The sequence below is a fragment of the Rutidosis leptorrhynchoides genome, chromosome 1 (assembly GCF_046630445.1).
Source record: "Rutidosis leptorrhynchoides isolate AG116_Rl617_1_P2 chromosome 1, CSIRO_AGI_Rlap_v1, whole genome shotgun sequence".
NCBI classification, from domain to species: Eukaryota; Viridiplantae; Streptophyta; class Magnoliopsida; order Asterales; family Asteraceae; genus Rutidosis; species Rutidosis leptorrhynchoides.
Window position 1 is genome coordinate 421,828,809 of NC_092333.1, and position 72,089 is coordinate 421,900,897.

The following is a 72,089-nucleotide window of genomic DNA, read 5'->3' on the forward strand; positions in this document are numbered from 1 at the left end:
TTGGATGATCTTCTTGGTAGTTTCTTGTATTATCTCCGGACCCGTAATCTGTCTATCCCCCACTTCACTCCAACAAATTGGAGACCTGCACTTTCTACCATAAAGTGCTTCAAACAGCGCCATCTCAATGCTTGAATGGTAGCTATTGTTGTAGGAAAATTCTGCTAACGGTAGATGTCGATCCCAACTATTTCTGAAATCAATAACACATGCTCGTAGCATGTCTTCAAGTGTTTGTGTCATCCTTTCGCTCTGCCTATCAGTTTGTGGATGATAGGCAGTACTCATGTCTAGACGAGTTCCTAATGCTTGCTGTAATATCTGCCAGAATCTTGAAATAAATCTGCCATCCCTATCAGAGATAATAGAGATTGATATTCCATGTCTGGAGACGACTTCCTTCAAATACAGTCGTGCTAACTTCTCCATCTTGTCATCTTCTCTTATTGGCAGGAAGTGTGCTGATTTGGTGAGACGATCAACTATTACCCAAATAGTATCAAAACCACTTGCAGTCCTTGGCAAATAGTGATGAAATCCATGGTAATGTTTTTCCATTTCAATTCTGGGATTTCGGGTTGTTGAAGTAGACCTGATGGTTTCTGATGCTCAGCTTTGACCTTAGAACACATCAAACATTCTTCTATGCATTTAGCAACATCGGCTTTCATACCCGGCCACCAAAAATGTTTCTTGAGATCCTTGTACATCTTCCCCGTTCCAGGACGTATTGAGTATCTGGTTTTATGAGCTTCTCTAAGTACCATTTCTCTCATATCTCCAAATTTGGTACCCAAATCCTTTCAGCCCTATACCGGATTCCGTCTTCCCGAATATTAAGATGCTTCTCCGATCCTTTGGGTATTTCATCCTTTAAATTTCCCTCTTTTAAAACTCCTTGTTGCGCCTCTTTTATTTGAGTAGTAAGGTTAGTGTGAATCATTATATTCATAGCTTTTACTCGAATGGGTTCTCTGTCCTTTCTGCTCAAGGCATCGGCTATCACATTTGCCATCCCCGGGTGATAACGAATCTCAAAGTTGTAATCATTCAACAATTCAATTCATCTACGCTGCCTCATGTTCAGTTGTTTCTGATTAAATATGTGTTGAAGACTTTTGTGGTCGGTATATATAATACTTTTGACCCCATATAAGTAGTGCCTCCAAGTCTTTAATGCAAAAACAACCGCGCCTAATTCCAAATCATGCATCGTATAATTCTGCTCGTGAATCTTCAATTGTCTAGACGCATAAGCAATTACTTTCGTTTGTTGCATTAATACACAACCGAGACCTTGCTTTGAGGCGTCACAATATATCACAAAATCATCATTCCCTTCAGGTAATGACAATATATGTGCCGTAGTTAACTTTTTCTTCAACAATTGAAATGCTTTTTCTTGTTCATCCTTCCATTTAAATTTCCTCCCTTTATGCGTTAATGCAGTCAAGGGTTTTACTATTTTGGAAAAATCTTGGATGAATCTCATGTAATAACCAGCTAGCCCTAAAAATTGGCGTATGTGTTTCGGAGTTTTTGGGGTTTCCCACTTTTCAACGGTTTCAATCTTTGCTGGATCCACCTGAATACCTTCTTTGTTCACTATATGACGAGGAATTGAACTTCTTCCAACCAAAATGCACACTTTGAAAACTTAGCGTACAGTTTTTCTTTTCTCAGCAACTCTAGCACTTTTCTCAAATGTTCTTCGTGCTCTTGATCATTCTTCGAGTAAATAAGTATGTCATCGATGAAAACAATGACAAACTTGTCAAGATATGGCCCACACACTCGGTTCATGAGGTTCATGAACACAGCTGGTGCGTTAGTCAATCCAAATGGTATAACCATAAACTCGTAATGACTGTAACGCATCTTAAAAGGAGTCTTTGGAATGTCATCCTCTTTCACCCGCATTTGGTGATATCCAGAACGTAAATCGATCTTCGAATAAACCGACGAGCCTTGTAGTTGATCAAATAAGTCGTTGATTCTCGGTAATGGGTAACGGTTCTTGATGGTAAGTTTGTTCAACTCTCAGTAGTCGATACACAACCTGAATGTACCATCTTTCTTCTTGACAAAAAGAACGGGAGCTCCCTATGGTGATGTACTTGGTCGAATGAAACCACGCTCTAAAAGTTCCTGTAACTAACTTTGTAATTCTTTCATTTTGCTGGGTGCGAGTCTGTATGGAGCACGAGCTATTGGTTCAGCTCCTGGTACAAGGTCTATTTGAAATTCAACGGATCGATGTGGGGGTAATATCGGTAATTTTTTCGGAAATACATCGGAAAATTCTTTTGCGACGGGAACTGTAGCGACCCGACCAAATCATGTTTGACGGCGCCGACTACTTAGGTCCCGTTACGTGGTCATAAGTCTTTAACGTGACGTTTGACCAAAATATGTCGCATTCATTTCATAAGTAAAAGGATGTTTCAAGTTTACAAAAGTAGTTCAATGACTAGTTACATTTCAATGTTTAACGTACAAATGAAACCTATGCGACACAATTTATAAAAGTCACGTTAAAGACTTATGACCACGTAACGGGACCTAAGTAGTCGGCGCCGTCAAACATGATTTGGTCGGGTCGCTACAGATGGTATCAGAGCGTTGGTTGTAGGGATTTAGAGTTCATTGGTGTCAACCCCGAGTCATAGGGTACATTAGTGAGTCTAGACTACAACCAGCATATAGACTTGAAGTAGGAATTACTTGACTACTTGTGCATTTATACTCGAATGTTTCTACTCATATCTACTCTTATTTCATCTTAATCTCACGTCGTTTAATTTAATTGACACGCCACCTTGACTTAGTGAAATAATGTCGAATGCATATATGAATTAGGGTAATATAATTTCCGAGATTATATTACGGTGACTCATATGAACGTTCCGACATTATGGCATACAGAATTTAAGGCGAGTCAAGGAAAATTTTTCTTTATCCTTATTCCATATCTTGATTAGTATTATTGAAAATACTAATCAACGGTATTCTTGTGTTTTGAAGGAACAATGCCTCCTCGTCGTGTGCCACACCATGAGACTCCCGAACAAGCTCTACAACGAATGATAGCCACCACTGTGGATGCGGTCATGGCCGGTCATTCCTCCAACAACAACAATAACAACAACCAAAACAATAACAATCAGGGGGCCAGTAACTCAAGCAAAGGGTGCTCCTATAAAGCTTTCATGGGGTGCAAACCTCATACTTTTGATGGGACCGGGGAACCGGTTGTGCTCACCCGATGGTTTGAGCAAACGGAAGACGTCTTTAGCATAAGCGGTTGTTGGGACCAAGACAAGGTCAAATATTCCACCCACACCTTTGCCGGTATCGCCCTCACGTGGTGGAACATGTATGTACAATCAGTGGGTACCGATGAAGCTCACACCCTCTCTTGGGCTGATTTAAGGGAAATGATGATCGTCGAATTTTTCCCTCGTGAAGAAACTCGAAAGCTTGAACAAGAGCTAAGAACTTTAAAGGCGGTCGGAAACGATCTCAAGGCCTACAATCAATGATTCGCTGAACTATCCTTGATGTGTCCCAACCTCGTGAACCCCAAATCTCAAAGGGTTGAACTTTATATGGATGGTCTTCCAAAGAGCATCAAACAAGGAGTGATGTCATCCAAACCCGCTAACCTACAACAAGCCTTAAACATGGCCCACCAATTGATCGAAATGGTTGACGAAATAGTAGTTCCGGCACCTAAGGCTGAGGATAAATCGGGCGGCAACAAAAGAAAATGGGAAGCCCCCCAATCAAGCAACAACTACAACAACAACTTCACCAAAAAGCCTTTCACCTCCGACGCCAAAAAAAGTTATGGCGAAAATAAACCCTTTTGCAACAAATGCCACAAACACCACTATGGTGAATGTAGCAATCTATTTTGCCACTGGTGCCAAAGGGGTGGTCATGTGGCCAACGATTGTATAAGTGCCGCCCCCGTCGCTCAAAAGGTGCCCAATGCACCAAAATCGGGTACTTGTTATGAATGTGGCCAAACGGGTCATTTTAGAAATGCATGTTCGAAGAAGAAAGCCAACCCCAACACACGCGGCCGAGCTTTCAACATCAACACCGAGGAAGCCCGAGATGACAATGAATTAGTCACGGGTACGTTTCTCCTCAACAAAACTTATGTTACTTGTTTATTCGATTCGGGTGCCGATAAGAGTTTTGTATCCAAGACTTTGACTCATTCTTTTAGCACTCCACCACTTCCACTAGATACCACTTATACCATTGAAGTGGCCAATGGGAAACTATTGAATGCCGACACATATTACCGGGGGTGTACGTTAAACTTTTTGGGTAATGAGTTTGAAATTAACTTGATACCCATGGAACTAGGAAGCTTCGATGTAATAATCGGTATGAATTGGCTAGCCAAAATGAAATCTCACATCCTTTGTGATCTTAACGCAATCCGAATTCCTATCAAGAATGGTGAACCCTTGATTGTTTATGGCGATAAGAGTTGCACCGGACTCAACCTCGTTTCGTGCATTAAAGTTAGAAAACTACTCTGATGTATTTCCCGACGAATTGCTGGGTCTTCCACCTCATCGACCGGTTGAATTCCAAATCGATCTTATTCCGGGAGCCGCACCCGTAGCATGTGCACCATATAGACTTGCTCCATCCGAAATGCAAGAATTGCAAAGTCAAATCCAAGAACTACTTGACCGTGGTTTTATCCAACCTAGCCATTCACCATGGGGCGCTCCGATTTTGTTTGTTAAAAAGAAAGACGGATCCCTACGAATGTGCATTGATTATCGTGAACTAAACAAATTGACGGTTAAGAACTGATATCCTCTTCCTCGCATCGATGACTTCTTTGATCAACTACAAGGGTCTTGTGTATATTCGAAAATTGATCTCCGCTCGGGTTATCATCAATTAAGGGTTAAGGGGGAAGATGTCTCCAAAACCGCTTTCCGAACTTGTCATAGTAGTTATGAATTTCTTGTTATGCCATTTGGTCTCACTAACGCACCGGCGGTGTTCATGGATCTTATAAACCGCGTGTGTAAACCGTATCTTGATAAATTCGTTATTGTCTTCATCGATGACGTCTTGGTCTATTCTAAAAGCGAATAAGAGCACGAACAACATCTCCGACTTTTGCTCGAACTCTTGAGACAAGAATGACTATATGCCAAATTCTCCAAGTGTGAATTTTGGTTGAAGGAAGTTCAATTTCTTGGTCATGTTTTAAGTGATCAAGGTATTAAAGTTGATCCATCAAAAATCAAAGCCATTAGTAAATGGGATACTCCTACTACTGCTACTCACATTCGTTAATTCTTGGGTCTCGCCGGATACTATCATAGATTCATCAAGGATTTCTCTTTGGTTGCTCGTCCTCTAACCGCGTTAACTCACAAGGGAAAGAAATTCGTTTGGGCGACCGAACAAGAATCCGCATTTCAAATCTTGAAAACAAAGCTAACCACCGCTCCTATCTTGTCACTTCCCGAAGGCAATGACGATTTTGTTGTATACTGCGATGCCTCGAAACATGGTTTTGGGTATGTATTGATGCAACGAAAGAAAGTCATTGCTTATGCCTCTCGAGAACTCAAAATTCATGAACAAAACTACACGACACATGATATCGAACTCGGAGCCATTGTCTTCGCACTTAAAATGTGGAGACACTATCTTTATGGAACCAAGAGTACTATCTTCACTGATCATAAAAGCCTCCAACACATCTTTGATCAAAAGCAACTAAACATGGGACAACGACGGTGGATTGAAACTTTAAACGATTTTGATTGTGAGCTTCGTTACCATCCCGGGAAGGCAAACGTAGTAGTCGATGCCTTAAGTCAAAAGGAAAGAGCGGTGCCTCTTCGTGTCTGAGCTTTAAACATCACCATTCACATAAACCTTAATAGCCAAATTCGGGTGGCCCAAGATGAGGCTCTCAAGGATGAAAACATTTCACACGAGCTTTTGAACATTCTTGTCTCTCGATTCGAAACTAAAGAAACCGGACTCCGATATTTTGCCGGAAGAATTTGGGTGCCTAGTTATGGGGACTTGCGAAGCCTTATTTTAGATGAAGCCCATAAGTAACGATACTCAATTCACCTCGATGCCAATAAGATGTACCACGACCTTAAATAACAATATTGGTGGCCGAACATCAAAAGGGACGTAGCTACTTATGTTGCCAAGTGTTTGACATGTTCCAAAGTCAAAGCCGAACACCAAAGACCGTCCGGGTTAGTTCAACAACCCGAAATCCCGCAATGGAAGTGGGAAAGAATAACAATGGATTTTATCACCAAGCTACCAAAAATGTCTGGCGGTTATGACACTATTTGGGTTATCGTTGACCGTCTCACCAAATCCGCACACTTCCTCGCTATGAAAGAAACGGACAAAATGGAAAAACTTGCACAACTCTACATCAAAGAGATCGTAGCCCGACACGGTGTACCTTTATCGATTATCTCCGACCGAGATGGCCGTTTTGTTTCTAGATTTTGGCGTACCTTGCAAGAAGCGTTGGGAACGCGTTTAGACATGAGCATCGCATATCATCCCTAAACCGATGGGCAAAGCGAACGAACAATTCAAACCTTGGAGGACATGTTACGAGCTTGCGTTATTGATTTTGGAAAAGCTTGGGACCAGCACTTGCCTCTCACCGAGTTCTCTTACAACAATAGTTATCACGCTAGTATAAAAGCCGTACCTTTTGAAGCGTTATATGGCCGAAAATGTCGTTCACCTCTTTGTTGGGCCGAAGTAGGTGACGTGCAAATCACCGGACCCGAACTCATTAACGAAACCACCGAGAAGATCGTTCAAATTCGAGATAAGCTTCGGACTGCCCGGAGTCGTCAAAAGTGCTATACCGATAAAAGACGCAACGACCTCAAATTTCAAGTCGGTGACCGAGTAATGTTAAAAGTCGCGCCTTGGAAAGGTGTAATCTATTTTGGGAAACGCGGGAAGCTAAATCCACGGTATATTGGTCCTTTCGAAATCTTGGAGCGTATTGGAACCGTTGCTTATCGTTTAGATCTTCCACCTCAATTGAGCTCCGTTCATCCTACCTTCCATGTATCTAACTTGAAAAAGTGCCTTGCCAAACCCGATATCGTCATCCCTCTCGAGGAGCTTACTATTGATGATAAACTCTATTTTATGGAGGAACCGGTTGAGATTGTGGACACCTCCAATAAGACGTTGAAACAAAGTCGAATCCCGATTGTCAAAGTCCGTTGGAATGCCAAAAGGGGACCCGAGTTTACTTGGGAAAGACAAGACCAAATGCAAAGGAAATACCCTCACTTGTTCCCGGTTCCGGAAACGCAAGATTCTGAGGAAGAAACAACGACTACTACGCCTACTTAAATTTCGGGACGAAATTTCTTTTAAGGAGTAGGTAATGTAACATCCCACCTTTTTCCATTTACTTTCCGTTTAATTATTTAAAGTCCGTTATATGATTATAACATCCTTCGTTAATACTCGTTTTAAATTATCTCGTTTAGGTAATTCACGCACCCGATTCAAAGTGGAGGGACTAAACTTGCCAAGAGGCCAAAAATTTGACTAGGTCAACTAGTCAAACCTTCAACCTCATCCATTCATTATTCCATTTCTTTTTCTCTTTTCTTTTACTACTTTCACAATTTCTCTCAAACTCCATCTCAAAGAATCATCATCTAAATTCGTTCAAGCATGCTTTAATCAAAACAAATTGCATTTTTAGAATGCTTGCAACTTCCTCTTCGATTCCATACCGATTACATCTCATTTGGGTAACTTTCTAAAATCACTAGATTTTGTGTTCATGATATTTTTAACTTATAAAGTTGTTAATTAGTGTCTATGGCTCAAGTCTAACATGAATATATGATTTATATGTTCAATCTTGTTATTTGAAGTAACTAGCATGAACATGAATTTTGGTGTGTTTAATTTGGTGATTTGATTGTTTGAATGATGTTAAATGTTATAAATGCATGTATTAAATGTGTTCCTAACATAACTAGCTTCAATTTGATGTGTAGGTTGCTTTAGAAAACTCCATAAACTTGATTAGTGATTTTGGTGAATTTGGGTTAGGGTTTGATGAACTTGAAATGAACTTTTGATGTATTGAATGCCATGAATTGTTGTTAGTAAGTAGTTAGTTGTATTGATTGCTTGGTTACCTACGAAACGGCGCGTTATATGGATGCATTTAATTCCCGAATCAAAAACGTACATTGATGAACTTGAGCATTAATGTGATGACCCGGAAATTTCTGACCAAATTTAAACTTAATCTTTGTATGATTAACATTTCCAACACGATAAGCAAAGTCTGTAAAACTGAATCTCAAAATTTTTGAACTACTTTCATATATTCAAATACCTTTCGGTTATTCTTGACGATTCGCGAACAATTATATGTATATAGATACATATATATACACTATAACTTGAAAACGTAACAATGTATTAATTGTTTGATACCGTACATTAAACTTATTGGTTTAAATATTTATTTGAATATATATGATAAGTTGGAATATTAATTATATGAATAACTTGCGACGTATATTTTAAACGTGTTTATAAATGTTGAAAATATATATTAACTTGGTCATAAAATAATTTGTTATTATATATATATTAACAAATAGCGAGACGATGATTTATAAAAGTAAATGACCAAAATACTCGAAAGTTTAAGATATACTTTGAGTGGTATAGTTTAGGGATAATTTATGGCTATATTTTGACAAAGGTACGTGACACGAAACGTAAAATGCAAGTTTTCTCAGCGTACGAAAGGACATTTGAAAAACCGGAACCGGGACATAAGTCGAGTGATGACGTACGACTTATCAGAACAAAAATTACAAGTCAACTATGCATGTGAATTTAATATAATATATAATTAATTATATAAATTAAATATATTATATATATAATATAAAATTATGTCGACAAACAAGAAGTTAAAAATTTGTGAGCTGTCCCAGGGTGCCATGCGATCGCATGGCCTTGAAGCACAAATCCCATGCGATCGCATGAGGTACTTTTTCAGAAAAGGTTCTATAAATTGCTCAGTTTTCACACTTCTTTCTCTAATATTACTCCGTATTTATTTTATTTATTTATTATTATTATTATTATTATTATTATTATTATTATTATTATTATTATTATTATTATTATTAATATTATTATTATTATTATTAAGATTAATATTAATATTATTATTAATCTTATTATTATTATTATTAATATTATTAATTAGTATTATACATAAAATACTACGACGAGGTTATGAGCGTGTCACTTTCAAAATGGTTTTCAAGCGGGATAGAGCTAAGGAAATCATGGGTTATTGCCAAGGAGGTTATGGGTAATGTTTGAGGGTATATTTGTGAATCAAATCTAGTGTTTATCATCTCTGTTGCATCTACGTACTTTCCTACAATATTGAATCTCAATATTGATACGTAAGCACTCATATTTTATCTTTTATACATTAATTGTGTATCCATGTCTAGTGCACGAGTATATATATTTATATATGCTTATATGCTAAATTTCGTCATTAAACAGTTTATAATGAATCACGAATTAAATACATATATTACTTGTAAAAGGTATATGATATACATGTTTTTGGAAAGCTGGCGAAAAATCAATAACTTTTCATTTAGATATCGAATAAATTCGATGAACGGATTAAAAGATATGATCAACTGAATTATAATTGATGTTAATTGAAATTGCTTTTGAATTTGCAATTAAGATTTAAACAAATTGTTTACGAGATTGATAAATTGGATTTTTGAATATTACCAACCGAGTAAATGAATCCTTATATATATGGTACGTCTCGTTTTGTTAAACAACTGCCAAAATTGACTTTTTGAAACGACTTTGGATAACTTTTGTATGTCGATCTCGAGCATTAGGATTGTGATACACTATGACCTGACCTAGCTTGATAGACATTTATTGATCAACATATGTTCTCTAGGTTGAGATCTACGATTATTTGGTAATCCGAGTTTCGATCACATTTTGGTGAACGACTTTATATGCTGCTAAGGTGAGTTTCATTGATCCCTTTTTAATTGCTTTTGCAATATATATTTTTGGGCTGAGAATACATGCACTTTATTTTAAACGCAATGGATACAAGTACATACTAAATTCTACACTGAGTTTGAACTGAAAATCCCTTAGCTTTGGTAACTGTTAACTGCTAGTTATAAGAACTGGTGGGCGCGAGTAGTAGTATATGGATCCATAGGGCTTGATATCCCCGTCCGAGCTAGAGCACTAGCCTTTTAACGGATGTATGCTATTTGAGAAACGTACACGTTGGTTTGCGTGTATTATTAAGATGATTATACAAAGGGTACAAATTATATATACATTAAGTTTAGTTACCAGGGTGCTCAATTTCGTAGAATATTTTGATAAACGTTTCTGGATTGAACAACTGAAATCTTGTGATCCACCTTTATATACAGATTATGCGCAACATTAAAACTATGAACTCACCAACCTTTGTGTTGACACTTGTTAGCATGTTTATTCTCAGGTTCCCTAGAAGTCTTCCGCTGTTTGATTATATGTTAGACAAGCTATGTGCATGGAGTCTTACATGGCATATTTTTTCAAGGAAACGTTACATTCACCAAATCATCACCATGTATCTTATTTTGACTGCATTGTCAACGGAAGTACTATTGTAAACTATTATTTATGGTGATTGTCTATATGTAGAAATCATCAGATGTCGAAAACTTTTGATTTAAATATTCATTTATGGTGTGCCTTTTCAAAAAAATGCAATGTTTACAAAACGTATCATATAGAGGTCAAATACCTCGCAATGAAATCGATGAATGACGTGTTCGTCCATATGGATTTGGAGCGATCATCATAGTTGGTATCAGAGCGTTGGTCCTAGCGAACCAGGTCTTGCATGAGTGTGTCTAACTGATAGTTGTTACGATGCATTAGTAAGTCTGGACTTCGACCGTGTCTGCATGTTAAAAGTTTTGCTTATCATTTCTTGTCAGAAATTACATGCTTATCATTCTTAAGTCTTGACATGTTTTCCTGCATTTATTGCATAAATAGTGTATAGACAAAAATTCATATCTTAGCGTATCTGTTAATGTAAACTTTTCCTGACATCTTCTGAAAATTTCTCCGTGATTTATGGAATTTGGTATTATATATACATATGTAAATTATGTATTGAATAATACCAAACTAAATTCAATAATCTAATTTATATCAAAAATCATCTCCCTAATTATACAAGATGGATCCCGTATCTAGTTCAAATTCCTTAAACTCCGACAGCTATTCCGATATGGATATTCACCTGAATTCCGAAGACAGTGTAACCGGAATGGATCAACCAATTAGCCATCATCTATTCTGGATGAATTGGGGATGGGTTCGTAGTTTACTTAATCATTGAAGATAAGAAGAAGGTCATCCCTTCCATCCACCACATTGCCCTCTTGGCGAAGAACCTGAAGCACTTACCGGCGAACCTGTTCGAGACACCATTTTCTCTCTCATTTCCAGAGTATCTCGTCACAATAATATACTATCTCAAATTCTGGATCTTATTCACCCGCTCGTCCGAACCGCCAATCATCCCGGTGTAGTAGAAGAAGTCAACGAGCTTCGTGCTCGGGTAGTATCTTTGGAGAATATGGTGCAAAGGTTACAAGCACCAGCAGCATCACTGGCATCAACAGTACCACCAACAACAACACCAACAGTACCATTACCACCACCAACAACATCCGCATCGCAAACCTCAACTTCACAATCTGTTCCACGAGCATCAACGTCATACGCACCGTAGTTACCAAGAAATACCAGCAACAATAACCGATGAAGTATTAACTCATTTCCTCTGAAGAAATTTTATGTATATTTAATATATATGAATTTTGAAATCAAAATAAATCTTTTCGTACTAAGCTATTACATGTGAATTTTAACTGGTAGGTACTACTCGGTTAGTTCATATTACTAATATGCAATGATGTACATCCTTCCTTAACAACTTAACCATTGTTAACTACAATCTCTGTTTCAACCCAATGAATTCCATTTCATAATAAACCAAGTGTATTAATCAATTACATAATTGATTTTACATTTTCAATTTCGATATACTCGAAACTTTCCAGAAAACATCATCTGTGCCTTGTAAGGTTCACAAAAATTCCACGAGCACCAACATCCTTCACTGAGGAATATCAATAAGAATAAATAATGAAGTGTTGATTTCATTAGTGAAATACTCCGCAAAGACTATGTAATCTTTAATGTTTTAGAGATTAATCATTTTTAAGTCAAGTCGAAAATCAAATGAGCTTAATATGATATTAACTCATTAAATCCATATTACATCTGAAGAAATATACATACATATATTTTCATAAAGACTGTAATGAAAATTCTTTTGTACAAAATATTACTTGTGAAATCTTTAACGGTTAGGTAATTCTCGGGAAATATATAAGTTCACAATTAATATGTTATATTGTACATTCTTCAATTTTGATTCAAAAATCATTAACTATACTCACTATCTTCACAATGATACACAATTATTTCATACAAATTCAATTACATATTCTGATATTGACGGATCAGAATCCAAGTCATAACTCTGAACCGGTGACGTCATTCTTAGATCTCTACATCTTTCAAAGCTATACTTTGACTTTAAAACTGTGCAAAATCCTTTAGCATTGTTTTTACCGAAAATAACCTTGCAATTTCTTTTTCAAAGTATCCAGTTTTACCCCACTTTCAACCAGTCAATTTCGACTTTTCATATTAGTCTTATTATAACCTTGACATATACATTTTGTTACTGGAGAACCTTTTATGTTCCACCACATTAGCAGTAAACCAACAACTTCATTGATCCTTGACCTTCCGAAAAGTCATTATACTCATTGAAACCCTATTATGCACTCATCCACATCTTGTAACGGTAATTGTCATACCAACTACCGGGAATTAGCAATCAGTATTTTGAATCTCGCAGCATTTTCTACGACAACAGTTATATATAGATAACATCTATCTTCTAGACTTACATACTTCGAATGTGAAGTTTCTGAAAAACATCCCAAACTATGAAATAGTTCTCTGAAATTGGAACAATGCTGATGAAGCAGCAAAAACTGTAAACGACCTTAACAGTCAAAAGTTTGATCATAAAGAATAGTATGGTGGTAAAGCTGAGAAAAAGAGAAGGTTTGGAACTGAAAAACGGATTGAGCAGACCATGAAAGAGGCTGTGGACAAATCACAAAGACTAAATCTACCTTCAAAGAATCCAAATGATTCAGTGTCTGCTGAAATCATTAGCGAATACCTTCCTCCTTACTCTAAAACCTTTACGTATAATATTCTTTATCATCATCTTATCTTAAATATTATAAGATATCATCGTATCTTCCGTTATAAATATCCTCCATATTTCTTAAGATATTTTCATAACTATTCTTATCTGAAATCATTCATCTCTTCGCGCTATCTGTGTTATATCATAAAAGAAACTGTTTCAGTTTCTAAATTCTGAAAATTTCGAAAAATGGATGTCTTTGAAGTAGTGTTGGGAACTGAAGCATGAGTTAGTATAATATAATGACATTTGATCAACGTGATTATATTACAGTAAGTCATGCTGAGTTTTTAATGGAACGTGATAAAGGTTCACAGATCATACCCTCATCATGAACCATGTTACATAACTCTTTCATTCTATATAATCTCTAAAAATATCAAGAAAATATTTTCTTAATGATTCGGTCTTTTTCGAGGTATTCTGGTAATTTGACAAGTCAGATTGTACTATTATCATTTCTTTCTTAGAACATTAGTTATGTTCATCTGAAACTTCATACCTACGAATTCTGGACCATTATCCGCTTGACTTAAGGTCGGGAAGAGAAAATGAAAGCATGAAGCTCCGAAATATAATGGAGAATATAAAGCCCGATAACAACCCCGAAATTACAAACCGTGTATATCAATGTGTATAGCAATATAAAGACACGGGAGAATGAAAAACACTATAACCCCAAGGTAATAGTAGAAGAAAGTAATTTCCTCTGGTGGTAGATGAAAAAGAAAAATGACAGATATGAAAGTTAGGAATATATCAAGAATCAGAACTGGATGAAGCATTTCACAATCTTTTGAAAGTATGAAATGAGGAAGAAGATGTAGGAGTAGTAAAAATAATGAAACGGAAGAGGTCAATTTATAGCAAAATATCGAACGCAGCAATAGAGGCAGATTACGCATTTAATTAAAGAAGATCTTAATCTCCTTAATTTCCGAAGAATCAAATCTTATTTAGATTATGAAGATTTTCTATTCCTTAAATTACAAAAATCAATCGTTAATATGTCAAGAGTTAAGACGAATCTCTATTCTTCATTTCACTCTTTTACGATAACTTCTCTCATACGCTTCGAATAATCGGATTGTTTTATCCATATTATTCAACGGTGATAAAACTCTATTTATCAACACATATACGTCATGAAAATATTTTTATTGTTAGTCATGACGACCTCACTCAAATTTCGGGACGAAATTTCTTTAACGGGTAGGTACTGTGATGACCCGGAAATTTCTGACCAAATTTAAACTTAATCTTTGTATGATTAACATTTCCAACACGATAAGCAAAGTCTGTAAAACTGAATCTCAAAATTTTTGAACTACTTTCATATATTCAAATACCTTTCGGTTATTCTTGACGATTCGCGAACAATTATATGTATATAGATACATATATATGCACTATAACTTGAAAACGTAACAATGTATTAATTGTTTGATACCGTACATTAAACTTATTGGTTTAAATATTTATTTGAATATATATGATAAGTTGGAATATTAATTATATGAATAACTTGCGACGTATATTTAAAACGTGTTTATAAATGTTGAAAATATATATTAACTTGGTCATAAAATAATTTGTTATTATATATATATTAACAAATAGCGAGACGATGATTTATAAAAGTAAATGACCAAAATACTCGAAAGTTTAAGATATACTTTGAGTGGTATAGTTTAGGGATAATTTATGGCTATATTTTGACAAAGGTACGTGACACGAAACGTAAAATGCAAGTTTTCTCAGCGTACGAAAGGACATTTGAAAAACCGAAACCGGGACATAAGTCGAGTGATGACGTACGACTTATCAGAACAAAAATTACAAGTCAACTATGCATGTGAATTTAATATAATATATAATTAATTATATAAATTAAATATATTATATATATAATATAAAATTATGTCGACAAACAAGAAGTTAAAAATTTGTGAGCTGTCCCAGGGTGCCATGCGATCGCATGGCCTTGAAGCACAAATCCCATGCGATCGCATGAGGTACTTTTTCAGAAAAGGTTCTATAAATTGCTCAGTTTTCACACTTCTTTCTCTAATATTACTCCGTATTTATTTTATTTATTATTATTATTATTATTATTATTATTATTATTATTATTATTATTATTATTATATTATTATTATTATTATTATTATTATTATTATTATTATTATTAAGATTAATATTAATATTATTATTAATCTTATTATTATTATTATTATTATTATTAATTAGTATTATACATAAAATACTACGACGAGGTTATGAGCGTGTCACTTTCAAAATGGTTTTCAAGCGGGATAGAGCTAAGGAAATCATGGGTTATTGCCAAGGAGGTTATGGGTAATGTTTGAGGGTATATTTGTGAATCAAATCTAGTGTTTATCATCTCTGTTGCATCTACGTACTTTCCTACAATATTGAATCTCAATATTGATACGTAAGCACTCATATTTTATCTTTTATACATTAATTGTGTATCCATGTCTAGTGCACGAGTATATATATTTATATATGCTTATATGCTAAATTTCGTCATTAAACAGTTTATAATGAATCACGAATTAAATACATATATTACTTGTAAAAGGTATATGATATACATGTTTTTGGAAAGCTGGCGAAAAATCAATAACTTTTCATTTAGATATCGAATAAATTCGATGAACGGATTAAAAGATATGATCAACTGAATTATGATTGATGTTAATTGAAATTGCTTTTGAATTTGCAATTAAGATTTAAAGAAATTGTTTACGAGATTGATAAATTGGATTTTTGAATATTACCAACCGAGTAAATGAATCCTTATATATATGGTACGTCTCGTTTTGTTAAACAACTGCCAAAATTGACTTTTTGAAACGACTTTGGATAACTTTTGTATGTCGATCTCGAGCATTAGGATTGTGATACACTATGACCTGACCTAGCTTGATAGACATTTATTGATCAACATATGTTCTCTAGGTTGAGATCTACGATTATTTGGTAATCCGAGTTTCGATCACATTTTGGTGAACGACTTTATATGCTGCTAAGGTGAGTTTCATTGATCCCTTTTTAATTGCTTTTGCAATATATATTTTTGGGCTGAGAATACATGTACTTTATTTTAAACGCAATGGATACAAGTACATACTAAATTCTACACTGAGTTTGAACTGAAAATCCCTTAGCTTTGGTGAGATGACCCGTCCCAATCCATAAGGACGAATACAATAACATATGATTACATCGTGAGGTATTTGACCTCTATATGATACATTTTACAAACACTGCATTCGTTTTAAAAGAAAAGCTTTCATTTACATCGAAAGTTGACAGGCATGCATACCATTTCATAATATCCAAACTATAAATGACCTAATCTGTCATCTACTTAAATATAATCTTTAATGTACTTCAACGACTCGAATGCAACGTCTTTTGAAATATGTCATGAATGACTCCAAGTAATATCTTTAAAATCAGCTAATGCACAGCGGAAGATCTCTTTCAAACCTGAGAATAAACATGCTTTCAAGTGTCAACCAAAAGGTTGGTGAGTTCATTAGTTTATCATAATCATTTATTTTCATCATTTTTATAGACCACAAGAATTTCATTTCCAGTTCTCTTAAATATACGTCCCATGCATAGAGACAAAAAAATAATCATTCATATGGTGAACACCTGGTAACCGACATTAACTAGATACATATAAGAATATCCCCTATCATTCCGGGATCCTCCTTCGGACATGATATAATTTCGAAGTACTAAAGCATCCGGTATTGGATGGGGTTTGTTAGGCCCAATAGATCTATCTTTAGAGTTCGCGTCAATTAGGGTGTCTGTTCCCTAATTCTTAGATTACCAGACTTAATAAAAAGGGGCATATTCAGTTTCGATCATTCAACCATAGAACGTAATTTCGATTACTTGTGTCTATTTCGTAAAACAGTTATAAAAACAGCGCATGTATTCTCAGTCCCAAAAATATATATTGTAAAAGTATTTAAAAAGGGATTAATGAAACTCACACATATAAATATTGTAAAACAGTTAATAAAGCATTTGCATGTATTCTCAGCCCAAAAATATATATAAAAAGGGAATAATGAAACTCACGCATATAAATATTGTAAAACAGTTAATAAAGCATTTGCATGTATTCTCAGCCCAAAAATATATATAAAAAGGGAATAATGAAACTCACGCATATAAATATTGTAAAACAGTTAATAAAGCATTTGCATGTATTCTCAGCCCAAAAATATATATAAAAAGAGAATAATGAAACTCACGCATATAAATATTGTAAAACAGTTAATAAAGCATTTGCATGTATTCTCAGCCCAAAAATATATATAAAAAGGGAATAATGAAACTCACCATACTGTATTTTGTAGTAAAAATACATATAACATCATCGAACAAGTGTAAGGTTGGCCTTGGATTCACGAACCTATATTAATTATATATATTTATATGACGGTCAATATTTGTCTAACAAATTAGGCCAAGTCATAGTGTACCACAATCTCAATGCTCGAGACTAATGTGCAAAAGTCAAAGGTTAAAGTAAAAATGAGGTCGCATGCAAAAATATAATAACTTATACAAAAATGATTTTTCGGTCAAACATGACTAAACGGCCACTTCAGCGATTTTTAGAAAAATTATCGGAACTCCGATTGATAAACGGACAAAGATAAAAGTTACACATTACCAAAAAGGTTAAGCATAAATTTTTACAGAAGTAAACTAAACCTAGACAGCTTGTAGTTGCCAACGCGGTTTCGGCGTTTCAAAGTTAATTTTTCAGCTTTAATAAATTTTACAAAAGTGACCGAGTAACCTACTTTGGAGATTTTTAGAAAATTCCTCGAAACTCGGATTGACAAACGGTCAAAGCCTTTAAATTCTCGTTACAACAAAGATATAACATGATTTTTGGCAAAAGTAAACATACATTAGGCCGACCATGACAACTGATACAAAACTGACACTTTTAATAAAAAAGTTTCAGCTCTTTTTAGAATTTTAAAATGTGATCAAACAGTCAATTTTGATGATTTTTAGAAAAATCGTCGAGACTCGAATTGACAAACGGCCAGAGTCGTTTGTTAGACCTTACAGCAAAGAATTCAGTGATATTTTTGTTTTAATCTGAAACAACGCAGATCAGCGAGAATTTCAGTTTCCGTATCGACGTTTTATCAAAATTTACAAAACTTCTTTTATCCATAACTTGACAACCGTTCAACGAAACGAGACGTGCTTTATATGAAAATTCATCTACTCGACGAGTAGAATCCAAATAACCACTTTTTATTACCCAGAAAATTAGTTCACTAATTATCATTAGCAATCTTAATTACGAAATTAATTGTTTAATTCATAACTTTCTAACCATTCATCGAATCCATTCGATATCTAAATGAAAAGTTCTTAATTTTTCGCTAGCTTTCCAACGACATGCATATCTTATATCTTATCTCATCCCTAGTATAACAACCTTTAAGATTCAACATAACCTATTTAGGGGCAATATCAAATATACAAGCATGCATAATTCTATTTTCTCGAGCACTAGTCAGGGATACACTATTGATAAATAAAAGTTAAGTTATGAGTGCTCACGTATCAATATTGAGGTTCAATATTGTAGGAAAGGTACGTAGACGCAACGGAGATGACAAACACTAAATTGACCTCACAGGCATACCCATGAACCATACCCATCACCTCCATAGCCATAACTCATAATTTCCTTAGCCCTATCCTACTCATAAAACTTGTCTTGAAATTACACGAGCAGCACTCCGTCATAGTATTTTATGTATAATAATATTAATACTAACACTAATACAGCTAATACTATTAAGATTAATAATAATAATCTTAATAATAATAACAATAATAATAATAATATAATTTATATGTGTGTCGAGAGAGATAGATGATTAGAAACTGGAACCAGAATCGTGAGCTTTATACAAATTTTTGGCCAACCACATATGCGATCCCATAATATCTTTTAATAGCTGGAATGCATTACATCTCATGCCGACACTCACATGTAAACATATGATACGTAATATAAGATTATTTATATATTAATTAATATATAATATATTTAATCTTTAGAATTAATTAAATATTATATTATATTTACGTTCATGGTAAAAATATAATTTTTACAAAAATGACACGGTCGTGGTCTCGCGACTCATGTACCACTTTCGGTTTTTCGGGCGCACTTTCGTACGTTTAGAAAACTAGCCTTTTACGTTACGCGACGTGTACCTTTATCAAAAATTTGACTTACTCATCAATAAATTACCTTATAAAAAATGTAACTTATAAAATTGAGCGTTGTGGTCATTTACTTTTATAAATCAGTGACTCGTTGTTTATCAAAATATTTTATTTTAAATTAAACATTTTGTGACATGTACCTTTATTATTAACTAGACTTAAATTAATTAAAAACTAACCCACTCAAAGTGTAACTTAATCTTTTGAGTGTTTTGGTCATTTCCTTTTATAAATCGACGTCTCGTTATATAACAAAATATATATTTAATCTTATTAGTTTGAATCAAAACGTTTTATGACTAAAATAAAATATATGTACATTTAAAATTTATAAATTTATACATAATACTTATGTTTTGAAATATTTATCTAATAATATAATATTTCACTTTTCAAAATTAATTATATTTCAAAGACCAATATATATATATATATATATATATATATATATATATATATATATATATATATATATATATATATATATATATATATATATATATATATATATATATAACATTAAAGTCGTGTGAATACTAGATATTGTTATATCACCTAACGGTTATGCTCAAAAACTTAATCTGATATAACTTATTTATGCGCCAACATTTACTTTAATTTCTCAAACACTCTAGTTAATATATCTAATTATAATTCGAATCAATGAACAAGGGTTACTATCTTTTACCTAACTAATATATCTAATATACATAAACACGTTCTATATACGTTGCAAGTTATCAACCAAGTGTTATGAAATTCAATCCTCCACTAACTTTTATCTAACTCCCAATAAGTGATACTTTGTTCTTACTTGTAAATCACTTTACCATTTATTCCGAATACCGTTAAAAGTAAGGGTTTCCTAATTCAAAGTGGACCTCATAACAGAGACTCATAATCATAGTTCAATGTATCCGATAATTCAATCATTTGATATTATCTTTTGATCTCGTCGATAAACTTACACCGAACAAATATGTTTATGTAACATATTATTCATTCAATACCTTGATAGCATTTCCAAGTTAAAAAAAAAATAGATCTCATAGCTTATATTCATATTAACTAATCCGTTCAATGTTTTATTAATATATCTCAATTTAATAAGCACACATGTATATGCATATATATTTATTTACACATAATTGTTCGTGAATCGTTAGGCATGGTCAAAGGGTATTTGATTAAATGAATGTAGTTTCAAAACTTTTGGGACTCAACATTACAGATTTTGCTTATCGTGTCGGATATATATAAAGATTAAAGTTTAAATTTGTTCGGAAATTTCCGGGTCATCACATTACCTACCCGTTAAAAGAAATTTCGTCCCGAAATTTGATAGAGATTGTCATGGCTAACAGTAAGAGTGTTTTCATGACGTATATGAACTGATAATTAGGGTTTTATCATCATTGATTAATATAGATAAAATGATTTGTTTTTGTGAAGAGCACGGATGAAGCTATCACTTAAGAGTGAAAATGAATAAAAGTAAGTTTGACTTAACCGGTGTCGTAGTCAAGATTGATTTCCGAAATTTAAGGAATTTAGAAGAAATCTTCATATTAAGATTTGATTCTTCGGTAATTAAGGAGATTCAGATCTTCTTTGATTAAACGCGATAATCTGCTTCGATTGCTCTGTCGAAAATTTTCCTATAAATCCACCCTCTCCATTTCCTTACAACTCACACCTTCTATTCTTTCTTTCTCAATTCCTACTTTAAAGTATTCGTTAATATGCTCCATCCCATCCTGATCCTTGATATCCTCTTAACTTGCATATCTGTCATTCTTCTTTTTAATCTGCCACAAGAAGAATCTATTTACTTCTACTATACTCTTGGGTTTATAGTGTTTCTAGTTCTCCCATGTCTTTACATTGCTATATGCATCGATATATACGGGTTGTAATTTCCGGGTTGTTGTTAGATTTTACACCTTCCTTTATATTTCGATGTCCCTGCTTCTGTCTTCTATAGTCATCGTCATCCATAGTTAATGCTCTCTTCTATTTGCTGCGGTTTATACCTCGAATTTCTATTTCGGAGCTTTGTCCTTTCGTTTCTTCTTCTTGCGATTAAATAGCTCTCGTAATGGTCCGGAATTCGTATGTATGGATTTCAGAAGGAATATAGTGATTGTTCTAAAAAGGAAAGGGCAATGGTAAATCCTGATTTGTTAAATTACCAGAATACCCTGGAAAAGACCGAATCATCAAGAAATATTTTCTTGATATATTTAAAGATTAGATAGAATGTAAGAGTCGTGTAAATGGCACATGATGACGGTATGTTCTTTGAATCATCACATTCCATTAGAAACTCAGCATGAATTACTGTAATATAATGACGTTGATCAAGTGTCATTATATTATACTAACCCATGTATCACTTCCCAACACTACTTCAAAACATTCATATTTGATTTTTTTTTTTTTTTTTTTCAGAATTTAGAAACTAACGCAGTTTCTTTTATGTTGCAGATATTACGGAGAGATAAATGATCTCAGATAAGGATAGTGGTGAAGATATCTCCAGAAATATGGAGAATATGTATAATGGGAGATACGAAGATATCTTATAATATCTAAGGTAAGATGATGATGAAGAATATCTGTCTGTGAAGGTTTAGAATAAGGGGTAACGTGTTTGCTAACGTTTTCAGCAGACACTGAATCATTTGAATCCTTTGAAGGCAGATTTAGACCCTGTGATTTGTCCACGGCTTCCTTCATACTTTGCTCAATCCGTTTTCCAGTTCCAAATCCTTTCTTTTCCTGAGCTTTACCAACTCACTATCTTTTATCATCAAACTTTTGACCGTTTAGATCATCTATCATGCTTATGTTTCCTCTGCATTTAATGCTATAATATCTGAATCACTGGTTATCAATCCGAGGTGGGTTTAGAAGAATCTTGTTTTAGATGATTAAACGCTGGTGGTAATATGGTGGAATATGAAAGGTTCCCCAGTAACAATGACGAGTAGCAACGTATCTATCAGGGTTATAATAAGGCTAATCCGACTGAAAAGTCGAAGTTGACTTGCTGGAGCTGTGACAAAATTGGCTATTCTGAAAGGAATCGTAAAGTTGTTTTTGCTAATAAATGATAAAGGATCAGACGTGGTTACATGTTAAACTATAATCTTGGTTTCGAGAGTTTTTCAGGTACAAGACTTTGGGTAACGTGCGGTTGGATCATCATCTCAATTGTTCAATGTTTGAAGTGTCTTCCAGAATTTCGAAGGGTTTTAAATGCAGATTGTCATAGTCAATATTCAAATGATGAAATCTTCCTGAATTTCGAATGATTTTCATATACTTCTGAGTGTTACAAATAAAAGTGATGTTCTTTCATAATTTTGAATTCAAAGTATGACTTTGATAGATGTAGGAATTCTAAGAGTGATGTCTTCTGTTAAATCTTGACTTGGATTTTGATTTGTCAAAATTAGAATATGTAATCAATTGGATGAGAATAGTTATTTTGATTTTTACAAAAGATTGTATATTGTTGAGAGAGTAGTGAATACAGTTGGTGATTACTGAATCAGATTCAAAGAATGTAACATATTAATTGTGAATTTAAATATCTCTCGGGTATTACCTACCCGTTAAAAAAAAAATTCACAAATAATGTTCTGAACAAGAATTTTCATTACAGTCTTTATGAAAATATGCGTGAGTATATTTTCTTCAGATGTAATACAGGTTCAATGAGTTTAAATTCATATTAAGCTCATTTGACTTTCGGTCTGAATTAGAAATGAATAATCTCTAAAACATTAGAGATTACACAGTCTTCACGGAGTATTTCACTAATGTAATCAATGCTTCAATATTTATATGTATTTCCTTAGTGAATCATGCTGATGCTTATAGAACTCTTGCTAAGTTCGCAAGATACGAATATTGTTTTCCCGTAAATTTCGGGTATAACGAAGATGAAAGTGTATAATAAAACATGTTATTGAATGATACACTTGATTTATTATGAACCGGAGTTCATTAGATTGAAACAGAGATTGTGGTTAACGATGATTAAGTTGTTAATGAAGGATGTACATCATAAGATATTAGTAATATGAATTTAAACGAGTAGTATCTACTCTTTTTCAATTCATACTTAATAGCTTAGTACAAAAAGATTTATTATAATTCCAGAATTCATATATATAAAATATATAATAATTCTTCAGAAGGAATGAGTTAATACTATATAACTCGTTGATACAACATATTCGTTGTTGATTGGTAACGATTTCCACAGTGATTCTTGAACTGATGGGATTTGTGATGTCATAGGTGTTGCTGATTCTGACGATGCTGACGTTACTGACTATACTGGTGATGCTAACGGTACTGTTGCTGCTGATGATACTTCCGGTAATTGCTAGTGATGCTTGTATAACAAGTAAATCGCGCACCATCCTTGTTAGGGTTTCGATTCTTCCTTGACTCATTTTGGTTCACTCATCTGATTTAGGGTTAGGGTGGAAATAGATAATCTCTAAGACTTTAGAGTTTACAAAATCGCCGTAGAATATTCCTCCGATGAAGTTATGAATCAATACTTCATCGTTTGTTGTTGTTGGTACTCCTTGGTATCTATGATGCGTGTGATGTTGATATCCGAGGTATAGATTATGATGTTGAGGTGTGTGAAGCGAATGTGATTGTTGATGATGGTAATGGTACTGTTGGTGTTAATTATGATGATACCATTGATGCCGGTGATGCTGCTGATGTCTAGAGTATTGAGGTTTGCGATGTTGATGATACTGGCTGTACTGATTATGCTGCTGGTGCTGCTGATGGTGTTTGTAATCCTTGCACCATAAGCTCCAAAGCCGTCACGCGTGCGCGAAGTTCGTTAACTTCTGCTAGTACACCGGGATGATTGTCGGTTGGGACGATCGGATAAATAAAATCTAGGATTTGATGTAGGATATAATCGTGACGAGATACTCTGGAAATGAGGGAGAAAATGGTTTCACGAACAGGTTCGCCGGTAAGTGCTTCAGGTTCATCGCCAATAGGGCAATTTGGTGGATGGAAAGGATCACCTTCTTCTTGTCTCCAATAATTGAGGAGGCTACGAACCCATCCCCATTTCATCCAGAATAGATGATGGCTGATTGGTTGATCCATTCCGGTAACACTGTTTTCGGAGCTTGAGTGGAATTCCATATCGGCATAACTGTCGGAATCTGAGGAGTTCGAACTAGTTGAGGGATCCATATCGTATGATCAGAGAAAGAATTTTGGTATGAAATAGATTGTAGAATTTAGATTTGGTATTCCTCAATACATAATTTACATATGTATATATAATACCAAAATCCCAAAGATTTCGGATAATCTTTGAAAGATGTTAGTCAAAGTTCACAGTGATAGATATGCTAAGACAAGAATTCTTCTATACACTATTATGTAATAAATGCAGGAAAACGCGTCTAAACTTAAGGATGATAAGCAAGTGATTTTTTTTTTTACACAAATGATAAGCAAAAACTTTTGACATGCAAACACGGTCGAAGTCCAGACTCACTAAAGTATCCTAACGACTTATCAGTTAGACACACTAATGCAGACCTGGTTCGCTAAGACCACCGCTCTGATACCACATGAGATGACCCGTCCCAATCCATAAGGACGAATACAATAACATATGATTACATCGCGAGGTATTTGACCTCTATATGATACATTTTACAAACATTGCATTCGTTTTAAAAGAAAAGCTTTCATTTACATCGAAAGTTGACAGGCATGCATACCATTTCATAATATCCAAACTATAAATGACCTAATCTGTCATCTACTTAAATATAATCTTTAATGTACTTCAACGACTCGAATGCAACGTCTTTTGAAATATGTCATGAATGACTCCAAGTAATATCTTTAAAATCAGCTAATGCACAGCGGAAGATCTCTTTCAAACCTGAGAATAAACATGCTTTCAAGTGTCAACCAAAAGGTTGGTGAGTTCATTAGTTTATCATAATCATTTATTTTCATCATTTTTATAGACCACAAGAATTTCATTTCCAGTTCTCTTAAATATACGTCCCATGCATAGAGACAAAAAAATAATCATTCATATGGTGAACACCTGGTAACCGACATTAACTAGATACATATAAGAATATCCCCTATCATTCCGGGATCCTCCTTCGGACATGATATAATTTCGAAGTACTAAAGCATCCGGTACTTTGGATGGGGTTTGTTAGGCCCAATAGATCTATCTTTAGAGTTCGCGTCAATTAGGGTGTCTGTTCCCTAATTCTTAGATTACCAGACTTAATAAAAAGGGGCATATTCAGTTTCGATCATTCAACCATAGAACGTAATTTCGATTACTTGTGTCTATTTCGTAAAACAGTTATAAAAACAGCGCATGTATTCTCAGTCCCAAAAATATATTTTAAAAGTATTTAAAAAGGGATTAATGAAACTCACACATATAAATATTGTAAAACAGTTAATAAAGCATTTGCATGTATTCTCAGCCCAAAAATATATATAAAAAGGGAATAATGAAACTCACGCATATAAATATTGTAAAACAGTTAATAAAGCATTTGCATGTATTCTCAGCCCAAAAATATATATAAAAAGGGAATAATGAAACTCACGCATATAAATATTGTAAAACAGTTAATAAAGCATTTGCATGTATTCTCAGCCCAAAAATATATATAAAAAGGGAATAATGAAACTCACGCATATAAATATTGTAAAACAGTTAATAAAGCATTTGCATGTATTCTCAGCCCAAAAATATATATAAAAAGGGAATAATGAAACTCACCATACTGTATTTTGTAGTAAAAATACATATAACATCATCGAACAAGTGTAAGGTTGGCCTTGGATTCACGAACCTATATTAATTATATATATTTGTATGACGGTCAATATTTGTCTAACAAATTAGGCCAAGTCATAGTGTACCACAATCTCAATGCTCGAGACTAATGTGCAAAAGTCAAAGGTTAAAGTAAAAACGAGGTCGCATGCAAAAATATAATAACTTATACAAAAATGATTTTTCGGTCAAACATGACTAAACGGCCACTTCAGCGATTTTTAGAAAAATTATCGGAACTCCGATTGATAAACGGCCAAAGATAAAAGTTACACATTACCAAAAAGGTTAAGCATAAATTTTTACAGAAGTAAACTAAACCTAGACAGTTCGTAGTTGCCAACGCGGTTTCGGCGTTTCAAAGTTAATTTTTCAGCTTTAATAAATTTTACAAAAGTGACCGAGTAACCTACTTTGGAGATTTTTAGAAAATTCCTCGAAACTCGGATTGACAAACGGTCAAAGCCTTTAAATTCTCGTTACAACAAAGATATAACATGATTTTTGGCAAAAGTAAACATACATTAGGCCGACCATGACAACTGATACAAAACTGACACTTTTAATAAAAAAGTTTCAGCTCTTTTTAGAATTTTAAAATGTGATCAAACAGTCAACTTTGATGATTTTTAGAAAAATCGTCGAGACTCGAATTGACAAACGGCCAGAGTCGTTTGTTAGACCTTACAGCAAAGAATTCAGTGATATTTTTGTTTTAATCTGAAACAACGCAGATCAGCGAGAATTTCAGTTTCCGTATCGACGTTTTATCAAAATTTACAAAACTTCTTTTATCCATAACTTGACAACCGTTCAACGAAACGAGACGTGCTTTATATGAAAATTCATCTACTCGACGAGTAGAATCCAAATAACCACTTTTTATTACCCAGAAAATTAGTTCACTAATTATCATTAGCAATCTTAATTACGAAATTAATTGTTTAATTCATAACTTTCTAACCATTCATCGAATCCATTCGATATCTAAATGAAAAGTTCTTAATTTTTCGCTAGCTTTCCAATGACATGCATATCTTATATCTTATCTCATCCCTAGTATAACAACCTTTAAGATTCAACATAACCTATTTAGGGGCAATATCAAATATACAAGCATGCATAATTCTATTTTCTCGAGCACTAGTCAGGGATACACTATTGATAAATAAAAGTTAAGTTATGAGTGCTCACGTATCAATATTGAGGTTCAATATTGTAGGAAAGGTACGTAGACGCAACGGAGATGACAAACACTAAATTGACCTCACAGGCATACCCATGAACCATACCCATCACCTCCATAGCCATAACTCATAATTTCCTTAGCCCTATCCTACTCATAAAACTTGTCTTGAAATTACACGAGCAGCACTCCGTCATAGTATTTTATGTATAATAATATTAATACTAACACTAATACAACTAATACTATTAAGATTAATAATAATAATCTTAATAATAATAACAATAATAATAATAATATAATTTATATGTGTGTCGAGAGAGATAGATGATTAGAAACTGGAACCAGAATCGTGAGCTTTATACAAATTTTTGGCCAACCACATATGTGATCCCATAATATCTTTTAATAGCTGGAATGCATTACATCTCATGCCGACACTCACATGTAAACATATGATACGTAATATAAGATTATTTATATATTAATTAATATATAATATATTTAATCTTTAGAATTAATTAAATATTATATTATATTGACGTTCATGGTAAAAATATAATTTTTACAAAAATGACACGGTCGTGGTCTCGCGACTCATGTACCACTTTCGGTTTTTCGGGCGCACTTTCGTACGTTTAGAAAACTAGCCTTTTACGTTACGCGACGTGTACCTTTATCAAAAATTTGACTTACTCATCAATAAATTACCTTATAAAAAATGTAACTTATAAAATTGAGCGTTGTGGTCATTTACTTTTATAAATCAGTGACTCGTTGTTTATCAAAATATTTTATTTTAAATTAAACGTTTTGTGACATGTACCTTTATTATTAACTAGACTTAAATTAATTAAAAACTAACCCACTCAAAGTGTAACTTAATCTTTTGAGTGTTTTGGTCATTTCCTTTTATAAATCGACGTCTCGTTATATAACAAAATATATATTTAATCTTATTAGTTTGAATCAAAACGTTTTATGACTAAAATAAAATATATGTACATTTAAAATTTATAAATTTATACATAATACTTATGTTTTGAAATATTTATCTAATAATATAATATTTCACTTTTCAAAATTAATTATATTTCAAAGACCAATATATATATATATATATATATATATATATATATATATATATATATAACATTAAAGTCGTGTGAATACTAGATATTGTTATATCACCTAACGGTTATGCTCAAAAACTTAATCTGATATAACTTATTTATGCGCCAACATTTACTTTAATTTCTCAAACACTCTAGTTAATATATCTAATTATAATTCGAATCAATGAACAAGGGTTACTATCTTTTACCTAACTAATATATCTAATATACATAAACACGTTCTATATACGTTGCAAGTTATCAACCAAGTGTTATGAAATTCAATCCTCCACTAACTTTTGTCTAACTCCCAATAAGTGATACTTTGTTCTTACTTGTAAATCACTTTACCATTTATTCCGAATACCGTTAAAAGTAAGGGTTTCCTAATTCAAAGTGGACCTCATAACAGAGACTCATAATCATAGTTCAATGTATCCGATAATTCAATCATTTGATATTATCTTTTGATCTCGTCGATAAACTTACACCGAAAAAATATGTTTATGTAACATATTATTCATTCAATACCTTGATAGCATTTCCAAGTTAAAAAAAAAATAGATCTCATAGCTTATATTCATATTAACTAATCCGTTCAATGTTTTATTAATATATCTCAATTTAATAAGCACACATGTATATGCATATATATTTATTTACACATAATTGTTCGTGAATCGTTAGGCATGGTCAAAGGGTATTTGATTAAATGAATGTAGTTTCAAAACTTTTGGGACTCAACATTACATATTTTGCTTATCGTGTCGGATATATATAAAGATTAAAGTTTAAATTTGTTCGGAAATTTCCGGGTCATCACATTTGGTAACTGTTAACTGCTAGTTATAAGAACTGGTGGGCGCGAGTAGTAGTATATGGATCCATAGGGCTTGATATCCCCGTCCGAGCTAGAGCACTAGCCTTTTAACGGATGTATGCTATTTGAGAAACGTACACGTTGGTTTGCGTGTATTATTAAGATGATTATACAAAGGGTACAAATTATATATACATTAAGTTTAGTTACCAGGGTGCTCAATTTCGTAGAATATTTTGATAAACGTTTCTGGATTGAACAACTGAAATCTTGTGATCCACCTTTATATACAGATTATGCACAACATTAAAACTATGAACTCACCAACCTTTGTGTTGACACTTGTTAGCATGTTTATTCTCAGGTTCCCTAGAAGTCTTCCGCTGTTTGATTATATGTTAGACAAGCTATGTGCATGGAGTCTTACATGGCATATTTTTTCAAGGAAACGTTGCATTCACCAAATCATCACCATGTATCTTATTTTGACTGCATTGTCAACGGAAGTACTATTGTAAACTATTATTTATGGTGATTGTCTATATGTAGAAATCATCAGATGTCGAAAACTTTTGATTTAAATATTCATTTATGGTGTGCCTTTTCAAAAAAATGCAATGTTTACAAAACGTATCATATAGAGGTCAAATACCTCGCAATGAAATCGATGAATGACGTGTTCGTCCATATGGATTTGGAGCGATCATCATAATTAATTGAGCATTAAATGTTGGAAAGTCGGTTATTGCAAATGATTTTTTTAGTTGGTGAAATGTATTTAGTTGTGTTCTTTATCAAATTACCTTTCTAACGATATAAGATACGAGTTCTAAGTGTTTACGGTTTGTGTTTTGTGTTTGTTTGAATTTTGGTTTGGGACTTAGACAATTGAGACTGATCAGGTACCAGCACCCGTTATTTGCCGCGGCGCGGCCAGCCTATGTCGCGGCACGACAATAGGCATGATTTTGATTCTGTCCCACTTTTCAATTTCACGTGAAATGTACGCTATGCTAGGGACCTCCGATTCACATGAAACTTGTTCTAACATGCTTATATATGAATAACTAGCACAGAAAAATAGTTCGGGACCCGACCCAACCCGAATGTGTTGACTTTTTCGTTGACTTTGACCCGACAAAAGTTTGACTTTTTGTCAAACTTAACCAAATGATTATGCAATCTTTCTAACTTGTTTCTATACTTGTATCTTGCATGAAACTTGACAATTTGATTCACATGCTACATAATCGAGTCGTAACGAGCCATAGGACTAATTGAACATCTTTGACCTATCGTGTTTACCGTTATTGATACGACCTATTTGTTTAGGTTAAGACTAGCATTGTTCTTTGCACACGTTACTTGTTGAAGTACTTATTACTCGTGCACATAAGGTGAGATCATAGTCCCATCTTTCAAACAACTTTTATACTTTAAACTATGGGATGAGAAACATATACGTATCATACTTTTACACTTTGAACACAAGTACGAAAACGAACATTCCACGTACGGGTTTGAACAAAAAGCCTCAATTCAATTATCATTAGTTACACTTGCAGGGTGTAAACGAGAACTTATATTATGTGATCACATGGGCTTGACGAGCCTCATTCGGACGGTTCGCTACCGTTAGCGGATGAAATATATTTTCCAGTATAGTGTATGTTCTAACACTACGTAACAGGGTACAAAACAGTTAATTTTGATAATTGGGTGCCCGCGAAACAAATAACAAACTTTGGAATGCAAATGATTTTGATAATCATATTATATTAAATCTTGTGGTTCAAATACAACGTTTACTAAAATACCTATGATTTCACCAACATTTTCGTTGACAGTTTTCTATATGTTTTCTCAGGTCCTTGAATGCTTAAGGATACATGCTTCCGCTTACTTTTTGATACTTGCTTGGATGTCGAGTATACGTGCATTGTTGGAGCGTCTTTTGACTACTTTTATAAATTGTGTCGCATAGGTTTCATTTGTACGTTAAACATTGAAATGTAACTAGTCATTGAACTACTTTTGTAAACTTGAAACATCCTTTTACTTATGAAATGAATGCGACATATTTTGGTCAAAGGTCACGTTAAAGACTTATGACCACGTAACGGGACCTAAGTAGTCGGCGCCGTCAAACATGATTTGGTCGGGTCGCTACAGGGAACATCACTATTGTTCTTTTCTTCAGGTTTAACTTCCTCGATGTGTGTTAGAATGACGTAACAACCTTTTCTTATTAGTTTTTGCGCCTTCAAACTACTAATAAGATTTAACTTCGCGTTGTTCTTTTCTCCGTACACCATTAAAGGTTTTCCTTTTTCACGCATAATGTGAATCGCATTTTTGTAACAAACGACCTCTGCTCTTACCTTCTTCAACCAGTCCATGCCAATTATTACATCAAAACTCCCTAACTTGACTGGTATTAAATCAATCTTAAACATTTCATCACCCAGTTTAATTTCTCTATCCCGACATATATTATCTGCTGAAATTAATTTACCATTTGCTAATTTGAGTAAAAATTTATTATCCAAAGGCGTCAATGGGCAACTTAATTTAGCACAAAATTCTCTACTCATATAGCTTCTATCCGTACCTGAATCAAATAAAACATAAGCAGACTTATCGTCAATAAGAAACGTACCCGTAACAAGCTCCGGATCTTCCTGTGCTTCTGCCACATTAATATTGAAAACTCTTCCATGGCCCTACCCATTAGTTTTCCCCTGATTCGGGCAATTTCTTATAATGTGGCCTGGTTTTCCACATTTATCACAAACAGCGTTGGTATTACTTGCTCCGACACTATTCGTTCCGGCATTACTTGTTCCGACACTATTTGTTCTTTTAGTTCTGTTAAACTTTGGTCCGTAGACCTCACACTTTGTCGCGCTATGACCATTTCTTTTACACCTGATGCAAAATGTCGTGCAAAACCCCTGATGATTTTCTTCATACCTATGACATGGCTGTTTTTTGTTTTTGTTGCCGTTGTTGTTATTGAGGTTGTTGTTGGGATTGTTATTGTTGTTGAAACGGTTATTGTAGTTGTTGTTGTTGTTGGGATGTTTGTTGTAGTTATTGTTAGGATTGCGGTTATTGTTGCGATTGTTGTTGCGGTTGTTGGGATAGTTGTTGCGATTGTGGTTGTAATTGTTATTATTGTTGTACTGGTGACTCTTGTCACCGTTTTCCTCCCAGTTCCTCTTGAGTTTTTTCGTGTTGGCTTCTTCAGCCGCCTGCTCTTTAATTCTTCCCTCAATCTGATTTATGAGTTTATGAGCCATTCGACTTGCCTTTTGTATGGAAGCGGGCTCGTGTGAACTCACATCTTCTTGAATCCTTACTGGTAACCCTTTTACAAACGCGTCGATCTTCTCTTCTTCATCTTCAAACTCTCCCGGACACAATATGCACAACTCTGTGAATCGTCGTTCATACGTGGTAATGTCGAACCCTTGTGTTCGTAACTCTCTAAGCTCTACCTTGAGCTTATTGACTTCGTTTCTAGGATGGTACTGCTAGTTCATCAATTGCTTGAATGCCGACCACGGTAGTGCGTAAGCAGCATTTTATCCTACCTGTTCAAGATAGGTGTTCCACCACGTTAACCCAGTACCTGTGAAGGTATGCGTAGCGTACTTAACTTTTCCCTCTTCAGTACACTTACTTATGGCAAACACCGGTTCGACTTTCTCGGTCCACCGTTTCAATCCAACTGGTCCTTCGGTTCTATCAAATTCCAAAGGTTTGCAGGCAGTGAATTCTTTGTAGGAGCATCCTACACGATTTCTTGCGCCGTTAGCTACATTGCTAGATTCAGAGATATTGTTGGTATGTAGCGCAGCCTGTACTGCGGCTATGTTTGCAACAAGAAAGGTACGAAATTCCTCTTCGCTCATATTCATGGTGTGTCGAGTAGTCGATGCCATTTCCTTCAAAATAGCCACCTGAATCGAGTTAATCATACAGAATATTAAGAGTAGTCAATAGTATTTCGTAGCATAATATGAACTCATTTATAAAACCTTTTTCTTCATATTAGCGTTTTATAAGTTTAAATTCGGGTACTACCTACCCGTTAAGTTCATACTTAGTAGCTAATATACAATTCAACTACTACAATTCCATATGAAAAACTGATTATAATAATATATCACATACAAATATTCTTCAAACTTACAACATCGCTATATTACATATAACATGAAATATAGTACACTTTGATACAGGATTGTTTTGAAGATAAATCTAGTTAATACGCAAGTTGTTCAGCAAAGGAAATAAAGACACGTAATTTATAAGTCCAGAAACAAGTCATGTATTATGGTTTTACTAAGACGACTTCCCATCCTTGGTCTTATGGAAAATAACTGTTATGACCATTGGTTAGGCAGCGTGTTGTAATGTCGTCAAAAGGACGAGGGTTTCGTAATGTCCAACAGCCCCGTAATAATCTAAAAACCTTGTTTCTCACCCCAACTACTGAATCCGTCACTTGTGGGAAGGTTTTATTTAAAAGTTGCAATCCGATGTTCTTTTTCTCACTTTGGTAAGAAGCGAACATCACTAACCCGTAAGCATAACATGCTTCTTTATGTTGCATATTAGAAGCTCTTTCTAATTTACGAAATCCTATGTTGGGATATGTTGAGTCAAAATAGGTTCTTAACCCGTAGAAAAATTGCATTTGAGTTCCCCGCATTTAACGCTTTAAAGAAAACACGGCGTAACTTACGGTCTCCCCAATGTGATATACCCCACCTATCAAAGGAAAGCCTTTTATAAACTAAGGCATTTCTGGAAAGTCTTTCAAATGTTTGACAAGTTAATTTTGCCATAATTAATTGTGCTAATGAATTCTGACCGACTCTAGACAAGATTTCCTCAATTATATCCTCTGGTAGATCTTCTAAAATATTCGGTTGTCTACCCTTAACATCCATTTTGTTTTTATACTGTAAAATAGACAAGGATTAGATTCGTAAAAGATAATTAACAAACAATACAAGCAATTTTTACATAGAACATAAAAGTACAAACACACTACATTACATATAATATAGAACATGATTACAACCCTCTAATCTGAATCACTGGTTTATTCTTCTTCGGACTTGGTTCGTTTTCCTAATTTTCTAGGAATATATGGTGTTCCTCTAATACGAGCTGTTGTTTTTCACAATGGTTTAGAAAAACCTGGTGGTTTAGAGGTTCCCGGGTCATTGTTATATTTTAGGAAATACGGATGTTGCTGATACATATAAAGTTCATCGGGGTTGGAATCGGATTTCTCTATTTTTATACCTTTTCCCTTATTATTTTCTTTCGCTTTATTAAATTGGGTCGAGGTAATTTCTATAACATCATCGGAATCCTCATCGGGATCTGATTCATTGGAAAATTGGTAATCTTCCCAATATTTTGCTTCCTCGGCGGAAACACCATTGACCATTATTAACTTTGGTCCGTTGCTTGAGGATTTTCTTTTATTTAATTGATTTACTATAGGTATCAATATTTCTTCCTCCGGAACCTCTTCTTCTTCCGGTTCCTCCTCTTTCGGTTCCTCCTCTTCTGGTTCCTCTTCTTCCGGTTCCTCCTCTTCTGGTTCCTCCTCTTCCGGTTCCTCTTCTTCCGGTTCCTCTTCGGGAATTTGTGAATCTTCCTAAAATATATTCGACTCTTCATTATTATTAGGTGAATCGATGGGATTTGTACTAGTGGTAGACATCTATCACACAATATCAAACACATTAAGAGGTTAATATATCACATAATATTTACATGTTAATAATATATAGTTTCCAACAAAAGTGTTAAGCAAGCGTTTTTAAAGAAAACACGGTCGAAGTCCAGACTCACTAATGTATCCTAACAAAATCAATAAGACACACTAATGCAAATTTCTGGTTCTCTAAGGCCATCGCTCGGATACCAACTGAAATCTCCCGTTCATATTGATTATAAACATTCCATATTAATTGATTTCGTCACGAGGTTTTGACCTCTATATGAGATGTTTTTCAAAGACTGCATTCATTTTTAAAACAACCATAACCTTTATTTTATCTATAAAGGTTTAAAAAGCATTACATAGATTATCAAATAATGATAATCTAAAATATACCGTTTACACACGACCATTACATAATGGTTTACAATAAGAATATATTACATCAAAAATAAGTTTCTTGAATGCAGTTTTTACATAATATCATACAAGCATGGACTCCAAATCTTGTCCTTATTTTAGTATGCAACAGCGGAAGCTCTTAATAATCACCTGAGAATAAACATGCTTAAAACGTCAACAAAAATGTTGGTGAGTTATAGGTTTAACCTATATATTATCAAATCATAATAATAGACCACAAGATTTCATATTTCAATATACATCCCATACATAGAGATAAAAATCATTCGTATGGTGAACACCTGGTAACCGACATTAAAAAGATGCATATAAGAATATCCCCTATCATTCCGAGAAATCCTTCGGACATGATAAAAACGAATTCAAAGTACTAAAGCATCCGGTACTTTGGATGGGGTTCGTTAGGCCCAATAGATCTATCTTTTGGATTCGCGTTAATTAGTAGATTGGTTTACTAATTCTTAGGCTACCAAGCAAAAGGGGCATATTCAGCTTCGATCATTCACCCATATAATGTAGTTTCATTTACTTGTGTCTATTTCGTAAAACATTTATAAAACTGCATATATTCTCATCCCAAAATATTAGATTTTAAAAGTGGGAATATAACTCACTTTCACAGATTTTTACTTCGTCGGGAGTAAGACTTGGCCACTGGTCGATTCACGAACCTATAACAAATATATACATATATATATCAAAGTATGTTCAAAATATATTTACAACATTTTTAATACATTTTGATGTTTTAAGTTTATTAAGTCAGCTATCCTCGTTAGTAACCTACAACTAGTTGTCCATAGTTAGATGTACAGAAATAAATTGATATATATTATCTTGAATCAATCCACGGCCCAGTGTATACACATCTCAGGCTAGATCACAACTCAAAGTATATATATTTTTAAAATCAACCTCAACCCTGTATAGCTAACTCAAACATTACTGCATATAGAGTGTCTATGGTTGTTCCAAATAATATATATACATGGGTCGATATGATATGTCAAAACATTTGCATACGTGTCTATGGTATCCCAAGATTACATAATATATTAGAATACATGTATAATACAATATAAGTTAGCTAGGATATGATTTGTATAGAATTGTTACAATATTTTTCCGTAGCTACAACAATCAAAAAATATCCAATCTTGTTTTACCCATAACTTCTTCGTTTTAAATCCGTTTTGAGTGAATAAAATTGCTATGGTTTCATATTGAACTCTATTTTATGAATCTAAATAGAAAAAGTATAGGTTTATAGTCGAAAATATAAGTTACAAGTCGTATTTGTAAGAGGTAGTCATTTCAGTCGAAAGAACGACGTCTTGATGACCATTTTGAAAAACATACTTCCACTTTGAGTTTAACCATGATTTTTTTGATATAGTTTCATGTTAATAAGAAAAATCATTTTCCCAGAAGAATAACTTTTAAATCAAAGTTTATCATAGTTTTTATTATCAAACCCAAAACATCCCGCGGTGTTACTACGACGGCGTATGTCCAGTTTTACGGTATTTTTCGTGTTTCCAGGTTTTAAATCATTAAGTTAGCGTATCATATAGATATATAACATGTGTTTAGTTGATTTTAAAACTCAAGTTAGAAGGATTAACTTTTGTTTGCGAACAAGTTTAGAATTAACTAAACTATGTTTTAGTGATTTCAAGTTTAAACCTTCGAATAAGGTAGTTTTATATATATGAATCGAATGATGTTATGAACATCATTAGTACCTCAAGTTTTGTGGATAAACCTACTAGAAATGAGAAAAATAGATCTAGCTTCAAAGGATCCTTGGATGGCTTGAAAGTTCTTGAAGCAGAATCATGACACGAAAACAAGTTCAAGTAAGATTTCCACTCGAAATAAGATTGTTATAGTTATAGAAATTGAATCAAAGTTTGAATATGAGTATTACCTTGTATTAGAAAGATATCTTACTGTAAATAAGAAAGATTTATTGAGGTTGAATGATCACTTTACAAGATTGGAAGTAAGCTAGCAAACTTGGAAGTATTCTTGATTTTATGAAACTAGAACTTATAGAATTTATAAAGAACACTTAGAACTTGAAGATAGAACTTGATAGAGATCAATTAGATGAAGAAAATTGAAGAATGAAAGAGTTTGTAGGTGTTTTTGGTCATTGGTATATGGATTAGATATAAAGGATGTGTAATTTTGTTTACATGTAAATAAGTCATGAATGATTACTAATATTTTTGTAATTTTATGAGATATTTCATGCTAGTTGCCAAATGATGGTTCCCACATGTGTTAGGTGACTCACATGGGCTGCTAAGAGCTGATCATTGGAGTGTATATACTAATAGTACATACATCTAAAAGCTGTGTATTGTACGAGTACGAATACGGGTGCATACGAGTAGAATTGTTGATGAAACTGAACGAGGATGTAATTGTAAGCATTTTTGTTAAGTATAAGTATTTTAATAAGTGTCTTGAAGTCTTTCAAAAGTTTATGAATACATATTAAAACACTACATGTATATACAATTTAACTGAGTCGTTAAGTCATTGTTAGTCGTTACATGTAAATGTTGTTTTGAAACCTTTAGGTTAACGATCTTGTTAAATGTTGTTAACCCATTGTTTATTATATCTAAAGAGATGTTAAATTATTATATTATCATGATATTATGATATATTAATATATCTTAGTATGATATATACACAGTTAAATGTTGTTACAACGATAATCGTTACATATATGTCTCGTTTCGAAATCATTAAGTTAGTAGTCTTGTTTTTACATATGTAGTTCATTGTTAATACACTTAATGACATGTTTAATTATCATTTATCATGATTAAACATAGTGTATCAATATCTTAATATGATTCATATGTATTTAGTAAGACGTTGTTATAACGATAATCGTTATATATATCGTTTCGAGTTTCTTAATTCAATAAACTCAATTTTATGTATATAACTCATTGTTAAAACACCTAATGAGATACATACTTATCATAATATCATGTTAACTATATATATAATAATATATATGTTATCATATAGTTTTTACAAGTTTTAACGTTTGTGAATCACCGGTCAACTTGGGTGGTCAATTGTCTATATGAAACCTATTTCAATTAATCAAGTCTTAAAAAGTTTGATTGCTTAACATGTTGGAAACACTTAATCAAGTAAATAACAATTTCATTTAATATATATAAACATGGAAAAGTTCGGGTCACTACAGAAAACGTTGTAACGACCCGACTTTTTGACTTATAATTATATTTATTACTTTCACGAAACAGCGTATTTGTGCGTACTGAGCTATATTATATTCTGGGATATTTATTCATGCTGATTACTTTCGTTAATATCTTACAACGTGTTATTAAGTGCGTAATCACTTAACTTGATCCTCGAATGCTTTTACGACCGTTAGTGTCACTTGTCGTTTAAAATGAGCTATGTACTTTGTACACGTTAAACTTTTGTCATAATTGGAATATTATGACTACGTAATACTAATTGTTATTTTCTAATGACAATTACTTAGCTTATTGGTTGCTTAATTACGCTTAGTGTTTTAATAATGCACACTAGTTAGTCTTAATGGACTTTATACCTTAATGGACTTAGGCCCACCCTACTCTATCTAATGGACTTTTAAGTTAGCCCAATGTTAATGGATTTATGACCCATTAAGATATAAAACAAAAACCCATTAAGATAAGCCAACATATAAGCACACTTTTGTACCATTCCTACACTTTGTTGCATGGAATCCCAACATACAAGCACCACCTTTGTACTACCACCATGCAAAAGCAAAATGGTCTCCCCCTTGTCCCCCCCCCCCAAACCGTCGGCCACCACTACCCCCACCACCACTATAAATTCAAGCTTGATTCTTCATTTCACACACACTTTCGCTCTAATTCTCTCTCTAGTCTTTCTCACACTAAAAGCTTAATAAATTATAAGTTCTTGAATTTCTTCTTCTTCTATTTTTCTTCTTAATCACGACATCATCATCATCATCATGAGATCAAGCTTTTTAGCTTTTTGATCTTGTTATATCTTGTAGATTCAAACTTTGATTTGAATCCTTCAAAACGTAAAAGATTCAAGCTTTTTAGCTTTGAATCTTCATTACTTTGTTGAATCTAAGTTTTAAATCTTAAGATCACTTTATTTTGTTAAAAGATCAAAATTTGTGTTTATAATCTTCATGAAACTTGAAGATCTAACTTTTTGCTTTAAAGATCTTCAAGAACATTAAAGATCAAAGCTTTCTAGCTTAGGGTTTCATTATTTTGTTTAGATCTAAGCTTTTTAGCTTATGATCTCATTACTTTTACTAGATCTTAGCTTTCTAGCTTATGGTCTCATTAATCTTGTAAAAATCAAAGCTTTCCAGCTTAGGGTTTCTTAACACTTGAGATCTAAGTTATTATTGTAGATCTCACTTACTTGGAACCTTTCTATGATTTTTATGGTGATAAACAAAATCAAGTCTTCACCATCTCATATGAAGAAGATGCATAAACTTGTATCAAAAGGACAAAAGTTGATGCTTTATTGTGTTTATACAATAAAGAGACAACTTTGATGTTCAAAACTTATAGAAAGTTAGATTTTACTTTTAGCTGTGTGTTGATGATTAAAACTTGGTCATAATGATGCTAAAACATCAAAGAGTTGTACACTTGAGACTTATACGCATCAAGGATGAGAACCGTGATAAGCATCAAGCACCAAGAAACCCACTGGAGCACTTGTTTTTATTTTTCAGAGTCTGATCAGACTCCTGGGGCTTCTGTAAAGTTGATTTCCAAATATTTTGGTTTGAGTAGATGACTTTTCGGTTAAGACTCGCCTATATCCGATATACATTTTAGGATTTATAGCCTTCCGAAAATCACTACGCCTTCGTAACGAAGTGCTGAAATTTCTGACCTACTCGCGCTTGAACCGTCGCCACGGTCAAACGACATCGAGTTAGGATCTGAAAATTGGACATAGGTAAGAGGAATCACAAATGGAGCCTTGGCCACTGGCCGCGCATCATTTTAGTTTGTTTAGAGGTCGTAGCGTCTGTCCAAAATCAGCCCTTTGTGTCGATCTCTATTCTTGTTGAAAACCTTACTTTATCTTTTACGTATGATGATGATAACGATGATAATGATGATGCTTAAGACTTAACTTACATACTTTTAAACCTTTTGGGACGATTTACTGACTTCGCAACCATTGACTTAGGTTGAGGACCTTTCGGGCCGACTTACTACTTGCTTACGTTTTCGTATCGATTTTACCGCACATTCACTTTGAGTTATAGCTCCCTTTTTACTTCAGTTATTTTTGGGACTGAATATACATGCGCATTTTATGTTTTACTTACTAGACACGAGTACTCTAACTTTATATATGTGTGGGTGATATAACGGCACAAATTTTCCCCTTAGCTCGGTAACGTTTAACTATTGGTTTATGAACCGGTAGACGCGAATCTTAGATATGGATCCATAGGGTTTGACATCCCCACTCGGGCTAGTTGCGCTAGCATTTAATCGGTGTTTAATACTTAGTCTGTTTTAACGCATTCGCCAAGTGTACTTTTATGGGGTGATATATTATTTTACGTTAAGTTTGTTACCAAGTGCCCAAGATTAAGCATATACTTTTTTGTATTGTTTTGAATACGAAATCTCGTGGTCTACATTACATTATTGTTTACAATAAAACTAAAGCTCACCAACATTTGTGTTGATGTTTTTAAGCATATTATTTCTCAGGGGCTTAGATGAAATTGCTTTCGCTGTTATAGACTCGCTGTGTTAGACTTCCGCTGCATTGTTAGAGATGTCTCACGTATGGAAATTTATTTTTGCATTCACTACTTATGTTATTTTCGAACCATAGTTTTGTAATGACCTTAGTGTCACGTACTTTTGTTAATGCTTTCTATTCGTAGAAGCATGTTGCCTTTGTAAAACATTTGACGTTGGTAAAAACGTTACCTTTTTATGAATGCAAAACTTGTTTTACAACAGCATATAGTATTATACTGTGTACTGGACCTGTTGTCGATGATCTGTACATGATGGTTTTGGACGGGTCGTCACATTTGATATCAGAGCATAGGTTGTAGGGAATTAGGCTGCATTAGTGTGTCTTGACCGAGTCGATTAGGATTCACTAATAGGACTAATCTACAACTTGATCGTTTACTTGTTTCTATGGAACTACTACATGCTACTGCTTACTATTACTGCTATTTGATGTTGCTGTATGCTACTGTTTATTCTCAGTACTGCATGCTACAACTATCTGCTTCGATTGCATGATACTGCTACAGGACACTGTTACTGTAGTGACCCGAAATTTTCCATGTTTATATATATATTAAATGAAATTGTTATTTACATGATTAAGTGTTTCCAACATGTTAAGCAATCAAACTTGTTAAGACTTGATTAATTGAAATAGGTTTCATATAGACAATTGACCACCCAAGTTGACCGGTGATTCACGAACGTTAAAACTTGTAAAAACTATATGATGACATATATATGGTTATATATATAGTTAACATGATTTTATTATAAGTATGTATTTCATTAGGTATTTTAACAATGAGTTATATACATAAAAATGAGACTATTAATTTAAGAAACTCGAAAACGATATATATAACGATTATCGTTATAACAACGTCTTACTAGGTACATATGAATCATATTAAGATATTGATACACTTGGTTAATTATGTTAAATGATAAGTAAATATATTATTAAGTGTATTAACAATGAAATACATATGTAAAAATAAGACTACTAACTTAATGATTTCGAAACGAGACATATATGTAACGATTATCGTTGTAATGACATTTAACTGTATATATATCATACTAAGATATATTATATATCATAATATCATGATAATATAACAATTTAACATCTCATTTGTTATATTAAACAATGGGTTAACAACATTCAACAAGATCGTTAACCTAAAGGTTTCAAAACAACATTTACATGTAACGACTAACGATGACTTAACGACTCAGTTAAAATGTATATACATGTAGTTTTTTAATATGTATTCATACACTTTTGAAAGACTTCAAGACACTTATCAAAATACTTCTACTTAACAAAAATGCTTACAATTACATCCTCGTTCAGTTTCATCAACAATTCTACTCGTATGCACCCGTATTCGTACTCGTACAATACACAACTTTTAGATGTATGTACTATTGGTATATACACTCCAATGATCAGCTTTTAGCAGCCCATGTGAGTCACCTAACATATGTGGGAACCATCATTTGGCAACTAGCATGAAATATCTCATAAAATTACAAAAATATGAGTAATCATTCATGACTTATTTACATGAAAACAAAATTACATATCCTTTATATCTAATCAATACACCAACGACCAAAAACACCTAAAAACACTTTCTTTCTTCAATTTTCTTCATCTAATTGATCTCTCTCAAGTTCTATCTTCAAGTTCTAAGTGTTCTTCACAAATTCCAAAAGTTCTAGTTTCATAAAATCAAGAATACTTCCAAGATTGCAAGTTTACTTCCAAGTTTTCTAAATCCATTCCAAGTAATCATCCAAGATCAAGAAACATTTGTTACTTACAGTAGGTTATCTTACTAATACAAGGTAATAATCATATTCAAACTTTAATTCAATTTCTATAACTATAACAATCTTATTTCGAGTGGAAATCTTACTTGAAATTGTTTTCGTGTCATGATTCTGCTTCAAGAACTTTCAAGCCATCCAAGGATCCTTTGAAGCTAGATCTATTTTTCTCATTTACAGTAGGTTTATCCAAGGAACTTGAGGTAGTAATGATGTTCATAACACCATTCGATTCATACATAAAAAGCTGTCTTATTCAACGTTATAAACTTGTAATCACTAGAACATAGTTTAGTTAATTCTAAACTTGTTCGCAAATAAAGTTAATCCTTCTAACTAGACTTTTAAAATCAACTAAATACATGTTCTATATCTATATGATATGCTAACTTAATGATTTAAAACCCGGAAACACGATAAACACCATAAAACTGGATATACGCCGTCGTAGTAAAACCGGGGGCTGTTTTGGTTGGGATAATTAAAAGCTAAGAAGAACTTTGATTTAAAAGCTATACTTCTGGAAAAATGATTTTTATTATGAACATGAAACTATATCCAAAAATCATGGTTAAACTCAAAGTGAAAGTATGTTTTTCAAAATGGTCATCAAGATGTCGTTCTTTCGACGAAAATGACTACCTCTTTCAAAAACAACTTGTAACTTGTATTTCCGACTATAAACTTATACTTTTTCTATTTAGATTCATAAAGTTAAGTTCAATACGAAATTTTGGCCACTGGAATCACTCAAAACGGATTAGAAACGAAGAAATGGCGAGTAAAACAAGATTGATAAAAACTACTCATTTTACCTACGTGAAAGTTAGTAATAAATCTATTCCAACCATAACCTAATCAACTTATATTGTATATTATGTAATCTTGAGATACCATAGACACATATACAATGTTTCGACCTATCATGTCGACCCATCTATATATATATTGCGGAACAACCATAGACACTCTATATGTGAATGTTGGAGTTAGCTATACAGGGTTGAGGTTGATTCCAAAATATATATATAGTTTGAGTTGTGATCAATACTGAGATACGTATACACTGGGTTATGGATTGATTCAAGATAATATTCATCGATTTATTTCTGTACATCTAACTGTGGACAACTAGTTGTAGGTTACTAACGAGGACAGTTGACTTAATAAACTTAAAACATCAAAATGTATTAAAAGTATTGTAAATATATTTTGAACATACTTTGATATATATGTATATATTGTTATAGGTTCGTGAATCAACCAGTGGCCAAGTCTTACTTCCCGACGAAGTAAAAATCTGTGAAAGTGAGTTATAGTCCCACTTTTAAAATCTAATATTTTTGGGATGAGAATACATGCAGGTTTTATAAATGATTTACAAAATAGACACAAGTACGTGAAACTACATTCTATGGTTGAATTATCGAAATCAAATATGCCCCTTTTTATTAAGTCTGGTAATCTAAGAATTAGGGAACAGACACCCTAATTGACGCGAATCCTAAAGATAGATCTATTGGGCCTAACAAACCCCATCCAAAGTACCGGATGCTTTAGTACTTCGAAATTTATATCATATCCGAAGTGTGTCCTGGAATGATGGGGATATTCTTATATATGCATCTTGTTAATGTCGGTTACCAGGTGTTCACCATATGAATGATTTTTATCTCTATGTATGGGATGTGTATTGAAATATGAAATCTTGTGGTCTATTGTTACGATTTGATATATATAGGTTAAACCTATAACTCACTAACATTTTTGTTGACGTTTAAAGCATGTTTATTCTCAGGTGAATACTAAGAGCTTCCGTTGTTGCATACTAAAATAAGGACAAGATTTGGAGTCCATATTTGTATGATATTATGTAAAAACTGCATTCAAGAAACTGATTTCGATGTAACATATTTGTATTGTAAACCATTATGTAATGGTCGTGTGTAAACAAGATATTTTAGATTATCATTATTTGATAATCTACGTAAAGGTTTTTAAACCTTTATTTATGAAATAAAGGTTATGGTTTGTTTTAAAAATGAATGCAGTCTTTGAAAAAACGTCTCATATAGAGGTCAAAACCTCGCAACGAAATCAATTAATATGGAACGTTTTTAATCAATAAGAACGGGACATTTCAGTTGGTATCAGAGCGTTGGTCTTAGAGAACCAGAATTTTGCATTAGTGTGTCTTATCGAGTTTGTTAGGATGCATTAGTGAGTCTGGACTTCGACCGTGTTTACTTGAAAAATGATTGCTTAACAAATTTTGTTGGAAACTATATATTTTTAACATGTGAATATTATGTGATATATTAATCTCTTAACGCGTTTAATATTATGTGATAGATGTCAACCTCTAGAACAAGTCCCATTGACTTACCTAATAATAATGAAGAGTCAAATGTAAATTGGAATGATTCGTGGACTGATTCACAAGTTCCCGAAGAAGAGTCGGAACCGGAAGAAGAATCAGAACCGGAAGAGGAGGAACCAGAGGAGGAAATAGAACTGGTGGGGGAAATAATAAAACGTTTAAGTAAAAGAAAATCCTCAACCAACCGACCAACTTTAATTATGGTTAATGGTGTTTCCACCAAGGAAGCAAAATATTGGGAGGATTACCAATTCTCCGATGAATCGGATCTCGACGAGAATTCCGATGATGTTATAGAAATTACCCCAACTGAATTTAAAAAGGCAAAAGAAAATAATAAGGGAAAGGGCATAAAAATAGAGAAATCTAATTCCAACCCCGATGAACTTTATATGTATCGTCAACCCCCGAAGTCCTTAAGTTGTAACAATGACCCGGGAACCTCTAAACCACAAGGTTTTTCTAAACCAATGTGGAAAACGACGGCTCGTATTAGGGGAACATCATATATCCCTAGAAACTTGGCAAAACGAACCAAAACCGAAGAAGAAGAAATGAGCGAGTCGGAATAAGATAGTTGTATTCGTGTGGTGTAATATATGTAATATAGTGTGCTTATGCTTTATGATATATGTAAAAATTGCTTGTATTAATAAGTAATTATTTTATGAATCTAACTCTTGTCTATTTTACAGTTTAAAAACACAAAATGGATAGACAACCCAATATTTTAAGAGACCTACCCGGAGACATGATTGATGAAATCTTGTCTAGAGTCGGTCAAAATTCCTCGGCACAACTATTTAAGGCGAGATCAGTTTGTAAGACATTCGAAGAACGTTCCAAGAATGTCTTGGTTTATAAAAGACTTTCGTTTGAAAGATGGGGGATATCACATTGGGAAACCCATAAGTTACGATGTATTTACTTTGACACATATATTGCGGGGAACCCAAATGCTATTTTACGCAACGGGTTAAGAAATTATTTTGACTCATTGTATACGAATAGAGGACTTCATGATTTAGAAAAAGTGGCTAACATGCAACATAAAGAAGCATGCTATGCTTACGGGTTAGTAATGTTCGCTTCTCACCAAAGTGAGAAAAAGAACATCGGGCTACAGCTATTAAACAAAACATTCCCACAAGTGACGGAGTCGGTAATTGGGGTAAGAAATGAGGTTTTTAGGTTATTACGAGACTGTTGGTCGTTACGTAACCCTCGTCCCTTTGACGACGTTACAACACGCTGTCTTATCAACGGCCATAATGGTTATGTTCCACAAGACCAAGGATGGGAAGTAGTCCTAGTAAAACCACAATGCATGACTTGTTTCTGGACGTATGAATTACGTGTCTTTATTGCCTTTACTGAACGACTTATGTACTAGCTAGAATTATCTTCACAACTATCTTGTATCAAAGTTATTGTGTGCTGTATTTCATGTTTTATGTAAAATAAGCGGTATTGTAAGTTTGTAAAATATTGTATAAAAGTTTGAACGCGAAATATTATTATAATCAGTTTTTCATATAGAATTGTAGTAGTTGAATTGTATATTAGCTACTAAGTATGAACTTAACGGGTAGGTACTACCCGAATTTAAACTTATAAAACGCTAATATGAAGAAAAAACTTTTATAAATGAGTTCATATTATGCTACGAAATACTATTAACTACTCTTAATATTCTGTATGATTAACTTGTTCCATTTGACTATTTTGAAGGAAATGGCACCGACTACTCGACACACCGTGAATATGAATGAAGAGGAATTCCGTACTTTTCTAGCTTCAAACATAGCCGCAGTACAGGCTGCGCTACATACCAACAATAACCTTGGATCTAGCAGTACAGGAAATCGTGTAGGATACACCTACAAAGAATTCACTGCCTGCAAATCTTTGGAATTTGATGGAACCGAAGGACCGATCGGATTGAAACGGTGGACCGAGAAGGTCGAATCGGTGTTTGCCATAAGTAAGTGTACTGAAGAGGACAAAGTGAAGTACGCTACGCATACCTTCACAGGTTCTGCGTTAACATGGTGGAATACCTATCTAGAGCAAGTGGGACAAGATGATGCGTACGCACTACCGTGGTCAGCATTCAAGCACTTGATGAACGAGAAGTACCGTCCCAGAACCGAGGTCAATAAGCTCAAGACAGAACTTAGAGGGTTACGAACCCAAGTATTTGATATTACCACGTACAAAAGACGATTCACAGATTTGTGCCTATTGTGTCTGAGAGCGTTCGAAGATGAGGAAGAGAAGATCGACGCGTTTGTGAAAGGATTACCGGAAAGAATCCAAGAAGATATAAGTTCACACGAGCCCGCCTCCATACAATAGGCATGTAGAATGGCTCACAAACTAGTGAACCAGATTGAGGAAAGAATTAAAGAACAGACGGCTGAAGAGGCCAATGTGAAGCAAGTCAAAAGAAAGTGGGAGGAAAACGGTGATAAGAATCACCAATACAACAACAACAATTACAATAATAATCGCAACAATTATCCCAACAATCGCAACATCAATCTCAACTACAACAAACGGCCCAACAACAACAACAACAACAACCATCATCCCAACAACAATAACAACCGCAACAATAACAACAATCGGAAGCAGCTATGCCAAAGGTGTGAAAAGTATCACTCGGGGTTCTGCACCAAATTTTGCAACAAGTGTAAAAGAAATGGTCATAGCGCGGCGAAGTGTGAGGTTTACGGACCAGGGGTTAACAGAACGAAAGGAAGAAATGGTGTCGGAACGAGTAATGGCGGAGCAAGTAGTGTCGGAGCAAGTTATGCCAATGTAGTTTGTTATAAATGTGGAAAACCGGGCCACATTATTAGAAATTGCCCGAACCAGGAGAACACGAATGGACAAGGCCGCGGAAGAGTTTTCAATATTAATGCGGCAGAGGCACAGGAAGACCCGGAGCTTGTTACGGGTACGTTTCTTATTGATAATAAATCTGCTTACGTTTTATTTGATTCGGGTGCGGATAGAAGCTATATGAGTAGAGATTTTTGTGCAAAATTAAGTTGTCCATTGACGCCGTTGGATACTAAATTTTTACTCGAATTAGCAAACGGTAAATTAATTTCAGCAGATAATATATGTCGGAATCGAGAAATTAAACTGGGTAGCGAAATATTTAAGATTGATTTGATACCAGTAGAGTTAGGGAGTTTTGATGTAATAGTTGGCATGGACTGGCTAAAAGAGATGAAAGCAGAGATTGTATGTTATAAAAATGCAATTCGCATTATGCGAGAAGAAGGAGAACCCTTAATGGTGTACGGAGAAAAGGGCAACACGAAGCTACATCTTATTAGTAATTTGAAGGCATAAAAACTAATAAGAAAAGGTTGCTATGCTGTTCTAGCACACGTCGAGAAAGTACAAACTGAAGAAAAGAGCATCAATGATGGTCCCGTCGCAAAAGAATTTTCCGATGTATTTCTGAAAGAATTACCGGGACTACCTCCACATCGATCTGTTGAATTTCAAATAGATCTTGTACCAGGAGCTACACCAATAGGTCGTTCTCCTTATAGACTCGCACCCAGCGAGATGAAAGAACTGCAAAGCCAACTGCAAGAACTATTAGAACGTGGTTTCATTCGACCAAGCACATCACCATGGGGAGCTCCTGTTTTGTTTGTCAAGAAGAAGGATGGTATATTTAGGTTGTGTATTGACTACAGAGAGTTGAACAAACTTATTATCAAAAACCGTTATCCACTGCCGAGAATTGACGACTTATTTGATCAACTACAAGGCTCGTCGGTTTATTCGAAGATCAATTTACATTCTGGATATCATCAAATGCGAGTAAAGGAGGATGATATTCCAAAAACTGCTTTTAGGACGCGTTATGGTCATTACGAGTTTATGGTTATGCCGTTTGGATTGACTAACGCACCAGCTGTATTCATTGACCTTATGAACCGAGTGTGTGGGCCATATCTTGACAAGTTTGTCATTGTTTTCATCGATGACATACTTATTTACTCAAAGAATGATCAAGAGCACGAAGAAAATTTGAGAAAAGTGCTTGAAGTATTGAGGAAAGAAGAATTGTACGCTAAATTTTCAAAGTGTGCATTTTAGTTGGAAGAAGTTCAATTCCTCGGTCACATAGTGAACAAAGAAGGTATTAAGGTGGATCCGGCAAAGATAGAAACTGTTGAAAAGTGGGAAACTCCGAAAACTCCGAAACACATACGCCAGTTTTTAGGACTAGCTGGTTACTACAGAAGGTTCATCCAAGACTTTTCCAGAATAGCAAAACCCTTGACTGCATTAACGCATAAAGGGAAGAAATTTGAATGGAAGGATGAACAAGAGAAAGCTATTCAGTTATTGAAGAAAAAGCTAACTACGGCACCTATATTGTCATTGCCTGAAGGGAATGATGATTTTGTGATTTATTGTGACGCATCAAAGCAAGGTCTCGGTTGTGTATTAATGCAACGAACGAAGGTGATTGCTTATGCGTCTAGACAATTAAAGATTCACGAACAAAATTATATGACGCATGATTTGGAATTAGGCGCGGTTGTTTTTGCATTAAAGACTTGGAGGCACTATTTATATGGGGTCAAAAGTATTATATATACCGACCACAAAATTCTTCAACACATATTTAATCAGAAACAACTGAATATGAGGCAGCGTAGGTGGATTGAATTATTGAATGATTACGACTTTGAGATTCGTTACCACCCGGGGAAGGCAAATGTGGTAGCCGACGCCTTGAGCAGGAAGAACAGAAAACCCATTCGAGTAAAATCTATGAATATAATGATTCACACTAACCTTACTACTCAAATAAAGGAGGCGCAACAAGGAGTTTTAAAAGAGGGAAATTTAAAGGATGAAATACCCAAAGGATCGGAGAAGCATCTTAATATTCGGAAAGACGGAACCCGGTATAGGGCTGAAAGAATTTGGGTACCAAAATTTGGAGATATGAGAGAAATGGTACTTAGAGAAGCTCATAAAACCAGATACTCAATACATCCTGGAACGGGGAAGATGTACAAGGATCTTAAGAAACATTTTTGGTGGCCAGGTATGAAAGCCGATATTGCTAAATATGTAGGAGAATGTTTGACGTGTTCTAAGGTCAAAGCTGAACATCAGAAGCCATCAGGTCTACTACAACAACCTGAAATCCCGGAATAGAAATGGGAAAACATTACCATGGATTTCATTACTAAATTGCCAAGGACTGCAAGTGGTTATGATACTATTTGGGTAATAGTTGATCGTCTCACCAAGTCAGCACACTTCCTGCCAATAAGAGAAGATGACAAGATGGAGAAGTTAGCACGACTGTATTTGAAGAAAGTTGTCTCCAGACATGAATACCAATCTCTATTATCTCTGATAGGGATGGAAGATTTATTTCAAGATTCTGGCAGACATTACAGCAAGCATTGGGAACTCATCTAGACATGAGTACTGCCTATCATCCACAAACTGATGGGCAGCGTGAAAGGACGATACAAACGCTTGAAGACATGCTACGAGCTTGTGTTATTGATTTCAGAAACAGTTAGGATCGACATCTACCGTTAGCAGAATTTTCCTACAACAACAGCTACCATTCAAGCATTGAGATGGCGCCGTTTGAAGCACTTTATGGTAGAAACTGCAGGTCTCTGATTTGTTGGAGTGAAGTGGGGGATAGATAGATTACGGGTCCGGAGATAATACAAGAAACTACCGAGAAAATCATCCAAATTCAACAAAGATTGAAAACCGCCCAGAGTCGACAAAAGAGCTACGCGGACAGTAAAAGGAAAGATATAGAGTTTGAAATTGGAGAAATGGTCATGCTTAAGGTTTCACCTTGGAAAGGCGTTGTTCGATTTGGTAAACGGGGGAAACTAAATCCAAGGTACATTGGAACATTCAAGATTATAGATCGTGTCGGACCAGTAGCTTACCAACTGGAGCTACCTCAACAACTCGCGACTGTACATAACACTTTCCACGTCTCAAATTTGAAGAAATGTTTTGCAAAAGAAGATCTCACTATTCCGTTGGACGAAATCCAAATCAATGAAAAACTTCAATTCATTGAAGAACCCGTCGAAATAATGGATCGTGAGGTTAAGAGACTTAAACAAAACAAGATACAGATTGTTAAGGTTCGATGGAATGCTCGTAGAGGACCCGAGTTCACCTGGGAGCATGAAGATCAAATGAAGAAGAAATACCCGCATTTATTTCCAGAAGATACGTCAACACCTCCAACTGCTTAAAATTTCGGGACGAAATTTATTTAACGGGTAGGTACTGTAGTGACCCGAACTTTTCCATGTTTATATATATATATATATATATATATATATATATATATTAAATGAAATTGTTATTTACATGATTAAGTGTTTCCAACATGTTAAGCAATCAAACTTGTAAAGACTTGATTAATTGAAATAGGTTTCATATAGACAATTGACCACCCAAGTTGACCGGTGATTCACGAACGTTAAAACTTGTAAAAACTATACGATGACATATATATGGTTATATATATAGTAAACATGATTTTATTATAAGTATGTATCTCATTAGGTATTTTAACAATGAGTTATATACATAAAAATGAGACTATTAATTTAAGAAACTCGAAAACGATATATATAACGATTATCGTTATAACAACGTCTTACTAGGTACATATGAATCATATTAAGATATTGATACACTTGGTTAATTATGTTAAATGATAAGTAAATATATTATTAAGTGTATTAACAATGAAATACATATGTAAAAATAAGACTACTAACTTAATGATTTCGAAACGAGACATATATGTAACGATTATCGTTGTAACGACATTTAACTGTATATATATCATACTAAGATATATTATATATCATAATATCATGATAATATAACAATTTAACATCTCATTTGTTATAATAAACAATGGGTTAACAACATTCAACAAGATCGTTAACCTAAAGGTTTCAAAACAACATTTACATGTAACGACTAACGATGACTTAACGACTCAGTTAAAATGTATATACATGTAGTGTTTTAATATGTATTCATACACATTTGAAAGACTTCAAGACACTTATCAAAATACTTCTACTTAACAAAAATGCTTACAATTACATCCTCGTTCAGTTTCATCAACAATTCTACTCGTATGCACCCGTATTCGTACTCGTACAATACACAGCTTTTAGATGTATGTACTATTGGTATATACACTCCAATGATCAGCTCTTAGCAGCCCATGTGAGTCACCTAACACATGTAGGAACCATCATTTGGCAACTAGCATGAAATATCTCATAAAATTACAAAAATATGAGTAATCATTCATGACTTATTTACATGAAAACAAAATTACATATCCTTTATATCTAATCCATACACCAACGACCAAAAACACCTACAAACACTTTCATTCTTCAATTTTCTTCATCTAATTGATCTCTCTCAAGTTCTATCTTCAAGTTCTAAGTGTTCTTCATAAATTCCAAAAGTTCTAGTTTCATAAAATCAAGAATACTTCCAAGATTGCAAGTTTACTTCCAAGTTTTCTAAATCCATTCCAAGTAATCATCCAAGATCAAGAAACCTTTGTTACTTACAGTAGGTTATCTTTCTAATACAAGGTAATAATCATATTCAAACTTTAATTCAATTTCTATAACTATAACAATCTTATTTCGAGTGGAAATCTTACTTGAAATTGTTTTCGTGTCATGATTCTGCTTCAAGAACTTTCAAACCATCCAAGGATCCTTTGAAGCTAGATCCATTTTCTCATTTCCAATAGGTTTATCCAAGGAACTTGAGGTAGTAATGATATTCATAACATCATTCGATTCATACATAAAAAGCTGTCTTATTCAACGTTATAAACTTGTAATCACTAGAACATAGTTTAGTTAATTCTAAACTTGTTCGCAAATAAAGTTAATCCTTCTAAATAGACTTTTAAAATCAACTAAATACATATTCTATATCTATATGATATGCTAACTTAATGATTTAAAACCCGAAAACACGATAAACACCATAAAACTGGATATACGCCGTCGTAGTAAAACCGGGGGCTGTTTTGGTTGGGATAATTAAAAGCTAAGAAGAACTTTGATTTAAAAGCTATACTTCTGGATAAATGATTTTTCTTATGAAATGAAACTATATCCAAAAATCATGGTTAAACTCAAAGTGAAAGTATGTTTTTCAAAATGGTCATCAAGATATCGTTCTTTCGACGGAAATGACTACCTCTTTCAAAAATGACTTGTAACTTGTATTTCCGACTATAAACTTATAATTTTTCTATTTAGATTCATAAAGTTAAGTTCAATACAAAACCGTGGCCACTGGAATCACTCAAAACGGATTAGAAACGAAGAAATGGCGAGTAAAACAAGATTGATAAAAACTACTCATTTTACCTACGTGAAAGTTAGTAATAAATCTATTCCAACCATAACCTAATCAACTTATATTGTATATTATGTAATCTTGAGATACCATAGACACGTATACAATGTTTCGACCTATCATGTCGACCCATCTATATATATATTGCGGAACAACCATAGACACTCTATATGTGAATGTTGGAGTTAGCTATACAGGGTTGAGGTTGATTCCAAAATATATATATAGTTTGAGTTGTGATCAATACTGAGATACGTATACACTGGGTCGTGGATTGATTCAAGATAATATTTATCGATTTATTTCTGTACATCTAACTGTGGACAACTAGTTGTAGGTTACTAACGAGGACAGCTGACTTAATAAACTTAAAACATCAAAATGTATTAAAAGTATTGTAAATATATTTTGAACATACTTTGATATATATGTATATATTGTTATAGGTTCGTGAATCAACCAGTGGCCAAGTCTTACTTCCCGACGAAGTAAAAATCTGTGAAAGTGAGTTATAGTCTCACTTTTAAAATCTAATATTTTTGAGATGAGAATACATGCAGGTTTTATAAATGATTTACAAAATAGACACAAGTACATGAAACTACATTCTATGGTTGAATTATCGAAATCAAATATGCCCCTTTTTATTAAGTCTGGTAATCTAAGAATTAGGGAACAGATACCCTAATTGATGCGAATCCTAAAGATAGATCTATTGGGCCTAACAAACCACATCCAAAGTACCGGATGCTTTAGTACTTTGAAATTTATATCATATCCGAAGGGTGTCCCGGAATGATGGGATATTCTTATATATGCATCTTTTTAATGTCGGTTACCAGGTGTTCACCATATGAATGATTTTTATCTCTATGTATGGGATGTGTATTGAAATATGAAATCTTGTGGTCTATTGTTACGATTTGATATATATAGGTTAAACCTATAACTCACCAACATTTTTGTTGACGTTTAAAGCATGTTTATTCTCATGTGAATACTAAGAGCTTCCGCTGTTGAATACTAAAATAAGGACAAGATTTGGAGTCCATATTTGTATGATATTGTGTAAAAACTGCATTCAAGAAATTGATTTCGATGTAACATATTTGTATTGTAAACCATTATGTAATGGCCGTGTGTAAACAGGATATTTTAGATTATCATTATTTGATAATCTACGTAAAGCTTTTTAAACATTTATTTATAAAATAAAGGTTATGGTTTGTTTTAAAAATGAATGCAGTCTTTGAAAAAACGTCTCATATAGAGGTCAAAACCTCGCAACGAAATCAATTAATATGGAACGTTTTTAATCAATAAGAACGGGACATTTCAGTTATTACCATGCTAGGTACTACTGTAGTTATTATGCCTGATAAATGCTTGCTATATGTCTTACTGAAATGGAAAAACTTATCTTTCCATGTTCAGATGTCGGACATATCGCCTATGATCATGGACTTGAAAAGTGATTCAGACTCGTCCGCTACTTCATCGACTGTTGTTGCTGACTCACCTATTTCGTCACCACTACCCTCTGACGACTCTGGTGATTCGTCTTCTGGAGATAGTAGTCACTCACCTGACCTAATGGTCATCTCTGACAGTGATGAAGATCCCGAGGAGATCCCAGCTCCACCCAGCCCTAGTCTCCTGGGGCCACCATATCATTCCAATGGTACTGTGATCCCTGGGGTAAACGGGGGCAGTCCATTTCTTAACGAACGTGGACACTGAGTCAGATACACCGCTGACGGACGAGTTGTGCCGGTGCCACCTGGCAGACATCGAATTATGACCACCGGTCGGACCTATTCTCCCACACATGATGCACCTGCACCTCCTTCAGATGACTCAGATAGTTCATCATCCAACGAGACCAGCGAGGAGGACCCCGAGGAGGAATCTGAGGAGGACCCCTGGGAGGATTCTAAGGAGGACCCCGAGGAGGAGCCTGCACCGCCACCCTCTACCCCGCCGAAGAAGCGTTACCACTACGACGGTACCGGTATTCCCAGGGTAAATGGAGGCAAGCCGTTCGTGAACGCGCATGGACAGTTGGTTAGGATCATCGCCTGTAAGTGGGTTGTGTCGTTTCCTTCTGATCTATTTGTGCGTAAGGTCGCCCCTACTGCACCATCTACTTCTGGTACTACGCCTGCACCATATGCACCACCTGCCCACCAGCATCTCTCACCACCGAGGAGCTGATGAGGGAAGTGCGAGCCCTACATGCCCGGGTGACTGAGCTCGAGGACCAGGTGTCCCAGATGATGGACATCATTTATCCTCCATCCCCATAGGATTTATGTCTTAGATTTCATTATGTATTCTCATTAGTAGTTTCATGTTTTCATTCGGGTATTGTACGAAACTTATGAAGTTGTATTCAACCTTTCTTATTATGAATAGAACTTAATGTTGTTTGATTATTGTGCAATATTTTCCTTATGATTATTGCATGTTGATTTTATGATATCCGTACTAGTTTGCCATGCTTAGTTAACATGTATTGTGTTGGTTGAATAGTGGATTACTATATTGCTATAGCATATTTAACTATTGGATAACGGATTTAGACTTGAGTCAAAATTTTTGATTGGAAGATCAATGGCAAACGGAAGAGGTCCAAGAGAAATGCCCACCGCATCACAAATTGAGGAAATGGTGGCTGCTCGTATGACGAATGCCGGTACTGCATAGCCTCCACCGGCTAACCAAAACATTCAGAATGGGTGCACTTACAAAGAATTTCAAAGCTGCAATCCCCACAATTTCAGTGGAACGGAAGGGCCAATTGGGTTAACAATATGGTTTGAGAAGTTAGAATTGGTGTTTCGTGTTAGCAACTGCTCTGACGTGAACAGGACTAAGTACGCATCCTGCACGCTGTCGGATGGCACTCTAACATGGTAGAACACACTTGCCTAGGCTCAGGGACTTAACGAAGCTTATGCAACACCATGGGAAGAGTTCAAGAGAGCTATGATAGAGGAATACTGCCCCAGAACCAAAATTCAGAAGATGGAAGCGGAATTTTGGGAATTAAAGGTCGTAGGAACTGACCTTGATAGCTATAATTGGAGGTACTTGGAGTTAGCCTTGATGTGCCCCACAATGGTTACTCCAGAGTACAAACGGATGGAGCGGTATCTGTAGGGACTTCCCAAGGACATCCAAGGGAATGTCACTTCTTCAAAACCAGGAACTGTCCCGAAAGCTATGCACATGGCGCACACCTTTATGGATCAAGTTATCCGCCAAAAGCCAGAGAAGGTGCAATCAGAGTCTAGAGTAAGTGATGGGAAGCGCAAATGAGATGGAAACAAGGGTAAAGGTTTTGATCAGAATCCAGTCAAGAGGCATGAGCACTTTAGGGGAAACAATGAGGGGAGAAGCCCTAACCCTAACTACAAAGGTAGCCTACCTCAGTGCAAGAGATTCTATAAGCATCATACTGGGTACTGCAATGTGGTGTGTGAGAAGTGTAAGAGGACTGGACACATCGGCAAGGATTGTAAGATCAACACTTCAGCTGTGAAGGCGAAGCCCAATACGCCAAGGAAGTGCTTTGAATGCGGCCAGCAGGGTCACTTCAAGAATGAATGTCCTAACAAGAAGAAGGATGGCGGGCCTGCACGTGGAAGAGTCTTCAACTTGAACACCAGAGATGCCCGTGAGGATCCTGACTTGGTTACAGGTACATTCATTGTTAATAAACTATTAGCTTCTGTCTTGTTTGATACTGGCGCCGATAGGAGTTTTATGTGTAGACATTTTTGCTCTAAGTTAGATTGGTCATTAGTTCCTTTGGACGAGAATTATCTTGTTGAGGTAGCTAATGGAAAATTTGAGAAAGCTGATCAAATTTGTCGTGGAAGTATAATTAACTTAGCTGGTGTAGATTTTAAGATTGATTTGATACCCATTAAGTTGGGGAGCTTTGACGTAATAGTCCATATGGACTGGCTATCAAAGGTGAAGGCATAAGTTGTCTGTGGAGAGAAGATTATTCGTATACCTCGAGAGAATGGTGAGCCATTAATAGTTTACGGAGAGAGATGTAGCCTAATGTTGAACCTTATTAGTTGCATGAACGCACAAAAGGTCATGAAAAAGGGGCGCTTCGCTATCTTGGCACATATGAAGAAATTGGAAACTGAGGAGGAAAGCGTGAAGGATGTGCCGATTGTAAGCGAATTTCTTGAAGTTTTTCCAGAAGAATTACCGGGATTACCCCCGCCGCAATCAGTGGAGTTTCAGATCAATCTAGTTCCAAGAGCTGCACCTGTAGCTCGCGCACCTTATCGACTTGCACCTTCTGAACTACAAGAGTTGCAGAGTCAACTACAAGAATTGCTAGGCCGTGGATTTATTCAACCAAGTTCTTCGCCTTGGGGCGCTCCTATTTTGTTCGTGAAGAAGAAGGATGGATCTTTCTGTATGTGTATCGATTATCGAGAACTAAACAAGTTGACAATCAAGAACCGGTATCCCCTTCCCGGGATTGATGATCTATTCGATCAAATGCAAGGATCAAGCGTTTACTCCAAGATTGATTTGCGATCAGGTTATCACCAGTTGAGGGTGAAGGAGAGCGATGTTCCTAAGACTGTGTTTCGAACTCGTTATGGTCATTATGAGTTTCTCGTGATGCCATTCAATTTCTTGGCCACGTTGTTAGTAGCCAAAGTATCAAAGTCGATCCTGCAAAAATCCAAGCCATTAGCAAGTGGGAAACTCCCACTACTCATACTCATATTCGTAAATTATTAGGCCTTGCCGATTATTATCGTAGATTCATTGAAGGTTTCTCTTTGATTGCGCGTCATTTAACCGCGTTAACTCACAAAGGGAAGAAATTCGTTTGGGCGGCCGAACAAGAGTCAGCATTCTAAACTCTGAAGTAGAAGTTAACCACCACACCTATCTTATCCCTTCCCAAAGGCAGTGATGACTTCGTTGTATATTGCGATGCCTCGAAACATAGTTTTGGGTTTGTATTGATGCAACGGAAGAAAGTTATTGCTTACACCTCTCGACAATTGAAGATTCACGAACGAAACTACACGACGCACGATCTCGATCTTAGAGCCGTTGTATTTACACTCAAATTGTGGAGACACTATCTTTACAAAACCAAAAGCACCATCTTCACCGACCACAAAAGCCTCCAACACATTTTCGATCAAAAATAACTGAATATGAGACAACGATGGTGGATCGACACATTGAACGATTACGATTGTGAACTTCGTTACCATCCTGGCAAGACAAACATAGTATCCGATGCCTTGAGCTGAAAGGAAAGAATGGTACCTCTTCGTGTCCGAGCCTTAAACATCACCATCCACGCAAATCCCAATAGCCAAATCTGCGTAGCCCAAGATGAGGCTTTCAAGGATAAGAATATTTCTCAAGAACGCTTGAACATTCTCGTCTCTCGATTCGAGGTTAAGGAGACTAGACTTCAACATTTCATCGAAAGAATTTGGGTGCCAAGTTATGGGAATTTACGAAGTCTTATTCTAGACGAAGCCCATAAGTCAAGGTATTCAATTTATCCAGGAGCTGGTAAGATGTACCACGATCTCAAGGAGTGATATTGGTGGCCAAACCCCAAAAAGGATGTTGCTATTTTCATTGGAAAGTGTTTAACTTGTTCCAAGGTCAAAGCCAAGCATCAAAAGCCATCCAGGTTACTTCAGCAACCCGAAATCCCGCAATGGAAGTGGGAAAGAATAATGATGGACTTTATCATGAAACTACCAAAGACGGTAGGCGGTTATGATACCATCTGGGTTATTATTGACCATCTCACCAAATCCGCTCACTTCCTAGCCATGAAAGAAACCGATACAATGGACAAAACTGCGCAACTGTACATAAAGGAAATTGTATCTCGTCACAGCGTACCCTTATCGATTATTTCTGACCGAGATGCCCATTTTGCTTCTAGATTTTGGCATTCCTTGCAAGAAGCCTTGGGAACACGTCTAGAGATGAGCACCGCATATCACCCACAAACCGACTGACAAAGTGAACGCACGATTCAAACCTTAGAGGACATGTTACGAGCTTGTGTTATTGACTTCGGAAAAGCTTGGGAAAAGTATTTGCCTCTAGCCGAATTCTCTTACAACAATAGTTATCACTCGAGTATTAATGCTGCACCTTTCAAAGCTTTATATGTCCGTAAATGTCGTTCTCCTATTTGTTGGGTCGAAGTAAGTGACAAGCAAATCACCGGACCCGAACTCATCCATGAGACAACAAGAAGATTGTTCAAATTCAAACAAGGCTCAAGATGGCCCGTGATCGCCAAAAGAGCTATGCCAACATTAGACGTAAAGATCTAAAATACTAAGTGGGTGGCCGCGTAATGCTAAAAGTTTCACCTTGGAAAGGTGTAATCCGTTTCAGAAAGCGTGGAAAGCTAAATCCGCGATATATTGGTCCTTTTGAAATCTTGGAACGTATTGGACCTGTCGCTTATCGTATAGATCTTCCGACTCAATTGAGTTACGTTCATCCCACTTTTCATGTGTCAAACCTGAAGAAGAGTCTTGCTGAACCAGAACTTGTCATACCACTTAATGAGCTTACGATTGATGACAGACTCCACTTTGTGGAAGAACATGTTGAGATCATGGACCGTGAGGTGAAGACTTTGAAACACAACAAGATTCCAATCGTCCGAGTCCGTTGGAATGCTAAACGAAGACCCGAGTGCACTTGGGAATGAGAGGATCTGATGATGCAGAAATATCATCACCTCTTCCCGACTCTACCGTCTACCCCAGCTTAAAATTTTGGGACGAAATTTTCTTTAACAGGTGGGTAATGTAACGACCCGACTTTTTCGACTTATAATTATATTTATTACTTTCACGAAACTGCGTATTTGTGCGTACTTAGCTATATTATATTCTGGGACATTTATTCATGTTGATTACTTTTGTTAATATCTTAAAACATGTTATTAAGTGCGTAATCACTTAACTTGATCCTTGAATGCTTTTACGACTGTTAGTGTCACTTTTCATTTAAAATGAGCTATGTACTTTGTACACGTTAAACTTTTGTCATAATTGGAATATTATGACTGCGTAATACTAATTGTTATTTTCTAATGACAATTACTTGGCTTATTGGTTGCTTAATTACGCTTAGTCTTTTACTAATACACACTAGTTAGTCTTAATGGATTTTTTACCTTAATGGACTTAGGCCCAACCTAATCTAACTAATGGACTTTTAAGTTAGCCAAATTTTAATGGATTTATGACCCATTAAGATATAAAACAAAAACCCATTAAGATAAGCCAACATATAAGCACACTTTTGTACCATTCCTACACTTTGTTGCATGGGATCCCAACATACAAGCACCACCTTTGTACTACCACCATGCAAAAGCAAAATGGTCTCCCCCTTATCTCCCCCCCCCAAACCGTCGGCCACCACTACCCCCACCACCACTATAAATTCAAGCTTGATTCTTCATTTCACACTTCATTTCATTCTCATTTCACACACACTTTCTCTCTAATTCTCTTTCTAGTCTTTCTCATACTAAAAGCTTAAGAAATTGTAAGTTCTTGAATTTCTTCTTCTTCTCTTTTTCTTCTTAATCACGACATCATCATCATCATCATCATCATCATCATGAGATCAAGCTTTTTAGATTTTTGATCTTGTTATATCTTGTAGATTCAAACTTTGATTTGAATCCTTCAAGAACATAAAAGATTCAAGATTTTTAGCTTTGAATCTTCATTACTTTGTTGAATCTAACTTTTAAAGCTTAAGATCACTTTATGTTGTTAAAAGATCAAAACTTGTGCTTATGATCTTCATGAAACTTGAAGATCTTACTTTTTGCTTTAAAGATCTTCATGAACATTAAAGATGACATTAAAGATCCAAGCTTTCTAGCTTAGGGTTTCGTTATTTTTTTTAGATCTAAGCTTTTTAGCTTATGATCTCATTACTTTTACCAGATCTTAGTTTTCTAGCTTATGGTCTCATTAATCTTGTAAAAATCCAAGCTTTCTAGCTTAGGGTTTCTTAACACTTGAGATCTAAGTTATTATTGTAGATCTCACTTACTTGGAACCTTTCTATGATTTTTATGGCGATAAAAAAATCAAGTCTTCACCATCTCATATGATGAAGACGCATAAACTTGTATCAAAAGGACAAAAGTTGAAGCTTTATTGTGTTTATACAATAAAGAGACAACTTTGATGTTCAAAACTTATAGAAAGTTAGATTTTACTTTTAGTTGTGTGTTGATGGTTAAAACTTGGTCATAATGATGCTAAAACATCAAAGAGTTTTACACTTGAGGCTTATACGCATCAAGGATGAGAACCGTGATAAGCATCAAGCACCAAGAAACCCACCGGAGCATTTGTTTCTGTTTTTAGGGTCTAATCATACTCCTAGGGCTTCTGGAAAGTTTATTTCCAGATAGTTCGGTTTGAGTAGATGACTTTTCTTTTAAGACTCGCCTAAATCCGATATACGGTTTATGATTTATAGCCTTCCGAAAATCACTACGCCTTCGTAACGATGTGCTGAAATTTCTGGCCTACTCGCGCTTGAACCGTCGCCACGGTCAAACGACATCGAGTTAGGATATGAAAATTGGATAGCGGTAAGAGGAATCACAAACGGAGCCTTTCCAACTGGCTGCGCGTCATTTCAGTTTGTATAAAGTTCGTAGCGGCTGTCCGAAATCAGCCCTTTGTTTTGATCTCTATTCTTGTTGAAAACCTTACTTTATTTTTTTACGTATGATGATGATAACGATGATAATGATGATGCTTAAGACTTAACTTACGTACTTTTAAACCTTTTGGGACGATTTACTGACTTAGCAACCATTGACTTAGGTTGAGGACCTTTCGGACCGACTTACTACTTGCTTACATTTTCGTATCGATTTTACCGCACATTCACTGTGAGTTATAGCTCCCTTTTTACTTCACTTATTTTTGGGACTGAGAATACATGTGCTTTTTATGTGTTACTTACTAGACACGAGTACTTTAACTTTATATATGTGTGGGTGATATAACGGCACAAATTTTTCCCTTAGCTCGGTAACGTTTAACTATTGGTTTATGAACCGGTAGACGCGAATCTTAGATATAGATCCATAGGGTTTGACATCCCACTCGGGCTAGTCGCGCTAGCATTTAACGGGTGTTTCATACTTCGTCTGTTTTAATGCACTCGCCAAGTGTACTTTTATGGGGTGATATATTATTTTACGTTAAGTTAGTTACCAAGTGCCCACGGTTAAGCATATACTTTTTCGTACTATTTTGAATACGAAATCTCGTGGTCTACATTACATTATTGTTTACAATAAAACTATAGCTCACCAACATTCGTGTTGACGTTTTTAAGCATGTTATTTCTCAGGTGCTTAGATTAAATTGCTTTCGCTGTTATAGACTCATTGTGTTAGATTTCTGCTGCATTGTTAGAGATGTCTCAAGCTTGGACTTTTATTTTTGCATTCACTACTTATGTTATTTTCGAACCATGGTTTTGTAATGACCTTAGTGTCATGTACATTTGTGAATGCTTTCTATTCGTAGAAGCATGTTGCCTTTTTAAAACATTTGACGTTGGTAAAAACTTACCTTTTCATGAATGCAAAACTTGTTTTAAAACAACATATAGTATTATACAATGTAAGGGACCTGTTGTTGATGATCCGTACATGATGGTTTTGGACGGGTCGTCACAAACGTCCTCTAATTCATTAACTACGGGAATAGATTAAATGGAAGGTGGCTCGTCTCGAGTATCAAATACATGGGCTAGATAAGCCATACCTCCAATAGACACAAGTCGACGCACCCGAGCATAAGTACAAATAGGCACTGGACGTCTTCAAGCTTCACCATACATGATCAGCTATCCCCACTTGGGGTTCCCACTCTTACAAATTTCTCATGACAAGCAAGATTAGCTATATTATGATGAGCCAATCCATACCCACAACAACATCAAATTCACCCAAGGTAATAGGAACCATATTAATACCAAACTTCTCGGTGCCGAAATCAATAACACAATTTTTATACACCTCATTAGCCACCAAGAACCTACCATCGGCAATCTCGACTTTTAAAGGAGAGTCTAGATCACATTAAGGACAATCTAGAGTAGCCGCATATGTTAAAGAAACATAGGACATATCGTCACCACTATCAAATAACACCTTAGCGGGTTTAAAATTAAAAAAGAAAGTACCTGAAACCACATCGTTGGACTTCTTAGCATCATCGGTAGTCATCAAGAAATTTCGGCACCTCGCGGACCCCACTGCCTTTTCTAACTGCTTGGTGTTGTCATAGCTTTTATCACCCATCATCAACTCGGGACACTAGGACTTCTGGTGACCCTCTTTGTGGCAATTGAAACAAGTGAACTTACTCTTAGAGGACAGGTTTGGGCAATCCCGGGACATGTGACCTTTTTGCCCGCAAGTATAGGAATTAGGGACATAACCCTCGGAACCTCCCTTCTTCACACTACCCACACTTTCGGCCCCACTCGTAGCCTTCTTAGAAGGGGCACTATTTGCCTCAAACTTCCTCTTACTTGTGGTAACATCGTTAACTTTTGGGTCATCGGGTTCAAAGCCTTTCGCCACATCAAATAACTCGGCAAAAGTCTTAACATGACTAAGGCTAATCTTTGCCCGAAAATCATCATTGAAGACCTTATGGAAATCCTCCATCAACATGCAGTCGTTCCCTTGATATTCGGGGCAAAATCGTACCTTAGCAAGAAAAGTGGCCTTAAGAGTGTTTAGGTCCATAGACCCTTGACGTAAATTTCGTAACTCCTTCCGAATTCGGGTGAGATCGGCTTGAGTGCGATACTCCTTGAAGAAGTCCACCTTGAACTCATCCCAAGACAACTTAACAAATGGCTGTTCACCCATCATAAGGATCTTATCATCCAACCACGTCTTTGCCGCACCCCTCATTAGGCTCGTAGCAAGCCTTGTATTTTTATTGGGTGGGTATTCACACATCCGGAAACAACCTTCCACATCCAAAATCTACCTAGTGCTTTTTAGAGGGTCGGGACTCCCTTCGAATAACGGCGGCTTAGTGAACTTAAAGTCCTTGTAACTAAACCCACTATTGCCGGGAACCCCAAGATTGAGCTGTCCCTCTTCAACACCTTCTTCACCTTGAGGCTTTGGAAACCACTTATCAAACTCTTCCCTTACTACCACACTCACTTGATCTCTAATGAGATTGGCTATTTGTTCCTCAATAGTCTCTTGAAGAACCTTTTTGACCTTTCCGGTAAACACCGAGGAATAACTCTCAAGCGCGGCCTCAATCTTGGCCGTAAGATCATCATCGTTAGTTACACCTTCATGAATTGGACCCTCATGATCCTTCCCGCTTCGTGTCCTCATTCTATAATTTTAAAATAGGTTAGATCACAACAAAAGACACGCCAAAACACTTAACAACCCCATCTTGCTTGACGCTCATCGTACTTCATTCATTTGACATGACATGCAACCGTACTAATGGTGGTCAATCATTAATACACTTGCGCATCATATCAAACTCCTTGATACAACGACCATCTCACTTGATTTTAACCGAATGCACATACACAAACAACCACAAGCACTAAATTGCCTACAACAATCTCGTGGTCCCGTAACCCAACAAGTCATGCATAAAACGTCCATTCAACCTAAGTCTAGGCTCCCATCCTAAGGAAACCTAGATCACTTAGGTCATGCTCTGATACCACTTGAAATGATCCCAAACCGATTTAACAATTAACTTGTAAAAATATGACACACCTTTTCTTTTATTTTTTTATTTTTTGAACATTGATATTAACCACAACAACACAAGATTGGGTACATTACTTGCTCAAATGTTAACATAAGTTTCAAAATACAAAAAGTTATGAGTTTACATCATCGGGAACTTAAGTCCCATAAGTTTAACTAATTGTTTAACCAAAACGACCCAATAGTGAGCATGACCGCTGGGACCGTTACCAAAAAGTGCCTTCTAAATATCCACCGCATGCAAGCTAGGCCAATCCCTTACCCTTGTCCTTCGATGTGCCACAATCTATAAAATGTTAAACAATGAAGGAGTAAGCTACAATGCTTAGTGAGTGCAATACTTATATGCATACATACATAAACCACTTAATTGCGCAACTTAAACATAACCGCATACAAGATAGTATCACTAACGCATATAACACAACCGAGTACAAGCGAGCCATTAAGACTTCACTCACCACTTTCCCCAAACGCAATGTGGCCGACAAAGAGCGAGTCATTCATTAGAGACATCACTCACCATTACGCACCAAGTGGCCAACAAAGAGTAAATCCCTTACAACCGGATAGTAATCTCCACTAAAACCGCAAGCAAACAATTTATATACAAACGCATATAAATACTATACCCACCTCAAACAATTAGATGAGTCACAATCTCTCTAGGACTTCAATCTTGATCCAAGAGCAAGTCACCTAACATAAATCATAACATCAAGATATAAACACTAGTAGCTTGACCCAAAATCCTCAAGTGCTAATTTGACCCATATTGCACCCATACCACCAACTAGGTCAAACAAGACCCAAATATCCCAAATCAATAATAGCTAATGATTTAGTCCCAAACTTACCAAACACAACTTATGAAAGGACCCGTTCATATACATTATAAACGATTCAGAATAGCTGATTACATCGCGAGGTATTTGACCTCTATATGATACGTTTTACAAATATTGCATTATTTTTTAAAAGACAAAATTTCTTTACATCAAAAATTGACGGCATGCATACCATTTCATATTACATTCAACTATAATTGACTTATATTAATCTTGATGAACTCAACGACTCGAATGCAACGTCTTTCAAAGTATGTCATGAATGACTCCAGGTAATATCCTTAAAATGAGCTAATGCACAGTGGAAGATTTCTTTAATACCTGAGAATAAACATGCTTTAAAGTGTCAACGAAAAGGTTGGTGAGTTCATTAGTTTATCATAATCAATCATTTCTGTAATAGTAATAGACCACAAGATTTCAGTTTCCATAAATATCCGTACACTCGCAAATGTTTAAAAGTATTCTATAAGTTGTAGGCACCCGGTAACAAGCCTTAACATTCATGTTTTACCCTCTGAAGTACACCAGATCAGGTGTGTTTAAAATAAACTCGAAGTACTAAAGCATCCCATAGTCAGGATGGGGTTAGTCAGGCCCAATAAATCTATCTTTAGGATTCGCGCCTACCGTACATAGACAAGTAGTTTAATGTTACCAAGCTAAGGGTATATTTCTGGTTTAAACCCACATAGAATTAGTTTTAGTACTTGTGCCTACTTCGTAAAACATTTATAAAATAGCGCATGTATTCTCAGCCCAAAAATATATATTGCAAAAGCAATTAAAAAGGGAGCAAATGAAACTCACAATACTGTATTTCGTAGCAATTATGTATATGACGGCACTGAACAAGTGCAGGGTTTGTCTCGAATTCACGAACGTATCAATATTGTGATTCAATATTGCAGGAAAGTACGTAGATGCAACGAAAATGATAAACGTTAGGTTGATCTCACGAGTAATACCCTCGATCAATACCCATAACCTTCATAGCTATAACCTATAATTTCCTTAGCTCTATCCCGTTTGAAAACTTATTTTAAAATCGTCTGAGTATAACTCCGTCGTAGTATTTTATGTATACTAATAATATCTTGAAATAATACAAAGAAAATATATATATGTAATTCGATTGAGAGAGTTTAGAGAAATATATTTTCAAGTTTCTATGAAATAATAAAACCTATTCAATTCTATTTATAATAGATTTTTGAATTATTAAAGTAAATTATTAAAGTATGAATTATTAAAGTGAATTATTAAAGTGAATTATTAAAGTATGAATTATTAAAGTGAATTATTAAAGTGAATTATTAAAGTATGAATTATTAAAGTAAATTATTAAAGTATGAATTATTAAAGTGAATTATTAAAGTATGAATTATTAAAGTGAATTATTAAAGTATGAATTATTAAAGTTAAAGTAAAGTAAAAGTAAAGTAAAGGTAAAGTTAAAGTACAGTAAAAGTATAAAACTATATACGTATAATACGCGTATAAATATATAATATTAATTTAAATCGTTATATATATTTAATAAAATAAAATATAAATATCCTTATCTTTATCATACTTGTTAAGTAATGGGTTGTCAAAAGTGGTTCTAGATATTTATAAAAGATATATACGTTTTAATAATAAAGTTCTTTTTAAACTGAAAACGTTTTTTGTACTTTTGAAACTAAATCAAATAAATATGATAATTTTGTTTTCCAAAACTAAATATATTTAAGAATCATTTTGTTAAAAGGTTAAAATAATGGAAATTGTTATATCATAAAACATTTTAGAAAAGTAGAATTATATATATTCATAATAGGTTTCAAGTTTTTAAATTACAGTCTATTGGTAAAGCATGGGATAAAGTCCAAAGGATAAATAAACGTATGAAATCATCTTAATGAAAAATGTCAAGTTACTTAACTTGTCGATATCCAACATCTAAGTTATTTACACTCCACTTTCTTATTTTCATATTAAATAAAATGAAAGTTAACATAGTTATCTTATCAAGGTCACGAGGAAAATATTATAAAACATGCCTTGGAAATTAAACAGGAATTTCCACTAACTCTTGTCTAGTTCCCGTTAATTGACACATTTATTCTTATTTATAAATTACTTTACCATTTTCTGAATGTTGTCAAAAAAAATAGATTTCTTAAATCACAATGGACCTCATAACATAGGCCCGTAATCATATCACAATGTATCTGATAATTCAATCATTTGATATTATCTTTTAATTCTGTCGATAAATATATCGAAACAAATACGTTCATGTAAAGTATCATATATCTAATACTTTGTTAATGTTTTCAATTAATATTATATATTATATATACATATCTATATACTCATAATTGTTTGTGAATTGTCGAACACGGTCAAAGGGTAATTGATTACATGAATGTAGTTCCAAACTTTTTGAGATTCAACATTACAAATTCTGCTTATCGTGTCGGAAACATATAAAGGTTAAGTTTAAATTTGGTCGGAAATTTTCGGGTCGTCACAGTACCTAACCGTTAAAGAAATTTCGTCCCGAAATTTGATCGAGGTCGTCATGGCTAACAATAAGAATGTTATTATGACGAATATAAGTTGATTCATAGGGTTTTATCATGATTGAGAAATATGGATAAAATAATTTGATTACTCGAAACGTATGAGTGAAGCTATCGTAAAAGAGTGAAATGAGAAAATAGGGATTCATCTTATCTTTTGACGTCATCACGGTTGATCTCCGGATTAAAATAAATCTTTGTAATCTATATAGGATTTGATTCTTCGGTGATTAAGGAAATTATGATCCTCTTCGATTTAATGCGATGATTCATCTCAATTTTTCTATCGGATATTTCACTATAAATCCACCTCCTTTGTTTCCTTTTAATTCACACCTTCTATTCTTTCTCCCTCAATTCTTACTTTAAAATTATTCGTCAATATGCTTCATCCAGTGCTGATTCTCGATATACTCCTCACTTTCATATCTGTCGTTCTTCTTTTTCATCTACCTCCAGAAGAATCTATTTACTTCTACTAAACTCTTGGTTTTATAGTGTTTTTAGTTCTCCCGTGTCTTTATATTGCTATATGCATCGATGTATACGGTTTATAGTTTCTGGGTTGTTGTTGGGTTTTATATCTTCCCTTATATTTCGATGTCCCTGCTTCTGTCTTCTATAATCATTGTCATCCCCAATTAATGCTCTCTTTTATTTGCTGCGATTTATACCCCAATTTCTATTTCGGAGTTTTGTCCTTTCGTTTCTTCTTCTTGCGATTAAGCACCGCTTGTAATGGTCCAGAATTCGCATATATGAATTTCGGAATGAACATTGTTAATGTTCTAAGAAGGAAATTGTAATGGCACGATCTTGACTTGTCAAATTACTAGAATACCCCGAAAAAGGCCGAATCATCAAGAAATATTTTCTTGATATTTTAGAGGTTAAAGAGAATACAAGAGTCGTGTAACATAGCACATGATGACGTTATGATCTGTGAATCATCACGTTCGATTTAGAAACTCAGCATGACTTACTGTAATATAATCACGTTGATCAAGTGTCATTATATTATACTAGTTCATGCTTCAGTTCCCAACACTACTTCAAAAATATTCCTATTTTAAATTCGAAAGTTTCAGAATTTAGAAACTAAAATAGTTTCTTTTATGATGTAACACAGACAGCACGAAGAGGTAAATGATTTTAGATAAGAATAATTATGGAAATATCTTCAGAAATATGGAGGATATTTATAATGAAAGATACGATGATATCTTAAAATTTCTAATATCAGAGGATGATGAAGAATATTGTCCGTAAGGGTTTAGAGTCAGGAGCAAGGTATTCGATAATGACTTCAGCAGACACGGAATCATTTGGATTCTTTGAAGGTAGATTTCGTCCTTGTGATTTATCCACAGCCTTCTTCATGGTTTGCTCAATCCGTATTTTTCAGTACCAAATCTTCTCTTTTCTAAGCTTTGCCAACACACTACTCTTTATCATCAAACTTTTTACTGTTAAAGTCGTTTATAGTTTTTGCTGCTTCATCAGTATTTCGAGAACTAGTTCGCAGTTTAGGATTTTTTTTCAGAAACTTCACATTCAAAGTATATAAGTCCAGAAGATAGACACATATAATTGTTGGCATAGACATGCTGCGAGATTTCAAAATACTGATTGCTAATTTCCGATAATTCGTATGGCAATTCTCGTTACAAGATGCAGATGAGTAAATGATGGGGTTTTGATAAATACAAAGATTTTTCGGAAAGTCAAAGATCAATGAAGTTGTTAATAAGTTTACTGCTAATGTGGCGAGATATGAAAGGTTCCCCGGTAATAATGATGAAGGGGTAATCATTATAATAAGGCTTATTCGAATGAACAATTGAAGTTGGTTTGCTGGAGCTGTGACAAATTCGTCTATTTTTAGAAGTGATTGAAAAGTTATTTTAGTTAGTAAATGCCAAAAGGTCTGACATGGATACATGTTAAATTATGACTTTGGTTTCAAGAGTTTTTCAGGTACGTAACTGTGGATAACATGTGGTTGGATCATCATCTCGATTGTTCATTATTTGAAGTGTCTTCAGGTATTTCGAAGGGCTTGAACACAGATTATAATCGTTAATATACATACGATGTTCTAACACAGTTTTGAAGTTAAAGTATAGCTTTGAAAGATGTAAGAATCTAAGAGTGATGATACCGGTTATAACTTGAATTGAATTCGGCGATTTCAAAATCAGAATATGTAATTAGATTTTTGAATGAGTATGGTTGTTTTGATTTCTATAAAAAAATGTATATTGTTGTGAAAGTAGGGAGTATAATGGATGATTTGTTGAATCAGATTCGAAGAATGTAACATATTAATTGTGAATTTATATATCTCTCGG